This window comes from Trachypithecus francoisi, unplaced genomic scaffold (genome assembly GCF_009764315.1).
Source record: "Trachypithecus francoisi isolate TF-2019V2 unplaced genomic scaffold, Tfra_2.0 Lachesis_group7, whole genome shotgun sequence".
In the NCBI taxonomy this organism is placed as follows: domain Eukaryota; kingdom Metazoa; phylum Chordata; class Mammalia; order Primates; family Cercopithecidae; genus Trachypithecus; species Trachypithecus francoisi.
Window position 1 is genome coordinate 48,945,671 of NW_022681472.1, and position 72,089 is coordinate 49,017,759.

A 72,089-nucleotide genomic window follows, 5' to 3' on the forward strand; every position below is an offset into this window, starting at 1 on the left:
AAAGAAATTTTAAACTCTACATAGTGGGTTTTTTGCTTGTAGTACTATTAGAGTACTAATCTAAAATGTTTTCATAGAGGATAGAAAACATTAGTAAAAAGAATGATATTTGAGAATCAGGTTCCTCACTATGGGAAAAAAAGAGATATGAATATGGAATGGGGAGGAGATGAAGAAGAACTCTAACTGGAACAACCCATATGAACTCATGATGTTTTCAAAGATAAACATTCTAACTAGTTGCTGAAAGAACCTAGAAGCCATGACATCCTAGTAGCAATGAGTGCAACTAGTGCCAAGATCTTGGTTTCTAAATACCACTCCTACCTAGAAGAAAACAAGGCTTCTAGAAGAGATGCTTGATTTCAAGTGTAGGCAGGGAAAATTCAAAGTACACCTAGAAAATCCTGCACTAAAGCACTCCAAGAATGACGCAGTCATGTGCACAAGACACAAAAGTCAGCCTATGGGCTTCCATTGGCCAAATTGCCTATAATTTCAGCATGAAAAAGAATAATGATAATGATAGATTATAACACGTTGAACAAAGAAAGAATCCGTGAGATAGCCACAAAAAGTGGGGGAGACAGAAGGTAAATCTTTTATTTAAATAAGAATGACAACTAATAAATGTGAAAGGAATGAAAAAATTAGGTGATCATCCTTTTGCTTAAACACCAAGATTGGGGCATTATGGAGGGACAAGAAGTTTACATGTTTCAAAATATACCACAGAGTATTTCCTGGTTGCAAAACGAAAACAAGGAGCTATGTTCTCCCAGTTCCAAATAATCGAAGTAAGTATTGCTAATAATGAGACAAACAGACATTATGTGCTTTCTGATGTGGTGCAATGCAAAATCCAAGAAGCTCCTGTGTAGCATTCTTGCCAAAAATGTTTAACTTGAATATAATAATGAGTCTATTGGGCTAATCCAGAATTGAAGCCATCCCATGCTTCAATTCATCTGGATTTCTGGATTCTTCAAAAATGTCAGCATCATGTAAAACAAACAAAAAGGCAAGGGGCTGTACTAGATTAAAGGAGACCAAAGTTAGATGGTAAATAAATGCCAAACGTGATTCTTAATTGGATTCTAATTCAGACCTGTAGGCAGGAAAGGGTCAACTGAGAGACGTTTGGGGACTACTATCTATTAGATGATAGTACTCTGTCATTGTCAGTTTGGGAGTGTGGCGATGCTGTGTTTATGGAAGGAAACATCCTTGTTCTAAGGGGATATATGTTAAAGTATAAAGGGGTCAAGTGTTGTCAAAATACTTGTGTATCTGCAACTTACTTTCAAATAATTAGGCAAAGTAAATATATGTGAAAGAAATAAAGTAAATCTTGCAAGATGTCAATAACTGGTAGATTCAGGTTGATATTGTATGGGTATTCACTGTGCCTCTCTGTAGGTTTGAAATTTTTGAAAATAAAAAGTTTAGTGAAACAAATTTTAAGTAAAAATTAAAAGTAAAATTAAAATGACTAAAGATAAAATTTTAAAATTTGAAAGTGAAAAGGTAGGAAGACTCAGTTGTTTTGGGATGGTGGCAACAATAGATTGAAGTGCTCAGATGGAGAAAACCACTTTTCTTATTTTTATTATTATCCAACAGCTGAATATTACATGGAGCTAATTTCTCTGTGAGATTATTTTGCTACATTAATACATACAGGAAAAAGAAAAAACTCTTAAAGCTTTTGCACAAAACCACAGATAAATAAAGGATATGAGAATGTGTGTGTGTGGTGGAAGCAAGGCGTTCATGTGCATTGGGGCGGCAGGTAGAATGAATATGGAATTCTTCCACCAACTAAGTCACAGGTTGGCCAACTACTGCCCGTAGGCCATCCAGCTCGCTGTTTTTATAAAGTTTATTAGAATACAGTCATGCTCATTCATTTATACCTTGTCTGTGGTTGCTTTCATGCTACAAAGGCAGATTTAAATAGCCATCACAGAGACCACATGACCTGCAAAGCCAAAAATATGTACTATCTGGTCCCTGGTCTAAGTCATACCTGCGCGTATTTGAAGTTTTAACAGATTGAATATATTTTTGCCTCTCAATCAAAAAAAAAAAAAAAAATAGAGGTCAAGTGTGGTGGCTCACACCTGTAATCCCAGCACTTTGGAGGACTGAAGTGGGAGTATGGCTTGAGCCCAGGAGTTTGAGACCAGCCTGAGCAACACAGGGAGACTCTGACTCTATCAAAAATAAAATCAGCCAGGGGTGGTATCCTGCACCTGTGGTCCCAGCTTCTTGGAGGCTGATGCAGAAGGATCACTTGAGCCCAGGAGGTCAAGGCTGCAGTGAGCTATGATCATGCCACTGCACTCCAGTCTGGGCGGCAGAGTGAGAGCCTGTTTCAAAAACAAGAAAGAAAGAAAGAACTAACCAGTACAGTATGATATGCACACTATTCAAGGTTTGGCTTTTCCAGACTTCCTCAAAGGAAGGCTATATAAGTTGGCTTTCTAGAAAGAGGAAAGGCATAAATGAAATAAGCACATAAATAACAGAAATACTGGAGTATTCATTCAAAATAGTACAGTAGGACAGATGGCAAAGTGTTTGATAAGATTTATTTTACATTGCTCAGTGCTTATAAAAACTATGAGCTTACTTTTCCAGGAATCATAAAACAAATTTGCTGACTCATTCACTAATTCCACTGGCGCCTTGGGAGAAATGTGTCAAATATTTTGGAGTTTTTAAAATTCAGGTTCAGAAAGGTTAAGTAGCTTGCCAAGCAACACAGCACAGCTCAGCAAATTACTGGAAAGCAAAAAAAAAAAAGAGGAAGCTTCATACTTGAATCTTGGTTTAACTTACCCATACAAAAGTCAAGAAATTCCTCTGGGACCTTTACACGAGCTAGAACTTTCTGTATTTTAGAAAGGAGAAAGCACTGGCTATTGCCTGGAAAATGTGTGTTACTAACTAGTTTTAGAGAATTAGCTCTGCCCGCTTTAAGAAAGTAACCAAGACCAGTTGGTAACTATGGTTAAAATGTTTGTGGATTCCAAATGAAGGAAATCAAGATTGTTCTGATCCTCTAAGGTAGCTGTCCCCAAAGTTTCTGGCACCAGGGACCAGTTTTGTGGAAGACAATTTTTCCAAGGACCGAGTTGGGGGATGAAGTGGTGGGGGGCTTTGGGGGGCTGGTTTTGGGATAAAACTGTTACACCTTAGATCATCAAGCATTAGACTCTCATAAGGAGTGCCAACCTAAATTCCTTGCATGCACAGTTCACAATAAGGTTCATGGTCCTGTGAGAATCTAATGCTCCAGGTGATCTGATAGGAGGTGGAGCTCGGGTGGTAATGCTCGCTTGGCTGCAGTTCACCTCCTGCTGTGTAGCCAGGTTGTTAGCAAACCAAACACCAGTACCCATCTGCGGCCCAGGGGTTGGGTACCCTTGCTCTAATGCAGTGCGTCATTGTTTTGAGAAAAAGCAGACAACAGATTATCTCATCACTCAGCAGTTTCTTCCTTAAAGAAACAAGGACTAAAGTTGAGTAAAAGGCTCAAGTCTGTTTCATTACATTTTTTAGGTGTGTGGAAGTGGAAGAATTGGCAACACCCCTCACCTTACTGCCCTCTTCCATACAGCTCTCATCCCTGGCAGGCATGGGAAAAAGGAAAGGCCAAGCACTTTGCTTTTATTCTATCTTTTTTAAAAAGTCTAGCCTCAACCTCATCCTGTAAGGAACTCTGCAACATGAATTGTACCGCAGAGCTTGCTCTGCCCAGACACAAGGTAGCTGTACTGTTGCACCTCACATCAATCAGTCTCTGGCTATGGGCTGTATCATCCCAGGGGTGATCCAAGCAAGTTGATTTATATAAGCTTATGTGGCTCCCATCAGCCCATGGCAATCCTCTAAGAAGAGGCAAATACAAGCTATTATCAGCAGCTGAGATAAAGTTGCACTATCCTGATTAAGGAGATCTGAACAGGGCACCAAGAGCATCTATATCAGTAACAAAATAGCCACTAAACATATTAATGTGTGCTTATGCTCACTGGCTATAAAAATGAAAATTAAAACTCAATAAGCATTTGAGGAGCTGGGCACCGTGGCTCATGCCTATAATCCCAGGAGTTTGGGAGGCCAAGGCAGGAGGATTGTTTGAGCCCAGGAGTTCCAAACTAGCCTGGGCAACATAATGAGACTCTGTCTACACAACAAACTTTAAAAAGTATCTAGGTGTGATGGGTCACACTTGTAGTCCCAGCTACTCTTGAAGCTAAAGCAGGAGGATTGCTTCAGCCCAGGAGTTTGAGGCTACAGTGAGCTATCATCGAGCCACTGACCTCCAGCCTGGGCGCCGTAGCCAGACCTCGTCTAAAACAAACAAAAGAACAAAAAAACAGTGAGATGCCATATGCTCTATGTACATTGAAAAGAATGTATATTCTGCTATTATTAGGTGTAGAATTCTATAAATGCCAATTAAGCTAAGTTGATCGTTGTTCATGTCTATATCTTTTCTCCCTCACTGTCTGTCTGTTCAATCAATTACTGAGGAAAGAGTATTAAAATGCTCAATTTTGATTGTGTTCTTTTCTATTTGTCTTTCTATTTCTGGCATTTTTGCTTCATATACCTTGAAATTTTTTATTAGATGCATACATATTAAGGACTGATGCATTTTTAATGGATTAACCCTTTTGTCATTATGGCATGTTTTTCTTTATCTCTAGCTCTACTTCTTATTTTGAAGTTTTGTTTGTGAGATATTGATTGATTAATTAATCATATTTCCAGATTAAAGAAATGATTTATTTTAAAGAAGGAATGAAAAAGGAAGAAAGGAAGGAAATGGAAGGAAGGAAGGAAAAGGAAGGAAGGAGGGAAGGAAGGAAGGAAGGAAGGGAGGAAGGAAGGAAGGGAGGAAGGAAGGAAGGGAGGAAAGGGAAGGGAAAGGAAAGGGAAGGGAAGGAAGGGAAAGGAAGGAAGGAAGGAAGGAAGGAAGAAGGAAGGAAGGAAGGAAGGAGGAAGGAAGGAAGGAAGGAAGGAAGGAAGGAAGGAAGGAAGATTGCTTGATTCCTTGGCTCCTTCCACCATATGTGTTGGCTACCTAGTGAGTAATACTTAGGCCTATGCTGACCCTGTGCAAATCACCAGTCTCAATATTATTCTTGAGGAAACTCACAGAGGCATTAAATAATAACCAATAAGTCCACTTTCTAGAGACCATGGTACATGTGCTCACTTAGAATTTGAGTCTATTCTAAATTCCTTTTAAGTAAACAGCATTCCAGACTTTATTTATTCTTTGTGACTTAGACTCGATCATGATACATCTTCATCTGAATACACAGTCTCAAAATTCGGTATTCAAAATAAGACAGTAGTAGGATTAGCATTTCTTTCTTTTAGAAAACTGGAGCTTTGAAGGAAAAGAGATCAGGGTGGGCAGGTGGGGAGGTTGTATCTTAGCCATGTTCCACGCATTATAAGCAAATGTATGTTTTGATGAACTATTTTCACATCTTTTTGTAAAAAGCTTGATAATATCCAAATTGGTTAGACTGGCCAGGCACACATCCTGGTTTCCTGATATGTATACTTAAAAAAAAAAATACTTTTAAGTTGTTCTAAAACTATATAAATAATAAAATGATTTTGAAAAGCAAATGTATGTGGTATAATAATCTGTGGTGTGTTTTTTTTTAAGTAATATTGTTGCTTTGACAGCATTTTAATGCTGTTTTTGCTCTGACAACTTTATTTACAACAGATTCAACTTTGCACACTGATATTTTTCAAAATCAAACCCTGAATCAGAACCTGGGTTTATCCAGGTTCCTGCAAAACTACACTAGACACATTCCTCATTAGGCATCTGTTTATTCCAAAACACATGCATACACAGGGGATAGAATTAGATAACACTTTTTTGGCTTACTAAATGGGTTAGACTTAGTAAATATGGTACTCGCTTTTCAACTGATTCTGCCATCTGTCAGCAAACTTATTGCTTTTAGCAGGGGTTTTTCTTGTGATAATTTACAAGTTGTTTTTCTTCCTTTGTTCTTTTCATGAAGATACATATCCTTAAAATTTAAGGGGGAAATAACACATAAAATAAATTCATCCACAAAACAGAAACAGCAGAGACCAAATGGCTGCTGGAGAGTTAAATGGCTCATGAAATTTAACCACAGAAGATTTTTTTTTCTTCTTATGGGGATGGAAGGAGAGTGAGTCTCAACATTCTGCAGGTGACTTCTCAGTCCCAGCTCCAGCTGGGAGGCATCTGTACAAGAGAAAACAGCACACAGTGGAAGGAATTCATTTCTTAGCAAAAGATGCAAACAGGGAATCTAGTGGCGGGGGAGTCTACAATAAAACTACCTAGTTTTTGGTTCTTTCCTTCTGCCTTGATCATAATAGTTTACTTTTGCATAGTGCTTGCTCTATAACTTAAACTAGTAGGGTGTATTGTATTTTGTGTCTGCCACTTCCTAACTGAGTGCCCGTGGGCAAGTTACTTAGCCTCTCTAAGCCTCAGTGTTCCTGAGAAACAAGTAGAATAACGTAACGTGTTTGATGTGGTGCCTGGCATTTATGATGTGTTTAAAAATCACCAGTAGCTAAAACTGACACATAGCTTTCTAAAAAGAATAAGCTTCTGGATAGAACTATGTCTCATTCACTTTTAAATCTTTCATGCTTTCCCCAGCACCCAGAACATAACAAGCAGTAACTATATGTCAAATGAATGGATAGATGGATCAATGGGAGGAGGAATATATACGTAATCACATAATTTTCATTCTCAAAGCAAATCTATGAATCAAATATTATTTCCCATGTCTTAGAGATGAGAAAATTGAGGACAAAAAGTTTCTGTGACTCGCCCAATCTCTCATTATTAGTAAGTGAATTGAGACTCAAACCCAAGTCAAGTCAGTCATTATTCTTGTTACTAAAGAGAAGCTCCTGCAGTGTTACTAGAGTTCACATCTAATCAATTTTTCCGGTTTGCGTACATACTTTTAACCAGATATTCTCCCCGTTTAGTGACTACAAATTTAAAATGTAGTTAGAGAAGCTGAAATCTCCTTCCTGTTCTATTCTTTTAAGGAATCCACAAGTATAATTGTTACTATTTATTGACTGCCACGGAATTGTACATATTTTATTTCTGTTCCCTACAACAATTTTAAAGGTTAGTAGGTATTATTACTCACATTTCATGGGTGAGCAAACAGAAATTCAAAGAGGTTAAGTAACTTACTCAAAGTCTGCCTAAGAAATGCTAGAGCTGAGCTTGATCTGAATTTTAAGGATTCTTTCCTCTATGCCAGTGCTTTCAAATTTTAATGTGAATACATCTGTTAAAAATGCAGATTCCAATTGTGTGGGTCTGATGTGGAACCAAAGATTCTGCATTTCTAACAAGCATCTAGGTGATGTCCATGCTGCTGGCCCATGGGCCATGATTTGAATAGCAAAGCTCTTTCCCACATTACCTTCCCAAATTCAGAGATCCAGACATTCACCTTTGTTTCTTAGTCATCTCATGGCCGGAGTCCTGCATACAAAAATAACGTTTTGCTTTCTTCTAGTTTGTGTGGATGACTTGCCACGATGGTCAGTCATATATTAATTAATAACATTTCTTTTTTCTCTACAATCTAACGTAATGTAAGAGAAATTTCGGAGTAGCTGCAATTGAAAACCTCTTTGTCCACTATTGTATTCACTTCCTTAAATTAGAAGATTGAATAAAGAATCAAAACTGTAGTGAGTGAAAGTAGGAAAGAAAATGAGAGAAGTGACAGTAAATATAAGCAGAAGGAGATGAAAAAATACTAAGCAGTGAAATAGAAAGCCTACAGCCTAAGGGAAAAAAAAATAGAGGCACATCTTAGAAAGTCACTCCGGGGAAATTTCTAAGAAAATTATATGCAGGAGCAAAGAAGCATGACAAAGGAAAAAGAGGAATGAGAAAGCTATAAAGGGTATTTGACATCACGGTCTTAACTAAACTGTTATGTGCAAGTGAAAATCAAGGGAGGCTAAATATTCAAGCATAATGACTGCCTAAAAGTGATGAAAGGGAATGAAAGAAGAAGTAGCCATAGATTTTATTGAAGCCGTTGGAGTAAATAAGACAGGAGATTTCAGAGCAATAACAAGTGGAGGCAGAGATATCATGGAATGAACTCAGAGGGTATAAAGAAAGAAGACTCATGAATCAGATTTCAGCATAGACTACAAACTAATGATCATCAAACAAACAGCCAGAAAACTAATAATAAATCCAAATGGTTGTTAGCAAAGTGCAGAGTGGGGTGGAGGGTGAACGAAGAGAAAAGAGACCAAAGACAGAAACAAATAATAATAATAATAAGAGAGAATCATGGCTAATTCAAATATAGACAATAAGGAGCCTTATGTCTTTTTATTTTAGCAACACGTATGTGAGACTGAGTGGCCAAAAAGGCCTTAAATACTTAGTGTTAGCTCAACAGAGACATAAACATTGTCACGGGTGAGATTAAAATTATCCAGAAAGTAAAATAACCATGTCAGAGCAAAGTGCCTAAGGTACAGAGGAAATCAAGCCTGTCTTCCTCACATTGCCCCATCTCTCCACTCCCCCTGCTGATTTCTCTTCCTTAGGGCTTTCCTTGAGCATCTCTGAAGAAAAGCAATGTTTTGATTGCAGGTGAACAGTGCTTATGGGCTGTTTGTTCACTGATATCGGAAGCCTTGGAAAGAGATATAGTTTAGTAGATACAGAGAGGAGGAGCAGAGATTAACATACACAGGAACAAATTCAAATTTTACTAACCAAATTTCATTTCATTAGTTATAAGAATGTATGTTGGCTGGGCTTGGTGGCTCACACCTGGAATTCCAGCCTGAGCAACATAGTGAGACCCCATTCCTACAAAAATTTAAAAATTGCTGAGCATGATGGCATGTGTCTGTAGTCCCAGCTACTCAGGAAGCTGGGGCGGGAAGATCTCTTGAGCTCAAAAATTACGGGTTGCAGAGAGCTGTGACTGCACCACTGTACTCCAGCCTGGGTAGCAGGACGAGACCGTGTCTCTAAAATGAATAAACAAAGAATGTATGTAGCATTAGGGTTATATGTCTTATGCTTAATCTGAGTTGCTCAATATGTTTTTCAGATACAGTTTAATATGTAAAAATAATAAACTAATATTTTATTGAGCATTTGCTATGTACTCAACACCGATTAAATCTTTCACAGGTTATCTCATTTAATCATCACATTAACTCTGGAAGGTAGATACCATTATTATCTCCCTATTATAGATGACAAACAGGAAGTTTAGACATGAGAAAATAAACTAGGTTGAGTACAGTGTTTTTGTCTCTTAAAGGAGGGTGTGCCTTTATTGTTAAAAGAATAAATGCCTTTATTCTTATAAATAAAATAAACTAATAGGCAGGAAAAGCTTGAGTACACAGGGCAAATAATGACCAATGACTGCCCCTGGGCAGGGTTATCTTTGGAACTCCATCCAGTCCTCCTTCCTCTCTCAGTGGCATTTGTCCCAGCCCCTTTAAGTACACAGTACCTGAACCTCTCCCCACACCCCATATATAAACAGGGACAGATTTGGTATCATCACAAATAGTCAGATAAATTAATTAATTGTTCAGTTTAGCAGGGTAAAAATTCAGATGTCCTGATTCACAGACAAGTTTCCTAAGTTTCCTTTCTATCATACTGCATACAGCTAAGTACAGATAAGGTACCTTCACCCAAACTCAACCCAACTTTAATATGGTCAAATTCATGCAAGTCTGTGGATATTTTCCAAGTGCCTACTATGTGCTAGCACATAGCTGGAATACAAATATTTGGCTAGCACATAGCTGGAATAAGAATAACTAAAGGAATAGGAATAACTAAAGGAACATGGACTCCACTACCAAAGAGAAATGTAGAAAATTACAACATTGGGTGATAAGGTCAATAATGAAGTAGCCCAAGGGAAGTGTAAGTTCTTAAACCGCCCCTCCCCGCAAAATAGCAATTGCTTCAAGTTAGGAAATCAAGAAAGGCTTCAAGTAGCATTTGACAATACATAGAGAATTGTGCATTTGAGGTGACATTCCAGTACGAGGAAAAAGTGTGGGGAAGGTGTGGAAAGTTTCAGATATAAACAGAAAGGAGGAGTAGTACAGTTTCACCACAGGAAATGATGTGTGTAGAGAAATAATAACAATGGTGACAAAAACAAGAATTGAGATGTATTTGAGGACCTCTGTTGCCAGGCGGAGGGACTTGGGTTTCATTTGTATGTTTGTGTTTCCTGAAGAGTGAAGCCAGGATGACTAGTGGTAAAAAATATTATTTTAAAGGGCATATGAATTTCATTTTGTACCTTTGATTATATCAAGAAAACACTGTAGCTATCCCAGGGATCACATTAAGGAGAAAATTTCAGTTAGGCTCTGAAACGCCTCTTTAAAATTTGTTAAACTCCCTCTGTAACAGAAAGAGTACAGACTTCAGGTTCAATGTTCTCAGCAGAAAACATTGATTGTCTAACTAGAAATTAAGGATTTGTTTTGTTCAAATCCTATTCATGGCCAGGCATGATGACTCGGGCCTGTAATCTCAGCCCTTTGAGAGGCTGAAATAGGAGAATCACTTGAGGCCAGGAGTTTGAGATGAGACTAGGTAGCATAGCAAGACCCCATCTCTAAAAAAAATTTAAAAATTAGCCAGGCATGGTGCCATGTGCCTGTAGTCCCAGCTACTTGGAAGGCTGAGCCCAGAAGGTCAAGGCTACAGGGAGCCATGGTTACATCACTGCATTCCAGTCTGGGCAGCAGAGTGAGACACTGTCTCTTAAAAACAAACAAAAATCCTATGTATCTTAATAATCATCTCCTGTTTATGGCCATTTATATTAGTCTTATTTTTCTGTAGTATTGCCATTAAGGCATTTTCCTACTTATTAAGTAGATCTAATTCAGTTTTAATAAAAAATCAGTGTATAAAGAAAATTATTGATTAAAGCATAGTACAGGCAGAATGTTGAAATGGCAAAAAGAAACAGAAGATGCTATGTCAACAGCTAAACTTTAGGAAAAAGATGATAGGCCAATTGTGCCATGTCAAGGAAGCCTACACTAGCAAGCATTCAGGGAGAAAAGGATGACTATATCAAATGCTCTCTGGGGCCAAAGAGAATTTGATTATATTCAAAGCACACTGGTTACCTCCTAAGCCTTTCCTAGCAGATTTGGATGGAAACCAGACTGCAAGGATTCAACTGGTAGTAAGAGGGCAGACATGACTTGGATAGCCATGGACATATTTGGAAGGAAAATGTGGTGCTATGGAATGGGAAATTTTTATCACTATATTCCTGGTTTGACTGAATAGTCAGTGTATAAATCTCGGAAGGCTTTAACTTCCCTGAGACTCAGTTTTACCATGGTAATATTTAAGAAAAATATGGCCATCATCTTCTTCCCTTGAGTAGAGTGCTTAAATAGAAAAATGATTTGTGTTGGGCACAGTGGCTCACGCCTGTAATCCCAGCACTTTGGGAGGCCGAGGTGGGCCAATCACCTGTCAGAAAATTGAGACCAGCCTGGCCAACATGGCGAAACCCCGTCTCTACTAAAAATACAAAAATTAGCCAGGCATGGTGGTGGGCGCCTGTAGTCCCAGCTACTCGGGAGGCTGAGGTAGGAGAATCACTCGAACCTTGGAGGTGGAGGTTGCAGTGAGCCAAGATCGTGCCATTGCACTGCAGCCTGGGCAACACAGTGAGATTCATTCTCAAAATAAATAAACGAATAAATAAATAAATATACGATTTGAATTGATCTGATCATAACTTCTACCCAATCCTATGTCTAAATATGCCATTGATAACTCACCAAGCAAAATGGTTTGTGTTTGTGTGCTAAGGAGTTGAGATGCTGAATCCTTGGAAATAACAGTAGGTGGCAACTGGAGAGAAGCTTTTCTCAATTTTCATCATAGCCTACAGGGACTTTGTTTATTTGTAAGAAAAAGTTTGGATCATAAATTGCAAGTTGTTATAATTGTTTTTTAAGGATAAGCATATCTCAAGAATTTTAATATTAAAAGCTAATATTTATCTTTTTAGATACTCTATACTTATTGAAAATAATACTTCTAAAGAATCATCATTTATTAGTGTTAAATTACTTACATACATTAACTCCATTTAACCTTCAGTAAAAAAAATCTATGAGGTAAATATTATTGTTATTATCATTTTTTAAAAATAAGACTTAGGGAGGTTTATTCAACTTTCCCTAGATGACACAGAACCAATACAGTCCATATTTCAAACCTCAAGCAATATGGTACTTAGAGCCCATACTCTTGACTTCAATGTACATTGCTCCCATAAAATCTAAAAACTTAATCAATGTATAAAATGCTTTGTCCAGGATGAAAAAATCAGTTCCAGAAATGTAGGGATGGGTTACATTTTCAAAAATGTTATCTCATTATATGTTAGGACTTATCAAAAAAGTAATATTTGTTTTGTTTAGATATCCTATGCTAAGTACTAGAATGTCTCTTTATCAAAATATTTTACGTATTCTTTTTTTGTTTGTTTTTGTTTTTGTTTGGTTTTTTTGAGATGGAGTTTTGCTCTTGTCGCCCAGGCTGGAGTGCAATGGTGCAATCTTGGCTCACTGCAACCTCCACCTCCTGGGTCCAAGCAATTCTTCTTCCTCAGTCTCCCAAGTAGCTGGGATTACAGGCACCCACCACCACTCCTGGCTAATTCTTTTGTATTTTTAGTAGAGGCAGGGTTTCACCATGTCAACCAGGCTAGTCTCAAACTCTTGACCTCAGATGATCCACCCGCCTTGGCCTCCCAAAGTGCTGGGATTATAGGCATGAGCCACCACACCCAGCCGATTTTATGTATTCTTTCTTAAACTTCCTCCTAGTTCCAGCTCAAGAACCATTGTCTCTGTGACACTTCTCCTGACTCTTTTCCCTCTCTAAATGCTTACGGCACACATAATCCATGCCTCATCATAACCCACCTGATTATATATTGCATTTTTGGATATATTAAGGCTCCTGAAATTCATGCAAAATTTCTAAAGAAGTAAATCTGTCTTCTATCACAATAGGCGTTTAATAAATTATTGCATGGAACATATTAAAAACAACTCAACACTAAATTAAAAAGTCCACACCCAGAGCAAAACTCTTAAAGATCATTTCTCCAAGCCTCCAACTTACACTCTGCTTGCTCCTCATACTTTTAGCTTAGCTAATGTTTTCACATCTAAAGCCAGACTGCATTGAATTCTTTAAAGCTGAAGCAAGCTTATTCAGTCAGCTATAAATATAAATGTTTACTGGAACACAAACTAGAAGGAAGTATATGAGAAAAATAAAGGAAGTAAAGCAATCCTTTTTCTTCTCCAAGGCTCATTTCTCAGAACCAAATATTTAAATGAGATTTTAACTGCCAGACAAGTTAGCCAGGTTTAACGAGTCTAAAGACAGATGAATATTAAACTAAGCCTGAATAAAAAGAGACTGGCATGTAATACAACTTAAAACCCAAAGTCATCAGTGTGAATGTCCTATTATGTATGGTTATTTCTTTTAATGTTTATTGTGCCAATTATTACCCTGCAATGTATTGACCTATTTATATATCACCTCTGCAAGACTGTAAGCACTTCACAAACAAGGACTGTGTCTTTGCATGTTAAGAGGTCAGTCTTGAATGTTTGCGTCCAGTGTTAACATCCGCACCCAATCAGACTTTTCCTGTTAACAATGGTTAACATTCATTTAGTGCTTACCATGAGTTAATCTCTATTCTAAGTCTTTTAAATGTACTAATCCATTTCCCTTTTCAAAACCCCCAGAAAATACATGTACTAATTATCATTCCCATTTTACAGATGAGGCTTACTGGGACACAGAGAGGTAATGAAAGTTAAGGAGGCAGAACCAGAATTAGAAACAGGTAGTCCTGCTCCATTCTTCACCACTACACTGCAATCCCTCATTTGGAATAGTATTGGTGACTAGAAAAGGTAGGTGGAAATTTGGAAGTCTAAACTAAAACTTCTGTGCTTATGCTTCAGATGATTCTAACACAGAGGATATGAGAACCACATGTTGAAAAACAGATGTAGGTACTAGTAGTAGTAATGTTAAGAACTGGTGTTTGTTTATCATTACACTTCACCAAACATTTCCATATACATGATCTCATTTCACTCTTATAACAACCCTGCAAGGGAAGTAGTATTGTCTTCCATGTTTCTTAATGAGAAAAGCAAGGTTCCTAAAGCTTCCCCTAAAACCACATTCCCTGTCAAACACAAATTTTCCCATTCTAATCCCCATATCCTTTCCACGGTTCCAGTGTCCTGAATGGTCTTCCCGATTCTGTGTCTGCCTCTCTACAACTCACGGTCCACACGCACACGAGCGATCTTTCATAAGCATACATCAGATTGTGTCACTTCTATGAATTCTCAGTACATTTGGCTAGAATTCAATTTCCTTACTAGAGTGAGAGAGGTCCCTTCTGGTCTGGTCCCTGGCTGCTTCCCTCACCTAACCTCCCACTCTTCTCCCCTCTTTCTAGCTCTAGCTCTACTTTCCTTTTTAACCCCACACACCAAGCTCTTTTCCCCAGCTGGGCCTTTGTTCCTTTTCTATTCCTTATGTCATACCAGTATCTGAAATTAGCCAACTGATTGATTGATCGTGAAGATGATGACAGAATCCTTGTCTGGCTTAATAGACAACATTTACAAAGTGCTAAGTACAGTTCCTTATGCTTTACACATGCTGACTCATGTGATGTTTATGACAGAGAGCCTAGGACCTTGTCTGAGGTCACCAACTAAAAAGTGATGAAACTGAATTGTACCCAGACCGTGTGTCTTTCACCACCTTGTCTTAACTGCCCCTTGAAGAGAATCAAAGATTGCACCAGCCCACCTTTGGAAACACACCCTCATCTCTCTATGATCTCCCCGACACACAGCCTCCTGACCAAGCCACCAGTGCTCGTGGTTAAACTCATTCTGAACAGACACACTTTGATGGCAGCATGTGCTTTAATCTCCTTTTCCAGTCCCATCTCCAAAAAGACAAATTTAAATCAAGGCAACAAAACTAATTAGAAACTACAGAATGAGAATCCAACATTACTAAGAATGCCCTTAAGATCAAAGTAACATCAGAGAATGTAGAATTTACAATTACTCTTTATTTGGTGGTGCTGGTAAGGCAGGTGGGGAGGAGAGGAAGGGAAGGTGAGGGGATGTCAGAGTTGACTCCACATGATCTCAACGGAAATACTAAATTATGTGGGTCCCAAACCAACTGAAGGAGAAGCCTATTAATCAAAATGGAGCAGCAAGTGGCCAAACAGTCATTTTTTCCCTTCCAAATGTGTCACTGGTTTGGAGGTCAAATATCTATTCTTCATCAAGTATAAAAAGCTGCCATTTGGAGGATGTTGGGTATTTTGTTATTATTTTGCTTTGTTTTGCTTTAAGACATCTGTCATTCGTGAGAACAAAGATTTCTGTTCTGTGGTTCTTAATAAGCTTTGCAAGGTGGTTTTCCCGGCATATGAAGAAGTCATTTGAATAATAAAAGCTCATATTTATAATTACATTGAGTTAAATAGATTTGCTTAGCTTAGGGTTTGAGGTTATTCATAAACAGATGTGAGGGTCCAGAAAGCCTCTATAACTTTAACAATCTCACTGCTTTGGGGTTGCTAAAGAGCTTAGAAGCCCAAATCTGAGTTAAAGAAGCTTTCCCCATTTCCCTGAATAATCACCATGGTACCTCAGCCTGAGTCCACTTCTTAAAACCTATTTAAATACTATTCATGTTTACTAGTCATTTGCCAGTGTGATGGCAATGAATGAGCTTGACTCTAAGCTGGGAACATTCACCCCTTAAGCATTCGAGAGAAAGGACCCTTTTATAAAATGCTTTGCTCTGTTCTCAGAATATATTGATGACCCCTAGCAACAGTCCTAGTGAAGCTGCCAGTTTCAAAACAATGATGAAAGGAGGTCGTCCTTCCGAGCACCACCTCAAGGTCTCTAGACCTTTCCTTACAGCCAACTCTCCTCTGCTTTCCCCTTCCCTCCCCTCTCCTCTCCTCCCTTCCTTTTTTTTTTTTTTTTTTTTTTTTTCTGAGACGGAGCCTCACTTTGTTGCCCAGGCTGCAGTGCAGTGGCGCGATCTCGGCTCACTATAATCTCTACCTCCTGGGTTCAAGCAATTCTCCTGCCTCAGCCTCCCGAGTAGCTGGGACTACAGGCACGCACCACCATGCCCAGCTAATTTTTGTACTTTTTAGTAGGGACGGGTTTTAACCATGTTGGTCAGGATGGTCTTGAGCTCTCTCCTTTTATTTTTTTTTATTTTTTTTTATTATTATTATACTTTCAGTTTTAGGATACATGTGCACAATGTGAAGGCTTGTTACAAAAGTATACATTGTGCCATGTTGGTTTGCTGCACCCATTAATTCATCATTTATATTGGGTATTTCTCCTAATGCTGTCCATTCCCCAGCCCCCCAGCCCACAACAGGCCCCAGTGTGTGATGTTCCCCTCCCTGTGTCCAAGTGTTCTCATTGTTGAATTCCCACCTGTGAGTGAGAACATGTAGTGTTTGGTTTTCTGTCCTTGTGATAGTTTGCTCAGAATCATGGTTTCCAGCTTCATCCACATCCCTGCAAAGGATATGAACTCATCCTTTTTTATGGCTGCATAGTATTCCATGGTATGTATGTGCCACATTTTCTTAATCCAGTCTATCATTCATGGACATTTGTGTTGGTTCCAAGTCTTTGCTATTGTGCGTATTTGCATGTGTCTTTATAGTAGCATTATTTATAATCCTTTGGGTATATACTCAGTAATGGGATGACTGGGTCAAATGGTATTTCTAGTTCTAGATCCCTGAGGAATCACCACACTGTCTTCCACAATGGTTAAACTAAGGAACTAATTTATACTCCCACCAACAGTGTAAAAGCATTCCTATTTCTCCACATCCTCTCCAACATCTGTTGTTTCCTGACATTTTAATGCTCGCCATTCTAACTGGTGTGAGATGGTATCTTATTGTGGTTTTGATTTGCATTTCTCTGATGACTAGTGATGAGCATTTTTTCATGTGTCTGTTGGCTGCATAAATGTCTTCTTTTGAGAAGTATCTGTCCATATCCTTCACCCACTTTTTGATGGGGTTGTTTCATTTTTTCTTGTAAATTTGTTTAAGTTCTTTGTAGAGTCTGGATATTAACCCTTTGTCAGATGGCTAGATTGCAAAAATGTTCTCCCTTTCTGTAGGTTGCCTGTTCATTCTGATGGTAGTTTCTTTTGCTGTCAGAAGCTCTTTAGTTTACTTAGATCCCATTTGTCTATTTTGGCTTTTGTTGCCATTGCTTTTGGTGTTTTAGTTATGAAGTCCTTGCCCATGCCTATGTCCTGAATGGTATTGCCTAGGTTTTCTTTAGGGTTTTTATGGTTTCAGGTCTAACATTTAAGTCTTTAATCCATCTTGAATTAACTTTTGTATAAGGTGTAAGGAAGGGATCCAGTTTCAGCTTTCTACATATGGCTAGCCAGTTTTCCCAGCACCATTTATTAAATAGGAAATCCTTTCCCAATTTCTTGTTTTTGTCAGGTTTGTCAAAGATCAGATGGTTGTAGATGTGTGGTGTTGTTTCTGAGGCCTCTGTTTTGTTCCATTGATCTATATATCTGTTTTGGTACCAGTACGATGCTGTTTTGGTTACCATAGCCTTGTAGTATAGTTTGAAGTCAGGTAACGTGATGCCTCCAGCTTTGTTCTTTTTGCTTAGGATTGTCCTGGTAATGTGGGCTCTCTTTTGGTTCCATATGAACTTTAAAGTAGTTTTTTCCAATTCTGTGAAGAAAGTCATTTGTAGCTTGATGAGGATGGCATCAAATCTATAAATTACCTTGGGCAGTATGGCCATTTTCATGATATTGATTCTTCCTATCCGTGAGCATGGAATGTTTTTCCATTTGTTTGTGTCCTCTTTTATTTCGTTGAGCAGTGGTTTGTAGTTCTCCTTGAAGAGGTCCTTCACATCCCTTGTAAGTTATTATTTCATTAATTTGATCTTCAATCACTGATACCCTTTCTTCCACTTGATTGAATCAGCTATTGAAGCTTGTGCATGCATCACGTAGTTCTTATGCAATGGTTTTCAGCTCCATCAGGTCACTTAAGGTCTTCTCTACACTGTTTATTCTAGTTAGCCATTCGTCTAATCTTTTTTCAAGGTTTTTAGCTTCCTTGCAATGGTTTTGAACATCCTCCTTTACCTTGGAGAAGTTTGTTATTACTGACCTTCTGAAGTCTACTTCTGTCAGCTCATCAAATTCATTCTCCATTCAGCTTTGTTCCACTGCTGGGGAGGAGCTGTGATCCTTTGGAGGAGAAAAGGTGCTCTGGTTTTTAGAATTTTCAGCTTTTCTGCTGTGGTTTCTCTCTGTCTTTGTGGTTTTATCTACCTTTGGTCTTTGATGTTGGGGACCCACAGATGGGGTTTTCGTGTGAATGTCCTTTCTGTTGATGTTGATGCTATTCCTTTCTATTTGTTAGTTTTCCATCTAACAGTCAGGTCCCTCAGCTGCAGGTCTGTTGGAGTTTGCTGGAGGTCCACTCCACACCCTGTTTGCCTGGGTATCATCGGTGGAGGCTGCAGAACAGCAAATATTGCAGGACAGCAAATATTGCTACCTGATCCTTCCTCTGGAAGCTTCGTCCCAGAGGGTCACCCACCTGTATGAGGTGTCAGTCAGCCCCTACTCGGAGGAGTCTCCCAGTTAGGCTACACAGGGATCAGGGACCCACCTAGGAGGCAGTCTGTCCATTCTCAGAGTTCAAACACCATGCTGGGAGAACCACTGCTCTCTTCAGAGCTGTCAGACAGGGACATTTAAGTCTACAGAAGTTTCTGCTGCCTTTTGTTCAGCTATGCCCTGCCCCCAGAAGTGGAGTCTATAGAGGCAGCAAGCCTTGCAGCACTGCTGTGGGCTGCGCCCAGTTCGAGCTTCCCAGGCTGCTTTATTTACCTACTCAAGCCTCAGCAATGGTGGATGCACCTCCCCCTGCCAGGCTGCTGCCTCGCAGGTCAATCTCAGACTGCTGCACTAGCAGTGAGCAAGGCTCTGTGGGCATGGGACCCACCAAGCTAGGCACAGGATATAATCTCCTGGTGTGCCATTTGCTAAGACCATTGGAAAAGCACAGCATTTGAGTGGGAATGTTCCATTTTTCCAGGTACAGTCTGTCACAGCTTCCCTTGGCTAGAAAAGGTAAATCCCCCAACCCCTTGTGCTTCCCGGGTGAGGCAATGCCCTGACCTGCTTCAGCTCACCCTCCGTGGGTTGCACCCACTGTCCAACCACTCCCAATGAGATGAACCAGGTACCTCAGTTGGAAATGCAGAATTCACCCATCTTCTGTGTCAATCACACTGGAAGCTGCAGACCAGAGCTATTCCTATGCGTCCATCTTGAAACAGCAATTGGTCTTGATCTCTTGACTCGTGATCCGCCCATCTCAGCCTCCCAAAGTGCTGGGATTACAGGCATGAGCCACCGCATCTGGGCCTACAACCTATTTAAATACTATTCATGTCCTCCCTTCTTTTGAAACTCACCAGCCCCATGAGCCTTGAGGTCCTTTGGAGATGATGGGGTTAATTCCACAGCAAACTTTGAAAGCTATAATGTGTTACCCTACTTGAAAACATACTTCTGAAATAAGTATAAGTGTTTAGGGCAAGAGGTGTTCTTGGCCACTAATTTTCTATCATTTCTGAAGTGGACACTCTTTACAAATCAATTCTTACACAGAGTCACAACATACAAAACAGAGAAAAGCCCAGCAGCTCTCATCAAAGTGTAATTTACCTGGATGCTCCCTAACCCTCCCTCCCCTTTCCTTTCATGGCCCTTTCAAGACCTAGAATTCTCCCAGACACAGTTTAAAGACCTTGCTCTGATCCTACCAGCTCAGAGGATTTGGCCAAACCTCGGGTTCTGAGCTTCAGTCTGAACTTTCTTCACATGATACCTAACTTGTCAGACATCTGTGCCACACTGAGTAAGTCCCAAATATGTGATCTCCAAAGCTCTAGTAATTTTTCAAGTCAAATCCAACTTAATGTGTGTAGTGGGTATAGTAGCATTTCCCCAGAATTCATATCCACCCAGAACCTCAAAATGTGACCTTATTTGGAATAAGGGTCCTTACAGATATGATTAAGATAAGGTTCAACATTTGATCATATTAGAATACGGTGGGCCCTGAATCTAATGACAGCCTCCTTGTAAGGCACAGAAAAAGAAAAGACGCAAGGACATAGAGCAGAAAGCACTGTCAAGATGAAGGCAGAGACTGTAGTGATTGATCTACCAGCCAAGGAGCTCCAGGGATTGCCAAGAAATATCAGAAGCTCAGAAAGAAGCATGAGGAGCTTTCTCCCTCAGAGCCTCCAGAAATAATCAACCTGCCAACACCTTGATTTTGGACTTCTGGTCTCCAGGGCTGTAAGACCAAACATTTCTTTGTTTTTGACTGCCAAACCTGTGATCATCTGTTACGTCAGCTCTCAGAAAGTAATACATTCTGCCTTTCACTTAGTAGGCCCTCCAACATTTGCGGAAGAAATATTTGTTGAGTGAAAAGAATAAACGAGTTCAACTCGATACAGTGGTTGACTAAGAAAAATATTCATTAGTGCTTGAGGAGGAGACAGGATGCATGTGGCTGGGGCTGGAGGAAACCCATGTTCTTCTTCAACTCTCTTACAACACAAGACTAAGGCAGGGCCTCTGCAGGGCCAAGCATGTGAGCAGTTCAGGAAGAAGAAACTATGACTAACACTGTAGCTATCAGAGGAAAAACAGATCACTTATTGAGGCTTCCTCAAAGATGTCCTGAGATAATGTTATAAAAAATTATTTATTTTGAGCTGAGCACTTAAAAAGGTATAGATCAGCCTTATTTATGAGGTCTCTATTCCATTCCATTGGTCTATATTCCTGTTTTTGTACCAGTGCCATGAAGTTTTGGTTACTGTAGCCCTATAGTATAGTTTGAAGTCAGATAACGTGATGCCTGCTATGACCATCTGATCTTCGACAAACCTAACAAAAACAAGCAATGGAGAAAAGACTCCCTATTCAATAAATGGTGCTGGGATAACTGACTAGCCATACGGGGAAGACTGAAATTGGACCCCTTCCTTACACCATATATTAATACAAAAATCAACTCAAGATGGATTAAAGACTTACATGTAAAACCCGAAACTATAAAACCCTGTAAAACAGCCTAAGCAATAACATCCTGAACATAGGAACGGAAAAAGATTTCATGGCAAAGACACCAAAAGCAATAGCAACAAAAGCAAAATTTTATAAATGGGATCTCATCAAATTAGCTTCTGCACAGCAAAATAAACTATTAACAGAGTAAACAGACAACCTACAGAATTGAGAGAAAATATTTTCAAACTATGAATCTGACAAAGGTCTAATATCCAGCATCTATAAGGAAATTAAACAAATTTATAGGAGAAAAACAACACCATTAAAAAGTGGACAAAGGACAGAAACAGACACTTTTCAAAAGAAGACATAAGCGTGGCCAACAAGCATATAAAAAGAAGGGGAACATCACACACTGGGGCCTATCATGGGGAGGGGGGAGGGGGGAGGGATTGCATTGGGGAGTTATACATGATATAAATGATGAATTGATGGGTGCTGATGAGTTGATGGTTGCAGCACACCAACATGGCACAAGTACACATATGTAACAAACCTGCACGTTATGCACATGTGCCCTAGAACTTAAAGTATAATAAAAATAAATAAATAAATAAAAGACTTAATATCACTGATCATTAGAAAAATGCAAATCAGAACCACAATGAGATACCACCTCATACCAGTCAGAATGGCTATTATTTAAAAGTCAAAAAATAACAGATGCTAGTGAGGTTGAGGAGAAAAGAGAACATTTATACACTGTTGGCAGGAGTGTAAATTAGTTCAACCATTATGGAAAACAGTATGGCAATTCCTCAAAGAGCTAGAAGCAGAACTACCATTCAACCCAGCAATCCCATTACTGGATATATACCCAGAGGAATATATATATCATTCTACCATAAAGACACATGCATGTGAATGTTCATTGCAACATTGTTCACAAGGGCAAAGACATGGAATTGACCTAAATGCCCATTAGTGACACACTGGATAAACAAAATGTGGTACATACACACCATGGGATATTATGCAGCCATAAAAACAATGAGATCATATATTTTGCAGGAGTGTGGATGAAGCTAGAGTCTTATCCTTAACAAACTAACGCAGGAACAGAAAACCAAATATCACATGTTCTCACTTATAAGTGGAAGCTAAATGATGAGAACTCGTGAACACAAAGAAGGAAACAACGGACGCTGAGGTCTTCTTGAGGGCGGAGGGTGGCAAGAAGGAGAGCAGCAGAAAAAATAACTATTGGGGGCGGGTGTGGTGGCTCACGCCTGTAATCCCAGCACTTTGAGAGGCCGAGGCAGGTGGATCATGAGGTCAGGAGATCGAGACCAGCCTGGCCAACATGGTGAAACCCCATCTCTACTAAAAATACAAAACTTAACTGGACGCATGCCTGTAATCCCAGCTACTCAGGAGGCTAAGGCACGAGAATCGCTTGAACCTGAGAGGTGGAGGTTGCAGTAAGCTGAGATCACACCACTATACTCCAGACTGGCAACAGAGTGAGGCTTCATCTCAAAAAAAAAATAATACTAAGAATAATAGGCCGGGAGCGGTGGCTCAAGCCTGTAATCCCAGCACTTTGGGAGGCCTAGACGGGCGGATCACGAGGTCAGGAGATCGAGACCATCCTGGCTAACACGGTGAAACCCCGTCTCTATTAAAAAATACAAAAAACTAGCCGGGCGACGTGGCAGCCTCCCAGCTACTTGGGAGGCTGAGGCAGGAGAATGGCGTAAACCCAGGAGGCGGAGCTTGCAGCGAGCTGAGAGCCGGCCACTGCACTCCAGCCTGGGCGGCAAAGCAAGACTCCGGCTCAAAATAATAATAATAATAATAATAATAATAATAACTATTGGGTACTAGGGTACTAGGCTTAACCTGGGTGATAAAATTATCCGTACAACAAACTCCCATGACAGGAGTTGAACTGTATAACAAACCTTCGCTTGTATCCCCAAACCTAAAATAAGTTTAAAGAGAAGGACAAATCATATACATAACAAAGGGGAATTGGTAGACTCATATAGTTCACGTGAAGATTATTTTAATGATATTATGATAGATTCCAATAATAGTTATGAAGTTGTTATAGCTTCTTAGATTTTGCAATGGATTGTTACCTTGGCTTTTATGTTTTCAATCCATGAGCATCAAGTTTTACTGGCCATGTTTTGGTGGCACACTTGTTGTCTGTTTTATGTCTTCACACCCCTCACCTAATTACAGTTTTCTTATGCTATGTACCTAGTGACTACATTTCTACTCACTTAACGTCCCTGAAGAGTTTTTGAAATGTAATGAATTAACCACTTTCCCTGTAATTTATGCATACATTTATATACTGAACTGTAGTTTAATCAAACTCCTTTGCCTTATGCAGTATAGTAGTAATATCTAATGAAAACATATGAAGTATGTGTTTCATAATTACCCCAGACAGCTCATTTCAGTTTGCTTCCTACTTAATCCCAAAATTCCTGTCTTCCTGCACTGTAAACACTTTCCTTCCCTTCTCATCAATCTCAGTTACATAAATGAAACAGGGGTGGTTGCACAATTACTGAGTGCTTTTTCTGGGTGTTATAAAAGGCCCGATTCTCAGAGAAACAGCTGACAAGGGCACCCACTAAAAGTGATCCTTTTGTTTGACTGAAAGGTTGAAGCAGGTCCAAATTAGGGAGAACTTTGCAAACTCCATTGGAGGCGTGCTGCAGGGGCCAGTGAATGCCAAGTGCATGGTGGAAACATGGTTCATGGGGACCCATCCTGCTGCTGGGAGTGAACCTCACTCAGTACGCAGTACTGTGCTTTCTTTAGGGCACATTAAGAGAAAAGTCATCCCAGTAAAATTATTCTCTGCACCTTGCTTTAAATTTCCACAGCTAGTTTAAATGTCTTTTCCCTTATTTTTTTTTTCAGGATAATATCTTTTCTGTCATTTCCTTCTAAGAGGAAAACAATATTTCACATTCCCCACCTTCAATATTCTAGAACCTGTTGAAAGAAGATGCAACTAATCTTGAAAATAAAATCATGGAAAAACACACTGCTAGTTGAAGGCAGATATTCTTATACCTACTGGTTGATTTCAGGTAAGTTAAACAATCTCTAAAGCTTCAGCGTCCTCATCTGCAAAAGAAGATAATATCAGCTATTACTGTAGGTTGCCATGAGAATAAAATAATAAGTAATGCCTAGCACAATGCTAGGCACTACAAAAGACTATATGCTTTTTCTCCTTCCTTTCCATTTTCTGTCTACCAAGTGAGATGTTCATCTGTTTGGTAGCATTTATGGAACACATTATATAACAGGCACTGCATTGGAACCTGGAGATAGGGCATGACCATTGGCCAAATGAGTGTGACTGCCTAACAGAGAGGATAGACATTAACCAATTAATGACATACAACTTATATTTGCCAATTCTGTGTATTATAAAGGAAAAGCCCAGGATATGCTGGGATAATTTGAACAGAAAGAGTACCTGAGGTCATTACGGTAAACAGGATTGAATTAGGTGAAGAGAGAAAAGGGAGGGGAAGAAGCTTCCACGCAGGAAGAATTTGAAAACCTAAAAAGTATCTCCTAAACTCATTAGGGTAAGAAGTTTTCAGATTTATCATGAAGACCTCCAGGGAATGATTTTGCACTTTCCTTTGGCAACCTATTCTAGTGTGTGTGTTTTTGTTGTTGTGGGGGAGGTGAATTATAATATATAATGCAGGAAATGCTATGTAACTGTTTGTAGAATATATCCTATGGTAATATGCAGCAATATAATGAATTATTAATTTGTCTTTGATTCTCATTGCATTTTCCCTTTTCTAAACGAAACAACCTGGTCCTTATGATTCCTTATTGTGCTGAAAGTCTTTGTTTCAAAATACAATAAAAACTTACTGGGATATAAAGGCTAGAAGACTGACAAATGTGAAGCCACTGTGGTTGTGGAAAGGAGGTTTAATTAAAGGTAGAAGGACTATCAAGAGGAGGAGAAGAAAAATAAGGAGGAAAAATCTTTCGATAATGTCTAAAATTACATTCTCGATCATTACCAAATAAATGAATTACATTTAGTTTGACTTTTAAAAACAGAAGAATGGCCGGGCGCGGTGGCTCAAGCCTGTAATCCCAGCACTTTGGGAGGCCGAGATGGGCGGATCACGAGGTCAGGAGATCGAGACCATCCTGGCTAACTCGGTGAAACCCCGTCTCTACTAAAAATACAAAAAAAAAAAAAAAAAAAAACTAGCCAGGCGAGGTGGCGGGCACCTGTAGTCCCAGCTACTCCAGAGGCTGAGGCAGGAGAATGGCGTGAACCCGGGAGGCAGAGCTTGCAGTGAGCTGAGATCCGGCCACTGCACTCCAGCCTGGGCAACAGAGCAAGACTCCATCTCAAAAAAAAGAAAACAAACAAACAAAAAAAAAAACAGAAGAATGTTATACCTCTTATGCTTTCACGTTTGTAGAATAAAACTCATAGTTTATACAATAAGAAAATCATTGCTGAAGTGAAGTTCTTTAGATATCTCCAACATGTAGAGCTTCCTCTACAATGTGCAAAGCAAACCCTGTGTTGTGCTAAAGTCAGCACTACCGCAGGGCCCTGTTAATAAATCCCTAGACTATGATTTGTGCAATAGGCCCTGCCAGGCCTACTATCCCATCCTTCCTTCTGGCCAGTTCACACCCACAGACTGGTGTCACGGCAGGGCATGTGTTGTGACTAGTCATTGTTAAATAACTAGTGGATAACTTGGTAAAATGTAACTCTCACACAGCCCTTGTGCCTAAATTTCTTTTTGAAATACAAAAACCAGTCCAATTCACCATGCATATGTAAAATTCACCTAATGTAAAAATTCACTTTACATATGTAAAATTCATTGTACAGGAATTTTTAAATGCTATTGAATTAATGGTTACTCCATCATTATCAATAATGTGAGTGACAAATTATTGATCTACACTAGGCTAAGGTTCTGGATGTCATTCGAGGGCTGAGAATGACATTTTAAGAATTGCCTAACCCTTCCGATGTTCATCTCTGAGGTGACTGTATACTGTTTTCAACCTCCCAACATGCATTCACCCTTTTCCTTGAGTTTTTCATAATTCAGCCATCAGCATGGCACCCATATAGCCTATGTACTGACTTCACCCCATCTCCATGTGTGTGGGTCTTGACTGGTTCAGCCAGTCAACACGCAGGTCCCATCCTCCTAACTGCATGATTGGTTCAGAGAATGTGACCAATTGCGCCAATCAAACACTCAGATAGGGGCTTATGGAGAAAAAAAAAAGTTTATTTGATCCTCCAGAGAACTGCTACAAGACATACTGTTACTTACTGCTAAATGTGAATTAGGAGCAAATAATTTCCACTAGCTGTGGGAGGCCATCTTATAGCACCAGGAAAGAAAGACATAAGGGAAAAAATGGTTATTTGAGTGACATTGTTAATCCATGTAATAATCTTTACGTGACCACTACTTCAGGACTTTTAGTTATGTAATACACTCCCTCCTTACCTTTCTTAAAAATGTCAGTTGGACTCATGTTTTCAATTACATGGAATTAAAGGATTTTTGAAACAAGATCCTTGTTTTCTCTCCACCATCACTTTATTGGGAGGTTGGTACTGAAGGAGAGCAGAAAACGTTTTCAATTTCTATCTTCTCTGTGACTGCGAACAAACGAGTGAATTACAAAGGTGAATTGCAGTTTTATTAGGCAATAGGTTTTAAATAACTTAATAGCAGCCTTTAAAAGGAAAAATTAGCAGAAATATGTAATTATTATATGTGAACAAAAATATATAATTTTATATAAACACACACACAATGTTTCATGACTTTACTCCCTTCTGCTTTTCCTCATGCAAAGGCACTCCTGAATTTCTGGGAAGGTATTGCCAATTGTCAGGCTCCTTGATGGAGTATATTATTCTGATTCAGAGTACTGCTGAAAACTTGAAGGTCTATCAGAACATCTCAGCACTCAGACCATGGATTTCCTAATTCCCCCTTCATAAATGGGAAAATCAAGAGAAAAAAAAAGCAGAAAATAAAAAAGGAAAAAAAATGAGCACGTAACTACATTTTAAAAAAAAGAAGGCAAAAATCAAGGGCCAGAGAAAATGATTTTTACTTGTCATTATTCGTTTTATTCTTTTGTCCTTTTCCAGTCTCAATCATGTATAGACTAATGAGAAAAAATGAAAATGAGTTTCAGTAAACAGACCACTTTTGTTGGACTCAGTCTTGAGTTGATCAAATGAGGCAGCTGAACTGAGACTGAATCTTCCCTGTGATTAGCTCAACTCTTGAAGTAGCCAGGCACCTGTGAGGATACAGGGGAGGAGAGAAGATAATAATTGGTCTCTCATCTTTTATAATTATGTATGTTTCAAGTGGATGTGAACTGTGGGGTTTGAGAGGGCTACATAAAAGGGGAAAATTCTGATGTGAACACTTCAGTCATTAACTCTAGCATTCAAAAGGAAAGGAAGATAAAAATTTAAACAATAGGAGACTTGAGCAATAGAGGACTTAAAATAATAATGTTTACTGAAAATTAGGACAATTGTTCATTAATTTCATATCTTATGGCATCTTCATCATACTAAATAGTTACCATAGCTATTGACTGGACAGAGAATTAATCATTTTATCCCCCTTTTTATACAACATTTCTAAAGTCTCAAAAAAAAAGATAACAATTTCTTCCTTTTTATGTTCACTTTTGAAGTAAAAGTAAACAATAAACGAGAAGATTTCAATGGGCTATTTATGTGTGTGTGGATCATGAGAGAAGTTTAACAAAATGTAAGGTATTACAGAAAACTTTTTCTTTATAAATATAAAACATTTCCAAAGACTCTGTGACTGTGATGTTCATTCTCATCTCCTATTTTTAGGTTCCTAAGCAGAACATAAACGAATTTTATGCTTGATATTTTGTCTGTAATTAAAATATACTTCCAGTAAATTCATAGGTGGCCTAGAGGTGGGGTTTAATTAGGGATTTGGGATACAGACGGCTCTTCTATTCTTTATTAAGTGGAAAAAATGACTGTTCTCCCAATAAATTACTTTTTCCCAAGATGCTGCAATTAATTATTGTAATCCAATGTAACTTGTAATAATTTATATTTGAAAACATACTTTAATAAAGCAAGATTTAAGGAAAAAAAAAAGCAAACAAGAAGGTATAATTCTACCAGACTGTAATCTCCATTAGGGCAGGTGACTTGGTTCACTGATGTATTCTGATCACCTAGAACATAGTCTGACATATGTTATTGATACTTAATGCTTCACATATTTGTTGAAAAAAATGTAAATATATATTTTCACAACATACCATTCTTACTCAACCTGAATTCTATTCACACATAGTCTTTATCTACCTGTGGCTTTCTATCAGGTTTGTGTAGGATAGTTCGTAATGTCATCATGGGGATCACCATGTCTAGACAAGAGCCCTTTGGGGGAGTAAATATTGCTAGAGCTAGAGCGACATTGGCATAAAAACAAAAACAAACAAAACAAAAAACACTTGGTCTTTCTTCTCCTACAGATTGCTACTTCAGAGAGAAAGAGCTCCCACTGCCTGCTTACAGCCAACCAGTTAGAGGAAAGGCCCTAATTATCCTTCCAAGTTCTGGCACTCAGACTCTATTTCTTCTTTTGGCTCCAGACCAAACAAAATGTGAAAAGGAAAAAAAAAAAAAAGTCAAGAAAAAAATGCAACATGGCAATAATGCTTTTCTGTGTGGCACACAATCAGAAAATTACTTCCTCTCTACAAAATACTGATGTTAACTTTCTTCCAGTGATCAGAAGTTTAAGATTTCATACAATGCTTAAATTAATGAATAAACCCCTATTAGCATACTATGTTTCCTTATTAAAACAGAAAGTCTTTCAAAGGAGATATATCCATCTTTGGTTGCAAAATGATGTTACTTCTATTACCAGAGACTAATTTTAAGCATGTTGAGATGCATATAAAACATTTACTCTGTATTCTTTACGTTTCCCATCAGGGACTACTTTTCTGCTTTGAAATCAGAATTTTTTGTCTTTTCTCTTTTTTTGGCATTCCTTATTCCTCCTCCCATTATCCCCATTCCTCCCCACACAACTCCTTGAACTTATATTTTGTCTTTATCTTTTTGTTTTCCTCTATACATTAATATGCACAAGTTCCCACCTCCCTCCCCACAATGACCTCACTTTTTTTTTTAGCATTCACTACCTCCCTTTTGAAGAATAAAGAAGTTAGAGAAGATGGTATGTAACTTTCTGCTTTTCCACTTCTTCTAAGTGGTAGCATCACAAAAGATACCTCCATTGGTAGGGCAGATCTATATTACTAGAGAAGAAAAATGTAAACTTCACATACTTAACATTTGTGGAAAAATACAAACATTTCTACCTTTTCTATTGAACCACCAAAAATGCCTCAAATCCAAAATTCAGAGCTCACAGCATAGTCCTCTTAGACCTTATTAGATTTTATGAACATGACTATCAGTTAGCAAGTGAAAGGGTATGTAACTTGTATAGCAAACCCATTCAAATTCTTAGAATACATAATTATGTAAAATGACACACCAACCACCGAGCCCTCAACAAGAAAATGTTTACTGAATGGATAAATCAACGAAGTGAGGATGTGGCGAATCATCTTGGCAAAGGTATGGAAAGTGAATTGGAGACTAGACAAGCTGGAAGTTATAAGACCAGTTAGGAGATTTTTAAAATAACATTGAGGAGGCAAGTAGTGATCTTTTAAAAGGCAGCGGAAATGGAGAACAAGGTCTAGGTATATTCTAAAAATAGGGACAGCTAAAATCTCCAGAAATTGTTGCCAGAATGAATTTTGGGCAAGCATCCAGAGGATGATAAAGACAGGACTCACTGTACCCACTGGTATTCACCTGAAAATGAAGATTTCAAAAAATTATGTGAATATCATTAGAACAAACATGGACATTTATAAGTTTACAAGCCTTAGAGTGCCTAAGTATGACTCACTAAATCATTCACTCCCCTAAACATCCTTCTATATGCTGACAAGGATCAACTTTCCTGTATTGACAAAAAGAGTCAAATTCTGAAATATACTTGAAGAGATATATTCTGAGCCATATATGAGTGACATGGCCCATGACACAGCCCCAGGAGATCCTGAGAACATGTGCCCGGGTCATCGGGCTGCAGCTTGGTTTTATAGGAGGGGTGGGAGGGGCTTCCATGTCATAGGTGAATTCAAAGATTTCAAAGATATTTCTGATTGGCAAGTGGTTGAAAAAGTTTATCTAAGGAAGGAAGTGTCTGGGTTAACATAAGATCTTGTGGAGACCAAGGTTTTTATATGTAGATAAAGCCTCCAAGTAACAGGGCTTCAGAGAGAATAGATTGTAAATATTTCTTATCAGACTTAATAAAAGGCACCAGATTCTTAGTTAATTCTCTCCTGGATCAGGAAAGAAACATGGCAAGGAAAAGAGATTCTGTACAGGATATAGATTTTCCCCGCAGGAGACAGCTTTGCAGGGCCTTTTCAAAATATGTCAAATAAATATATTTGGGGGGAAAGGCACTTCGATTTCTTTTAGGGCCTGTTAGCTGTCATTTTGGCATTTTATTGGTGTGAAGAATCTGCTTTGTTAGTCTTAAGTCTCTCTGTTTTAATGTTAATGCTGGTCAGTTGAGACTGAATTCCAAAGGGAGAAAGGTATAATGGGTCATGTTCGACCACCCACTTCCATCCCGGCCTGAACTAGTGTTTCAGGTTTATTTTGGAATGCCCTTGGCTAAGAAGAGGGATTCATTTAGTTGGTTCTGGGACCTAGAATTTTTATTTTTGGTTTATACCTGTGTCTTTCTATTTGTTGCTCCTATTTGATGAGCCATACTTCACTATACTTCTTTTGCTCATTAAGTTCAAAGTAGTCTTCATTTTAGTTGTTTTAATGTTATTAACTCCCACTTCGATCATTTCTTCCTGTCAGGTGTTCAGTATTTCCATCACATCATCTTCTATCACATCCTAACTCTCCTACTCCCTTCCCTTCAGTGATTGCCAGGACACACAACAGTATAATAAAATCAGAGGTCAAGAGAGTATGTTTAATTCATTTGTATTGGTTTTCACGGAATCAATTTATGCTCATGTATTTTAGATTAAATATATACTATTTCCAAACTTGCTTTTCATTTTCTTTTTCTTTTTCCTCCTTCACTATCACTGACCTAGATTCCATGTACCAGATGTGTTCACCTGGAAGTCAGATTAAAAGGAAGAATGTTCACTCCCTGCTCCTTTTGTGCCTCAGGTCACAATCTGGAGAATTCCTCTACAGAGAGAAAGGCTGGAAAACATATTTCTAATTCTTAGAAGGAGGTAATTAAATAATTTCCTTTTATGATACTGTCTTTGTTCTCTTCTTGAAAGAACATCCCCTTTATCACTTTAAACAGGGCAAACTAGTATTTCTAACCATCCTCCCAAAGTTAATTAACATGTAAATACTTGTCAGTAAAAGGTAACACTTCAGCAATTAGCATATAAATGGGCCAAGGACAATATTCTGCCATAAAGGAGACAGCTTGGAAGATTTTGCCAAATGTATTTGGAAAGAAAAAATATAAAATAAAATAAAGGCTTCATCATTTCCATGCAAACAGTTATGAACTAGAATGTCAGCTGAAGCCTGGGGTAAAAGGAGAACTACCCTGCTTAGATTGAATGAGGTGAAGTTTGCATACACAACATGGTTTTACGTACATGTTTACTCAAGTAGCGATGATGGAAAGTGACTAATTGTTTATGTCCAGAAAAACATATCATGTTTGTTTGATTTTAATGAATACCATCAGCGAAGGAAACAGAAAGCCATAGGTGCAAAAAGAATTTAAGGGCTAATTTTTCCATATTGGCTGTAATGATTAGTACACTCACAAAATTGCACATGCAGGGAATGCTTCTACTCAGCCCTGATTTTGTGTTTCAAATGAGGTAATTGTGCACCTAATGATCCGTTTGCACAAGCAATTACCTGATTGGCATATGCCAGGTGAGCTTGTGAGAGATAAGAGGGCAAATGTACTTTTTTTTGGCTTTGCATCTATGGTATCCTAGTTTGAAAAATAAAATAATTATAGTCATATTACCTTTGTGACATTTTTATTGGAATCATGGGTCCATGTGTGAATGGGATGCTCACGCTAATGAATGAAAGATCATTAGCCCAAGATAAAAATAAACTCTGACCACACTACCAAAGATGCTTGTGATTTTATATTTACTGTTAAAACTACAACATAGCTAAGTTTATGGGGGGAGTCTCAGAATTTCTAATCAGAAAACTTGGCTTAAAATCACATGTAGCTACTATGTCAATTCCAGATAGCCAAACTTAGGCAAGTCACCTAAAAATGCCAAATCATAGTTCTTCAAAATGGAGAGAATAATTTTGTTTATATGGAAATTTGATCTGGTTATTACTCATTGCATCCTGCATTAGAAGTGTCAACATTAAGTAAATCTTATTGATGCCTATGCCAGGTCCAGGTGAACCCTAAGAAACATCTGTTAGTGTTGGTCTGTTCAGCATCTCGTCGTCTCCTTAACTTGGCAGGGCTGAAAATCTGGACCCCACCCCTCTCACTACCAAGTGACAGGTGATCTAACTAGATTGAAGTATCCTTGACAGACAGGGTCAGGCTCAATGACAGTTTTCCTACCTTTTTCCAGACCTAAAAAAGTCCCTTCAGGCTACTTCACAGTCCAAGGGTTGGGTCAAAACTGAATTCATCTTGTACATTTGAAAAGTAAGCACATTTTCAGGGCACTTCAGCCTCGGCAGTGTGAATACTTGGGACAGTGGAAAGGATCTGCACATAAGCCTCAACCTACCCAGAAGCTGGTCATTTTCTCCCTGCACCCTAGAAAGTCAAGTGAGCCGGTAGAAGTTTCTATAATGATGGAAATATTCCATAACCTGAACTGTCCACTATGTTAGCCATTAGCCACATGTGGCTACTGAGCACTTGAAGTGTAGCCAATGGTAATGAGAACTTAGGAACTGAATTTTTAATTTTATTCAATTCTAATGAATTTAATTTAACTTTAAAGAGCCACATGAGGCTAATGACTACCATATTGAATAATGTAGCAAGGAAAAAACAAAACAGTTTATCAAATAACAACTCCATACTATCGACTGTGAATGTCAGCTACTGTCCACAGTTGTTTACTCCTACCCTTTAAAAATATGTAATGCCAATCCTCCCTTTCCAGAGCATCTTTGACACATTTTTAGCCATTTCTTGGCCAATTCCTGGCCATCATCGATAAGGTAAAAAAGCACAAGGATCTAAGACTGAAATAATTACTCTTATTAGAATCCATCCTAAAACCAAACCAAACCAAAACAAAGAAAGAAACAGAAAGGCAGAGTTTGTCTAGGGCTTTTGGTGCCTGCAACCTGATGCTAGATGACCATTAGGTATGAGACTGTCATCTAATTGAGATGGAAGGTTAATGAATCAGAGTTTGTGACCTAATTAGCTATCTAAAATCCTGTATCTTAAAAATCATGCCTAACTTGCCTGGGCTTTGAAAGCATGGATAAAATAATAATAGTAAAACTAATACAGTAACAGTAACAATGAATAAAAATTTATTATGTTTCAAGCATTGCTCTAAAATCATGGTTTATGTAATTTATTCTTCATGACAGCCTTAGGAGATGGTTGTTATTGTTTTTCTTATTTCACTGATTGAAGAACTGAGACTTCTAAAGGCCACCTTATTTGTCCAACGTCATAGCAAGAACATGTGGCAGAGCTGAGGTTCAAAGCCAGACCAGTTTGGCACCAGAGCCTACTGCCATAACCACCGTGTGATGTGGTTTTGAACCACATCAAGGTTAAGGATGCTCCTGCAAAATTGTCAAATGTTTTAGGTTTTTTAGAAAAGCAAAAGTTTCCATGCTAGATGACTACTCTGCTGATGAACCAATATCAGTGAGTCTGAAACGAGGTAAACTGTTTCATGTGCAATTTAAGAGACTATTGGGACAGAGGAGTATCTGGAATGGCCTTTCTCTAAGACAACAAGGATCTCACTTCTTCCTAAAGAGTTGAAATGAACCACTGAGTCTAGTTTTGTGTGATGGTTTCTTCCCCGAAATGAACAGTTCAGGATTATCTCAAGGACAGGTACACATTCATGCTTTAGTCCGTCTAGGGTGAGGACCCGAGGCCTATCGTGCCCCCTGACGGCCTCTGCTGACTGGTTTTTTCTTTGAGGCTTGCAATGCTGCCTACATTCGGCTAGGCTTTGGCAAGTGGTTTATAGTACTGTTTGAGATTGCCATTCTTACTCAGGTGTAAATAAAGTGGTGAGATTGTCTCAGAATTGAAAAATGGCAATCTAGTCCAAAATATAAATAATTAGAATCCTGGCTTCCAAAACTAGGTATGTGAAACAGAGGTGGGAGGTGGCAAGTAGGACCTGGCAATGTTCTCTGATGATATTAAAACCTTCAGACATACATACACACGCACGGCCCTATGTATAAGACCAGGACACTAATATTCATTAAGTTATGCTGCACCTACCTCTCTGCCTATAAAACTTAAGATCAAGTAATCCTTGAATGTAGTCTCCCTTGAATCTAGCCATGCTGTAGCTATTAACAAGAAATTTTAGAGCCACTTTCAAAAAAATATAAAAGAACTCATCTGTAGATTTAGAAAAAAAGTATAAAATACAGCCACAAATAGGGCTATTGGAGGCAACTAAAAGTACTAATTTTCCTGGATAATTCTACATACCAGGACATGATCATATCCAATTAAGTTGAGCTCTGTTCAATAATCACTGTGTAATGGGATAGAATCACAGAGTAATAGGATTTGTTTAAAGCAAGGATAGAGGAGCTTAATACCTATTAGATATCTTAAATGCATTAAGAATGAAAAAGACCAATTGATAGGAAACTGTTTACACGAACCTAAAGAAAATGAAAATAGCTCTATGGTTTCTCTGAGGAGTCTCAGTTGACATTTACAAACTTTGTTGCTCAGTAATTTTCAGCGCTAACTTATCTGAAAACAGAATCAAAAAGAAGAGCTCAATATAAAGACATAAACTTTTTCTCATAAGATCACTGACCCTGGCAGATCAAAGTTTGGTCTGGAGTAGACAGGACAAGATCTTGGAAGGTCACGATGGCCCTGAACATACTGTTTGGCTTCTCAGACAGAGAACTTTCAAAAGGAACTGTGAATGCCTTGTCACGCTTGAACTAGATGTTAGTTGGCTAAGCTGAGAATCAAATATGGGAAATTAGTTGCCATTAAAAGATCGCTTCAGGCAGTTCATTTCTCATCAGCCAAGCTGTGCAGGCCTCCTGCTGGGGACAGTGAACATTAGCTTACTAAATACTTCAGCTCATCAGACACTGCTTTACTCATGCATGGGCCCGGATTTTGGTGATGGGGGAAGGGGAAGAGGAAAGAATGGATATAAAACATAACTACCAGCATCTATCTGGGTAGAGATTAATTCTCTATGCTATTAAAAATATAATTGTTCATTGACATGTACAGATATTCACAATTTATTGTTAAAGGAAAATAAGCTGGTTTTAAAATCTTTTTTATATGATGTTTTTGGGGGAGTGTGTGTATTTAACCTGGAAGAATGAACGGCAGCATCTTTACAGAGGTGACTTTGGGGAGATGTTTTTAGGATGACTTTTTATAATTTGTTTTATTCATATGTATTTTAAATACTTTTAAAATTATATTATTTTCAATAATTATAATTTTATAATAAACATCTAGTAGTAAATCTAATAACAGACATTAAACAAAATATTATGCCTATTTCACTTTCTTCTCCCTGAAATGTTTTATTTCCTTTGGAGGAACACTCATCCTGCGTGTCACAGGCAGTCAAACCAGAGCGACTTCATCTCTTCATCTCGAACAGGAGCTGGGTAAAATGAGGATGGAACCTGCTACGCTGCATTCTCAGGAGGTTAGGCGTTCTTAGTCACAGGAGGGGATAGGAGGTCACAAGACACAGGTCACAAAAAAGTCTGCTGATAAAACAGGATGCAATAAAGAAGGCAACCAACCCCATCAAATGCAAGATGGTGATGAAAGTGACCTCTGGTTGTCCTCACTGCCTGTTATAATGCGTTAGCATGCTAAAAGACACTCCCACCAGAGCAAAGACAGGTTACAAATGCCATGACAATGTCCAGAAGTTACCCTATGTGGCATAAAGGAAGAGAAACCTTCAGTTTCAGGAAATCCCCACCCCTTTCCCAGAAAACTTATGAAAATTCCACCCCTTGGATTATTGGCAGCATATGGTCAAGAAATAACCATAAAACTAGCCAATCAGCAGCCCTCAGGGCTGCTCTGTCTATGGAGTAGTATTCTTTTATTTCCTTACTTTCTCTTTTTTTTTTTTTTTAAGTACAGAGTCTTGCTCTGTTGCCCAGGCTGTAGTGTGGTGGAGTGATCTCGGCTCGCTACAACCTCTGCCTCTCAGATTTGAGTGATTCTCCTGCTTCAACCTCCCGAGTAGCTGAAATTACAGGGGCCTGTCACTATGCCTGGCTAATTTTTGTATTTTTAGTAGACATAGGGTTTCACCATGTTGGCCAGGCTGGTCTCGAACTCCTGACCTCAAGTGATCTGTCCACCTTGGCCTCCTAAAACGCTGGAAATACAGACATGACTCACTGCACCTGGCCATTATTCCTTTACTTTCTTAATAAACTTGCTTTCACTTTACTCTGTGGACTCACCCTGAATTCTTTCTTGCGTGAGATCCAATAACCCTCTCTTGGGGTCTGGATTGGAACCCCTTTCTGGTAACATAAGGGCCTTCCAAATGCTTGAAGGAAAAATTTCCAGAGTGAGTATAAATGAATTGTGAAAAGAAACTATACTTTATCTTAGGGCCTACACTGTTCTAGCAGCTCTAGAATTATGCTGCATCGGACAACCCTAAAACGGCACCCAGAGTCACCCAACATTATCACTGAGCTTCCTCTGTCCTGAGAGTTTCCACAGACTCACTTTTGTTCTCCCAGTGAAATAAATTATGTGCTCCAAAATAGAGGGCTGTGCCTACCTAGAAGTTTGCATTATATATGGGCAAAATAATGAATGGGCTCTGGAGTCAGACACTCTGAACTGGAATCTCAGTGTCACTGCATAATGGCTGAGTGACCTTGGAAAAGCCACTTAATCATCTCTGGGATTCAAATTCTTTATCTATAAAAGGAAAGAGTAAAATCTATATCATACAATTGCCTTGAGGATTAAATTACATGTTTGTAAAGACTGTAAGGGAGGTCATCTCTGAGTTCTGGTTACTCTTACTTTCCCACCTTTTCACTCAGTGAAGTGGCAAGAAAACCCTGGATAGGAAAAGGGGCTACAATGGCAGAATTTCAAACAATGTAGGGTAGAGGAAGTTTATGCAGCATGCAAACTTAAGAGAAGTAAAGAAGAGGGGGTATATAAGAGCAAGTGTCTTTAAAAGTGCAGGTTGTGACTGCTGGATGCCCAGGCAGTACAGAATCTATTCCTGCAAGATACCCACCCCCCCACCCGCTGAGAGGGAGCTTTCCAGAAGTACAAAGCTCTCATGATAGGAGACAGGGGGCCCAGCTTTGCTACCTGACCTACTTAGCCATATGAGCTGGTAAATGTGCCTGGGATTTCAAGCCAATTTTCCTCTCTTCAAAATGGGGATGTCATCTACTTTGTCTCAAAAAGTCGTCGTGAGACTCAAAAATTCTTTACAAAGTGGAAAATGCTACTTAACCATTTGTTAGGACTCCAGTTTACAAGTAAGTGACAGAAACCCAGATCAGATAAGCATAAGCAAAAAGGGAAATTTCTCACAGAGTTGAGTGCAGGAACAAAGCTGGGGTCCAGAAACTCCTGGTAAGGGGGCTAACTCAGCACCTGGTACGGTGGCTAACTCACTCATTCCTGGCATTAGCACTAAAAGTGCAGGGTCCTGGAAAACCCCTCAGTGCAGGCGAAAGGAGACAGTTGGCCGCCATCCCTGGCTCCTGTGACCCTCTGAATGTCTGATTCATTCCCCTCCCCCTGCTGACCCATTTCCTCCATTTTCTCTGTCCATATGGTTAGAACCACAGTCAAGGACAGGTTCTAATCTCTAATTTTGTTATGGCATGGACAATTTCGTGTTTTATTGCCTGATATAACTATAGTTTAGAATAATCCCATGTTTAAAAGTCTCATATTTTGCTGTTAGGAAATCATCAAAGTTATAAGCCTAATGTCTGTATTTTTGTAAAAGAGGTCTAATTTAGGAACCATTACAGGGAATGAGTTCAGCGAACTCATCAGATCACTTATTTTCCAATGGAACCACTTAAACATACCCCATTATCTCTGAGAAATCATGAGATGCAGGGACGGGCCTTGTTTTTAAGGTATTTTGGGTATTGTCTGCTACCTGGCTTAACAGGAAGTTCTATGAGAGACTCAGGAACTATATGACTCCATGTGGTTATTTTGCTTACTGTGTTAACCTCAGCACTCAAAACCTGCTGGCCAGGTGGATGAACAAACAAGGTAAATGAAAATGAAAACATGAGAAAGCTAAATGTTGAGATGTGTGCTACATTCTCTGTAGGTCCGAAACAGAGAAGGAAGGGAAGTGTGAGGTGTACTGTTCCAGGTGAAGACTCACAGGCCGTCAAGAACAGCTATAGCATGGGAAGGGGAGGCTCATTTTTCGTCTACCTCACTCAGTTTCCGACTCATTGTACTATAAGGCAGAGCATAAAGCCCAGAGTATGTAGATAACGGAACTGGCGTTCACCAGAAGGTAGTCCACTAGCATACCCCGCCCCTGTGTTTTGGTATTCACACTCCCCAAGGATATGGAACAATGGCAAGGGAGTCACGGCTGGGCCTGCCAGGCCTGTTCTCTTCTTGACCACCTCCAAGTATCTTCTATTTGAATGTGTTCTTTTGAAAAAAAAAAAAAAAAAAGTAGATTTTATGAATGTTTTCCCCATTATGTAATTAAACTTAATGAAAAACAACAGGCTGGGCACCATGGCTCACGCCTGTAATCTCAGCACTTTGGGAGGCCAAGGCGGGCTGATCATCTGAGGTCAGGAGATGGAGACCATCCTGGCTAACACGGTGAAACCCGTCTCTACTAAAAATACAAAAAACACTAGCCGGGCTGGGTAGTGGTAGCGGGCGCCTGCAGTCCCAGCTACTCGGGAGGCTGAGGCAGGAGAATGGCATGAACCCGAGAGGCGGAACTTGCAGTGAGCCAAGATTGCGCCACTGCACTCCAGCCTGGGCGACAAAGCAAGACTCCGTCTCAAAAAAAACAAAAAGAAAAACAACAACAACAACAACAACCAGGCTGAACCTCATTTTCATTTGCTTTCCGAACTCTTTGCCTATTTCCTCGCGGCTTCTCCTTCTTTAGCCACCCGGCTCTACCTCGTCTCGCACACAGATTTCTACCGGATCCTTCCACTCTGGCAGTCAGCAATGGGCCTTAATTGACACATCATTAAAAAATACTCAGGCACCATCTGAACTGGAATAAGAATAAATTCCAGACAAAGGGCTCAAGCCAGCCTTCCAGATTTCAGTGTCAGAGAGCCCTCTCAGAGAAGGCAAAGTCATTTTTTCTGTCGTCTTTCTCCAGCATTGTAGCGATTCTAAACAAGCCAAATTGGAATAAACGCTCCATGACACTACTCACCGCCTTGTGTTTTCATAGGGGCCTCTGCCTAACAGTTTACGCTGAAGTATTTAACACTAGCCCATTTGCTCTGACAGCTCTTTTATTATAGATGACCACCCCGGGCCTTGGGAGGTTCACTTTGTCCAATATTGGTTTCATTTGCGTATGATCATTTTGTTCGGAGTTGTTTACTGAGCAGACTGCTGCTAACCTCCTCCTATCATTGATTGCCTACCAGGAGAAGCAGGCCAGCTCAGTTTCCTGGTTCCAAGAAAGAGAATTCAGCAAGATGAGGGTCAAATTACCCCAAACTCCAGATCATCTCTATCAACAATTTCATATGTGTCCAGGAAAGAGAAGCTTTATTGTTTGTCTTGCTCTGTTTTCTGAAGCTAAGAAGACAATTGCTTCCTCACAAACATGGACAGATTAAATACGCTACATTCTGTCCTTTTCACCATCTGCTTCTTGCTTATTTTATTTTAAGCTGCATGACTTAACTTTATTATCTGACGGGTGAAGGTGGGCCCTGCTGCTGCTGTGCTCTACTCCTTGAGGCTTGGAATGAATGCAAAGTTGCAGGGCTGATCTGCAAAGGGGTGAGTCAGAAATCAATCGGCCACTGTGCAATTATCACTCGCTGTGTCAAATGCCGAGACATTAGCATTCTAAGATTCCTCTTGACAAGATTCACAGCAGGGGGAACGGAGTGATGGAAGGGGAACAACAACAACAAAAACCTAGTTTTGTTTGATTCCTCTAAATATCTATATTTGCATAATATCCCTTCTCTTTGTGCTTCCCTACAAGGGCTGTAGGACGATTCTGTTAGCAAGCTCTGTCTCTTAAACTTCTCCTGAACCTCCTGGGGTTTCTAGTCTCCCTACTAACTACCTTTCTTATTTCCCAAAATATGTTAAAGCATTCTATCACCTCTATCACCACAAGCCTGCAGAATCCTCCTTGGAAACTCCTGACAATTCATTTAGAGCCCCCATTCACTGTGATTTCTTCCACATTTAATCAGATTTCTAGGACAGGAACCAAAGTAAGGCAAGATAGTCACTCACCTTGAGTACTTGGGTATAAAATTTAAGAGAGCATCAAAATCTCAGTAGCCTAGATTAATATTTCAATGCCATATATTTTAACGTTTTTTTAAATTAAACTTTTATTTTGAGATAATTATTTCATATGCAGTTGTAAGAAATGATACAGAATAATTTCCCCACCACTATCCTTTACCCAGTTTCCCCCAGTGGTATGATCCTGCAAAACTCAAGTATCACAACCAGGATATTGACATTGATATAGTCAAGATGCAGAACATTTTCATCACTCAGGTATTCCTCACATTGCCCTTGTGGTCATACCCCTTTCCTCCCACCCCCACCATTCTTAGCCCTAGACCATTACTAATTTGTTTCTCATTTCTACAATTGTATCCTGTTGAGAATGTTATCTAAATAGAGACATATAGTATATAACCTTTAGGATATTTTGGTTGTTTCACTCAGCATAATTCTCTGGAGATTCATCCAGGTTGTCATGTGTATCAGTGGCTTGCTCCTTTTGGTTGCTGAATAGTGTTCCATGGTACGGATGTGCCATAGTTTGCTTGTCCATTCACTCACTGAAGGACATCTGGATTGTTCCAGTTTAGGGCTATTTACCCATAAAGTGAATATAGTTTTATTTATCTGGGATAAATGCTCAGGAGGGCAATTGTTGGCTCATATGGTTGTTGCATGTTTTCAAGAAACTGCCAGACTTATTTTCCAAAGTGTACCATTTTACATTTTACATTTCCACCAGCGATGTACGAGTGATCCAGTTTCACCATCTTCACCAGCATTTGGCTTTGTCATTATGTTTTTATTTTAGCCATCCTGATAGGTGTGTAATGATATTTTATCGTGATTTTAATTTGCATTTTCCTAATGGCTAATGATGTTTAACATATTTTCATAAGCTTACTTGCCATCTGTGTGTCCTCTTCAAAAAAAAAGTCTCTTTATATCTTTTGCCCATTTCTAATTGGATTATTTGTTTGTTTACTAGCAAGTTTTTAGAGTTTTTTATATATTCTATATACTTGTCTTTTGTTGAGTTTGTGTTTTGCAAATGTATATATGGGTGTGCATTCACATGTATGTGTTGACCAATTATTTTTTACAATTTTAAAAATATCTTTATATAACTATAAGGGAAGGGTGAAATGTAAAATATCTAAAACTTATGGCATGGAAATCATCCACCAATCATAATGGATGCTGGCCTGGAATGACAGGTAGGCCTGTTGTTACATGAATCAGCACAAAATCTCTCTTATCACTAGAATACATGTAATCCAGATATAATTCTAAAATATGTTTTTTGCTTTTACATTATGCACATAGAAACTTCAGAGTTACCTGCTGAAATTTTTGTCTAAATATTCATCAATGTCATTTATAACCAGTTAGCAGGTATTTGTTGCTGGCGATGTTCAAGATGCTCACATACATGTAATTAATTAAGTAAATCATTTCTATACTTTGACAGGCATTTCTGAAGGACAGAAAAATGTGAGAAAATCATTTATATTTGTTTCAAAATTAGTATACTTTATTGTAATAATAACAATTATTTTTATATAATTTGGATATTTGAGGTATTATTTCCTTATGCCAATATGGATCCCAATGGACAAACTTACTAGGTGACTTAAATAAATCATCTTAGCAATCCTGAGAAGTATTAGCATTCCCTTTTTTTCCAGATGGAAAAATTGATTACCTTGAAAATGGCAGAGCCTAAACCAACAGCCATGTTGTTGTTGTTGTTTTTACTGTAGATCCTGTCCCATTCATCACGTGTGTAAAGAAGCTCTTTGAAAATGACAAAACTTTATATGAATTGCAGATAATTTTATTTCTACTAAAAATGAAATATTCTTCTGATGAAAATGTCTGAGGAAAGTGGTTTATGGAGTATATCTTTGAATAGATCCTCAATTCTAAAAGACGAGTAATCAATTGATTGATAGTTGGTTTTACTTTATTTTTCTTTAATGTCCAAATTCTCTTTAGGCTCCAGGCAGAGCTACAGACTTCACTTTTTTCATGTTGGGGTTTTAAATTTTTTTCTAAAGAGTAGTTTCCTTAAACCAACCAGTCTATTGATTTGTTAGTTTTGTAGAACAGCAAATTTCTTGCTCCATAGGCCAATTTATTAGTCTAATAATAATTAGAATATATATTTAAGATATTAGTCTGACATCTAATGTTAGCATTCCCTTTTTTCAGATGCAAAAAGTGATTACCTGGAAACAGTCTAATTATTAGTAGTCTATATCATTAAGATATTTGTCTAATATTATCAGTATTACTGAGTTCAAAAGTCGAATCTCATGTTCTCTGTGAGAATTTGGATAAAGGGCAGGACTTCCATTTTAATTGTATTTGAAAAATGAAACCAGGCATGCAATTGGTGCTCTGGAAAAGTTTGTTTGCCCCCCACTAGCTGAACATTTTTCTATAATAATCTTAAGGTTATCTACGTTATTTTATTTTTTAAAAGTCTCAGGACTCCTATTTTGATAAATCAGAAAACTCCGTACCATTAGGAGACGTTGACTTGTCGAAGACGGATGGAAAGCCGAGAGCCTGCCCACCGCCAGACCACCAGCCAGCACCAAGGGAACACGAAAGAGGAAGTCCTTCTCTCAGCCAAGGCCCAGAAGCCCTAAGAAGTGTCCCAAAATAGCGAAGAAAGGAAAAGCAACTCGTCGAGGGAGAGCCAGGAAGAAAAGTGCTCCAAAAAAGACCTCGACTGTAAGAACACCTGAGGACGGGAGCGGGCCAGCACCATCAGGCCCCAGTGGCCCGCTGAACCAGGAGCTCCCTCAGCATGAGCTGCGGCCGGAGCTACTGAGTGCAGGGACCCAGCCAGAGGAAAAACTGAGTGAGGGCAACCAGCCGGAAGAGCAAGTGAATGAAGGGGCCTAGCCCGACCCACGGAGTGAGGGGACACAGCCGGACCCACTCAGTGAGGGGACGCAGGCGGCGGAACAGAGTGAGGGGACACAGCCGGACCCACTGAGTGAGGGGACTGCAACCGTCTCCACTTTCTTCCTGAGCAACGAGTAACTTCAGACGCAGCCCCGAGACCTAGGAGCCATCGGAGGTCTGACCCAGAGAACTCGCCAACAGGATGCACCCCGTGATGAAAATAAAATGAATCTGTTAAAGAGAGAGAGAGAAAAAAAACTCCGTCACCACTTTTTTTCCCTAAGTCCCCACCACTTCTGACACTATCTTTTTCTCTAACGTTCTGCTGTTGTGGTCCCTGGTGCGTGCCTGTTTCACAAAACGCCAAGAGTAGATCAATGGATGTCACTGGGGGGGCGGAAAAAAAGAAAGAAAATAAAAAAGCCAGAAAGTTTACTATTTCTCAATGTTTACTACGGTGACATCCTAATAATACACTTTTTAAGGCAAAGCATGGGGAAGAACCACATGAGTCAGCTAGGAAAACTTGCCAAATGATTCAATTAAGTTGGAAATATTAATTTAGTTGAGTGGACATCTGTCAACCTTAATCTGGTTCAGTGCAATGCTAATTCTACACTGACTTCAATTTTATGAATTTGTTGTTGGTATAAGACTATAGGCTTACTAATATTCTCATAAATGTGGCACATTACCAGGATATTCCTCTTTCAACTGTTTCAGTGATTAATGGAAAGAAGTTGTTTAGAGGGAACAAAATATTCATATAAAATTAGCAACAGGAACCATTTGCACAAATGAGCTAAAAAGTATACAGAGGAATAAAAAAGAGCAAAAAGATTTGGGAGGTCCAGCAGGGTGGATCACCTGAGGTCAGGAGTTTGAGACTGGCCTGGCCAACATGGTGAAACCTCATCTCTACTAAAAATACAAAAAAATTAGCTGGGTGTGGTGGCAGGCACCTGTAATCCCAACTACTCAGGAGGCTGAGGCATGAGAATCGTTTGAACCCAGGAGGCCAAGGTTGCAGTGGGCCGAGATTGTGCCATCGCACTCCAGCTTGGGTGATAAAATGAGACTCTGTCTCAAAAAAAAAAAAAGCGGGGGGCGCAAAAAGAGAAGGCCAGGGACTGGCTGGCATCCATAAGCAGAGAATAGAAAAGAGTCAAACAGGTAAATACATAGAATATACTAAGAAAGGAATGGATGCGTCATCAACAGAGGGTCAAAAAAGTTTTCAGATGGATACAGAAAGAAATAACAGCTTTCGAATTTAACCTGAAGAAAGTTATTGGTGATTCTAAGGAGCACACTTGTGTTTGTTAGTCAAGAGACCTAGGGCATTGCAGGTAGTATGGAGGAAATAGAGGCAGCTGGTAGAGCTGTAGCAAGTAATCAGTTATCTGCATTTGGAGGTGTCTATTAAGAGGAAAGTTCCCAGGGGAACATGGTAGGACATAAACCATTCTATCCTCATATGCTTCCAGGGATATGGCCAATGTCCCTTCCTCCTCTGAGCTCTTGTAGTTTATCCATCTGTGACCCTCATTTGGCACTTAGGACCTGCTGGCTTGTATTGTTCTTTATTTCTTTAGGAGCTGTTCTATTTCCAAAACAGCCTGTGAGCTTTTTAACAATTGCTTTATATTGTCTGCCACAATGCCTTGCACGTAATGTTAGTGATCGCAATAGTTGTAGAGGTGGCAGTAGTAAAAGTAGTAATAGAAAGAGCTGTTACTATGACTGTGTCAAGTACTTTATATATCTTACTTCATTTAATCTTCTTCCTAGGGTAGCTAATATTATTATCTGTCATTATCTCCAATGTAAAAGCGAGGACACTGAGGCTCAGAGAAGTTCAATAACTTGGTTCTACTCAGCTTGTAGATGGCAGAGTTGGGATTCAGATTCAAAGGTTTCGGATCTCAGTTGCCAAAGTTTGACAAGGAAGATTTGGTACACGCTATCTCATTTCTTTTTTTTTTTTCACTAACATAAAATTTTAAACAGTAAGGTTTTATCAGACACTCAGTGCAATAAGTTGTTTTATGTCTCTCACTGGAATTTTCAATTATCTTGGCTTTTATGATTTATCACCAGAAGCAAAATGGTTTATGTCTGGGAGAACCCTGCGGCCATGATGGCTCTGGTGAATGTGGGAGCCTGAAAAGCACTGCATCTCTGGCCAGAAAGAGAAAAAATAGTACAGGAAACATTGTCAAATAAGCCACTCACAGAAACAATGGCCAGGCAGAGGCCAGATAGCACTGCCAGGTGAAATATAAGTACCTGGCTAATTTGAATTTCAGATAAACAAGTTTTTCAATATAAGTATGTCCCAAATGTTGCATGGAATATACTTATATTAAAACAGCAGTCATTTAAAAATCTGAAATCCAAATTTAACTGGAAATCCTGCATTTGTACTTACTGAATCTGGCAACCCCAAAACCAGAACACATTCTCCTATCTTTTGATATACTGAGGAAGTACAGGTCTCAGCCGTAAACCACCAAGGGAGAAAGGAACATTTCTGTCATTCTTCTGCAGATCAGTCCTATTGCTTAAAATAAACCTGACCAACTTTAAAGAATTAAAAGTTTTGTTTGGTTTTAAGTCTGAATCATATTCATTCAAAATGCAGAAAATCATTTAACTAAAAAATGCTCTGCTCTTAAGTTCTTTGCACTTTTCTCTCTCTCTGTCTCTCTCACACACACACACACACACACACACACACATACATGAACTTAGAAAACAATGATTTGAACCCCCGTCTTCTTGCAATAACTGATTACTTTAACTTCATGGATTCTGCAAGGCAAACACAGAAACCGGAGTTCTAGTTTCCTGTATTCATTCAAAATCCCCAAAATCATTCTCTATTTTACCTCAGGTATTAGTTCTGTGGGTTTTGAACTGAAAAAGAACTTTGTATGAATGCTTATAGGAGTGGATGATCTCAGTCTGTTCATTCATGGGTCAATCAAAATTCTGTCTTTACCTGAATTAGTCAGATAATCATATTTCTGATGCTCCATCTGATCAAATTTGTGCTGAAATTTAAAAGAAAGTGTTAGTCCTTGACCTAGCCTAGCTGATTGTAGCCAGCACCCAGGCACCTAGGCACCCTGGCAAGATCTGGCAATCTCTGATACTTCTTTCAAATGGAGTTGGATAACTGCTTGATTTCCAGGGGCTGCAGTTTCTACAGAAGGTAAACTTGGACTCACTTTCCTTTATTCTCTCTTCTTGCCCCTCATCTCCTATTTTCCTCCACCAGCCTACTTTACTCTCAACATTCAGTGCCCTGGACAGGGACTGATATGGTTTGTCTGTGTCCTCTGCCAAATCTCATCTTGAATTATAATCCCCATAATCCCTACGTGTCATGGGAGGGACCTAGTGAGAGGTAATTGAATCACAGGGGTGGTTCCCCCCATGCTGTTCTTGTGATAGTGAGTGAGTTCTCATGAGATCTGATGGGTTTGGTTTTATAAGTGTCTGCATTTCCTGGTGCTCATTCTCTCTACTGCCGCCTTGTGAAGAGGTGCCTTCTGCCATGATTGTAAGTTTCCTGAGGCCTCCCTAGCCATGCAGAATGGTGAGTCAATTAAACCTCTTTTCTTTGTAAATTACCCAGGCTCAAATATTTCTTCATAGCAGTGTAAGAACAAACTAATACAGGGACATTGCAATTTCATTCCAAGAGTCATAGGGACAAGTTCTTCTCATAATGGGAAAGACATTCTAGACCAAATGCTTCTATCATAGAAACATTTGGAGGCACAAGGAAGCAGACACTGGTAATTCATATTTCTTTAATTCACCAGAAAGTGTCTTCCTTTCCTTCTACGTTTCTTAAAATTTAAGAGTAAATTATTCATTTAATACCTGAAAGGTGACTAACTACGTGGTGCTAACATTACCGAGGGCATGGTTTCATTACAAAGTTCTCCATTTTGTCAATCTATATTGCTCATGATGAGTTATTTTCCTAATCATAATGTGAGTCCTCTGAACTTCTTTATCTGTTATCAGTCCACACAAATCCCACTGAAAATAAAGTGATTCTCATCTGATGAAACCAGGTTCTAGAAGGAACACTCTTAAGACAGCAGCCAAATTTCTTTGGGAATGGATGGCTCTACTATATCTACAGTATCACCAAAAGTTGTGAAATACATTGTCATTTCTATCGGCTATTTATTTTAAAGGAAAAAAAAAGTAAGAAACAACAAAACCGAAGTGGCCAGAAATCCTTAAAACTCTGAAAACAGATACCTAACTAAGTAGGAAAATAATATTGACTGAATTTCAGAAAAGACCATCCAATTGCTTGTGATGAATGACAATGATTCTAAATATGGATGTATGTGACTATAACATTTGCTTTTAAGATGTTTTTGTCCTCACTCAATTTTATTGTTTCAAAATGAAGTTTTGCTGCTATCTAGGTTATAAAATGATTTATTTTGAAACGAGCCAAGTTTTTACTTTGAAAAAAATAGTAATGTGCAGAGATTACTTTGTTAGTATTTCAATTTTCTGATTGTCAACAGTCAATTTAAATGTTCCCCTGAAGTTCTTTGCAGTACTGAAAATTTAAAGACAAATCAAAGAGTCGGGAGAGTCAGCGCCAAGGCCCATGTGTCTGACAGTAGCTTCATCTCTAACGTGGTTAAAATATTCAAGATGCCAGGAATTTCACAGGAATGCGTGAGCAATATTAGGAATGTCATGGATTCTGAGCATGAAATTTGTCTTCAATATACATGTCTTTTTTATCATACATTGAATAAATTTGGTATTATTTTCTCTTACAAATTAGCTGTAACTTAACGTTTCACTCTACATTCCTGAGAAGGAAAAAAGCATGGTGTGGGACATTATATGATCCTTGGGTATTCCGTAGGGAGAAGACTTACACTCTAATGTCCAGCAGCTGATTTCTCAGCTTGTGGAAGATTTTGGACTGCTTTTCTGCAACAGTATCTGTTTTGAGATTATAAAATTCTCGTTAACATTTTCACTAGAACAAATAAGGAAAGGTGCCAAAATGGAATAAATTAGTGAATTTTTCTTTCTTTTACAGAGCAAATAATTGGGTACAGTAATGACTGTAAAATGACATTATTAAATTGTGTGAATTTTTAATTGATTTTTTTATTTGAAAAACCACGACTGAACAACTAGTATGAAGGAACGATGCTAGGTGCAGTGAAGAATATAATGGTGAAATGGATACAAAAATGAAACAAAAAAAATGGCTTCATAGTCTTGATGTAACCTGCTCACACTCAAAGATAATTGGGAGTCAACACTTTTGGCCTTACATGATGAGCACTTTCATGAGCTCTGTGTATCTGTAAGTGGTGTGTATATTATGTGTGCATTTGAGTGTGTATCTAAAAGTGTAACCTGGGCCTCAAATCAATTGCTCTGGTTTTATGCCTCCAGATTAGATTACCTGAAGGAGCTGGAGCCCATCTTAGGTGCAATTTCTGTTGCTCACCCTCAAGTACTCTTTGCAGTGAGGTAAATAAGAAGTAAAGAGTTGTAGCATTCTCCATACCCCCATCTCCAACATTTATAACTAGTGCTGTTACAAGAAGTGATGTGAATAAACACACAAGTTGCTGAATTATTTATATATCATTTCTATTAACTTAGTGAGATATATTTTGTAAATTACAAATAGTTTCCAAAAGCCGAAAATCATTTAGACTAATTGGTACATTATACAATCTAACTGTGTAATTGATTTTTAAATGAATTGGTCCCTAAGTGAGTTTTGAATATCCTATAATAATTGGTTTCTAATAAATGGTATGAATAAATGAGTGATTAATGCATTTATATAGAAAGCAGCTGATCGGTCTTTAGTTCAACTGAAAGGCCCAGTACACTGGTGCAGAAAGTCCACTAGAGAGCTAAGCATGACTTACATCAGCATACCATTATTACAAACTGGAAATTGTAGACTGTAATGATAAATGTCCATCTTCCATTCTTTTATCATGAAACCAGTTTAATAAATAAGAGATATTTACTTTAAATGTAAGTTTTACTTAATCATGAATTGTGAGGATTGAGCGATTCTAAATATTTGGGTTCCTAGTGATAATATCAGTGATGAATGAAGAGATAGCAGTTCTTACAACAGAAGAATGTTCAGTTAGATTACAATTTACAAAAGCATATTAAATGATGACTGTACTGGGGTTGTTTTTCAAGCTGATTGGGAAGGACACTCTCTCTTTTAAGAAGAGATATATGGCTGCCTATAGGAGACCTCATGGTCACTTGCCAAATGTTAATGTTCAGCACTTAGTATTTCTGGCTCAGACCCAGTCTTAGCATCTCAGGATCTGTTAAGTTGTTCCTTCTTCTAAAAGGCAATTGGAACTTGAGAGGAATTCTGACATCCTTTGTGCAAATGGATACTGCAAACCAGAAAACATAGAAAGAAACACAAGGAACTATTGCATACTTATATTTATTATGTAAATATAATAATACTTCTGTATTATTTGCTGCTGTTTATTCACAAATGTCAAAATGCCATACAATTTGCAGGGAACATGTTGGTTAGCCCTATAATTGGTTAGCCCTGTAAAGGCCATAATTGGTTAGCCCTGTAAAACCAATTCCCTCCTCCTTTGGGAACTAGACCTCAGTTTCCTTTTGAGGGAAACTGCACCTTTGAATACAACTTGATGGTACTCCTGCCAGTCAAAGAACCCTGTTCTTTCCTTATCCAAGCAACAGGCAGGTGACCAAATTCCTACCTCTGAAATATAAATCATAAGTTGAATGGCAGAGAATAAACATGTTTGCGTGTGACTCAATCCTGCAATGGTGCCTGGAGAAGACCATCAAGTAATTCATGTAGTGATGTTCCTGAGACCCTAGAAGCTGCCTGTCTCCTGCCCTTTCCTGCTTGATTTGCAGCCTCTGCTTTGATCCTAAAACTTTTCTATCATCTCTTAACAAATTGCCTTTTTTTTAAGTTAGCTAAATTCTGCTTTCTGGTGCTTACATTCAAAAACTGCAACTGACAAAGTTCTTTTACTTCTCTTACTTTTTGCTTATGGAGTTGAGGAATATATATATATATTTTAAAACCCTAATGTTTAGTAACTTGTCTGTGGGTACCTTAATCACTGGCCTGAAAGTAGAAGCGAGTAATATCCAGATTAATACAATAGGTGGTGTCATTCTTTTCGAACATTGCATTATTTACTCCAGTGTAATCCACCAAGCATTAGTACAGCTAGTGAGCTCAACAAATTCCAAGACTATTTTCAACCAGTAATCATTGATTTGTGTGGCATTGGTTGCTATTTTTTTAAATATTAGATTATAAGCTTTTCCAGGGTTGCTTTGCTTTCTGAAAGTAAGTTTTGAGTTTGCTTCCCCCTAAGTCTTCCTTCTGACAGCTGTTATATTTAATCTTCCTAAAAATACTGTTTTCAGGAGGTGAAGGAACCAGGGTGAGAGAATTTCTTTCTCTAGGATCCACATTATCTACTCACTTTGTGTTTCACCTTTATGTTCTTCTCCTTCCTCAGTGTAGTATAATTGGTTTCAAGTCTTGGAAGTTGAGGAGGAAATGTATGTGCTAAGTCTTGCTTTTTCCTATCATATATTCACTTGGAATTATGTTTAAGTGCATAAATCCTCCCTGTTTGCTTGAGACTTAAGATTCTGAAACTCATAAGCCAAGCAGCCAGGGTGAGCACTAAATATACATTAGTTAACATTTCAAAGTATTGCTCGGCCATGCTACAATGAATTTTTATTGTTCAAGAGGTCAAAATTCATTATGTGGAAATTCATATTTTGATTCCATCTGATTAACCTTATTCCTAATCAAACACAGGAAACTAAAGGTTTATTGGGTTGTGTTTCTGGGAGATAAAAATGTCTCTACTAGGGTTTGTCTGTTCAGTCTAAACCTGATGTCCCCTGATGTGAAAAAGATCTCATCATGGAAAGAGTACAAAATTTTATGGGAGTAAAGCCAGGTGCGGTGGCATACGCCTATAGTCCCAGCTACTCAGGGGGCTGAGCCAGGATCCCCTGAGGCTAGGAGTTCAAGTCCAGCCTGGGCAACATAGTGTGACTTCATCCCTTAAAAAAAATAATAAAAATATTTTAATGTGGTAGTCATCCTAGTTATATTCTTCATAAAGGAGAGTCTTTCCTATGCATGAATTATCATGAATAGAGAAAATCGATATTCTGTGAGATATATTTTTACAGACTTTTTAGAGGAACAGAAACCAACAGTATGATCAATCCTGTCAATATAAGCCAAACCTCTGTCAAAGGACCTCTGTGGCACAAGATTTTTATGTTTCTTCACAGTAAATTTCTTTTCCCAACTATATTTGGCTTATTCTTATTATTTGATGTTTGAACACTGACCGCTGGGACCAAAGAAAGATGAACCAGAGTGTCGAGGGGAATTCATGCTGGGATTACAATTTTGACCAAAGATGATGAGCTTGCACATGTGTAATGTGAACACAAGCTGTTATTCCCATGATAACCCCTCAGAATGTGTGGTACATAAAACTTCTCCTATACAGTGAAGTCTTGGCTGAGACTGAACCAGAAACTGCTATACTCCCTGCATCTGAGATGCTGTTTTTCAATAATATTGACTCTTAGAAAAGAAGAATATTAAACTCAGAGAATACATATCCAAGTTGTTATCTCAACTTCAACATTTAATGGAAGTTGGATTTAAACTCAAAAGCTCTCATCCTACCTCTTTCAAATGATTGGTTTGAGGATCGGATACCATAGTGTACTTGAGATGGCTTTGTAAAGCACAATGGACCGAACTAATGTAAATTCTAATTTTCATATTTATCTAGGTATTATTTATCTAAATAAATTTGAAACTTAAATTTACTGAAGTTTTGATGAAGAGGTAGGTCCTTATAATGCCTGATAAATGCCATCAAAACAATGACATTTAAAAGTAATATTCAGTAAAAGCCACACAGAAACTGTGCTTATCAAACTCTTCACTGGTTAAAAGGGATATAATGTAAATAGAATTCTTATTAATATAATGTTTAAGGATACAGATGTTACATTAATAAGGCTGTGAATACAGGTAATTATCACCAGCTAAGAGGAAAGCCTAGTTTTCAAGGTAAGTAGACTATTTTCATTCCATGCTCATTTTGAGTTTCATTCTGCTTTTCAGAGTTTAGGAAAACAATTCAATAAAATGTTTGTCTTACAGTTTTGTAATGCCCCATGATGTTATATAATTCTTAAAACTTAAATCAAAGAAACATTCACTTCAAGTCAATAAAATATTATAAAATAACTTAATACAAATTAGCACAGTTTGGGGCAGAAGATCCTAGGAGAGAGTCACTCCACTCAGCACAGGAAGGAAAAAAGACAAGCTATGCACTCCTTTTCCCTGTGGGTAAGTAGAGCCTTGATAGATCAAAGACATTGAATAAAATAGCTCTAACTCTATAGTGAATTATTTACTTGGTAAAGAGGGAACCCTGGACCTGATAACAGTATGGGTGATGGTTTTCATGTGACCACTCAGATGAGCACTCTCCTTCTCAGTCCTGCAGAAGACGGAGAAACTATCCAATGAGCAATGGGTGGAGAATGAGCTGGGCATGCAGTAAAACTGATGATCAATGTGCTGTGAGACTCAGTACTACACTGGCCACAAGTAACAGGCCCGTAGAGCTCCCCAAGTCCTAGATGGTCTTTCATTTCCAATTCTCATCACACATATTCTTAAAATAAGTCTGCTTTTCCTTTCAGTGGCTTATTTGATCCCAGATCGTGGCAACCAAGATAAAGAAAACTAATTAAACTTTTTGGCACAACTTTCACCCCAAGTACATCCCAGTCCTTGGCTACATTGCTGAGGTCACAATGGAAGACACCCATAGGGAGTCTGCTGCAAACCTGGCATTGCCAGGGTGACTGAAGACACCCCTGCTCTTTGCCTAAGTGCACTATTCTACATGCACGTGTACCCCACGTGACACTGCTCCACATCCCACCTCCCAGCAGGGGCAACATATGTAAGTAGAAGCATCACCCTGCCCTTATGTTATTTTAAAAATCATGCTGTCACAAAAGAAACAAATAGAAGTAGGCAGAACCTGAGCAAATAGAGTTATTTGTACATAGTGTTCTCATCTCCCACCAGGAAGTGTCTACTTTCCATGAAACGTCTGAATCCCACAGAAGTTTGGGAAGCTCACTCTGCGGGGTTTACACTGCTTTCATCTCCCAGAATGTCCTTGTTTCATTTGGCTAATTTCTTGAGGTCTACTCCATACTCCTGTGGGGCAGAGAATAGAATCTTGTGTCCGGCAAAGAAAGGAAAGAAAAATACACACACACACACACACACACACACACACACTGAGTCTTTATTGACTAAATGCTACCTGGACTATTAAAGGAGGACAGTGAGTGTTGAAATGCATTACTTATATGCCAGCAGCAATAACTACATTTTGCTTTATAGCATTGGTCAGAGTTGTACCATGCTTAGGGAAATTATCATTTATGTATATTTATAGGGAGCATAGGTAGGACAGAGTGTGATTTATCAGCACTTCAAGCCAATAACTGGTAGGAGAAAGCACCTAGATGATGGTATTGTTACAGGATCTTTGGGGTGTTGTTTTTCTGGCTGAAAACCTCTGTGGCCAGGGGTGCCTTTGCCTGAGCTTTGCTCAGGCCCTCTGGGCTTGTTTTGCCCACTTGGCCTGGCAGGCTGCTCTTGGTTTACGCTAACAGCCTGGGTCCCATGCCAAGGGTGAGTCAAGCATAGAACCATGAGGGGTATGTGAACTAGCATGGGTCCAGCCACTGTGCAGTCAAACATGTGAGCTGCTGCAGTGGGGCAGGTAGCTCCAGGTGCCGGCACAGGTGCTGGCTCTCTGCAAGCTTGTGGCCAGACCAGGCACACCACAAGCAGCTTCCACAGCTGGCACTAAGGAACATGGTGGTGCCCAGAAGCTTGGAGACACCAGGAACCGCACAAAACACCATGACACCAGAGTCTGAAAGAGGGAGTCACAGCTCTGGCTTGAGGAGCTCCTAAGTTTGGGCTCCCAGAAGGGCTGCAGTTTTTCTTTTTTTCTCTTCACCCACAACATGGCAAGCAAGGGGTATGTCTCAGCCCTGTTTGTGTTACAGCTCTTTTAGCCTCACCATTGGGTGGGTCCCGAATTCTTGTCCTGCCAGGAAGAATGAGGTATGCAGACAAGTGGAGGGTGAGCAAGATGAACAGGAGCTTTATTTAGCAACAGAACAACTCAGAAGAAAGCTGCAGGGGGCAGCTGCTTTCTGCAGCCAGGGTGTCCTGACAAGTATTCAGCTCCTAGCAGAGACCGTAGCTCCTCTCTGCAGCTGGTTGTCCCGTCGTCTATGCAGCTCTCAGCAGAGAGAAAGCCCTAAAGTGGATGGCTCCTCTCTGCAGGCAGATCATCCCATCATCTTCCCATCGTCTCTCCCTCGTCTTTTGCAGCTCTCAGCAGAGAGGAGTTCCTAGAGTGGGTTGCTCCTCTCTGCAGCTGTCTGTCCCAACATCTTCTCAGCTCTGGCTGAGCCCAAGGCTTTTATGGGCCTTAGAGGGGAAGAAATGCACTCCAATTGGTCCATGGGCAGCCACGGGTGAGCCCAGAAAAGGCACCACAAGTTCCCACTCCAGTCCAAAGGACTGGCAGCCTGGCCCCCAGCCTTTAGGCCTCCCACTCTAGACTGAAGATGAGGACTTACCGGGGACCTGCCGTCTTCTGCCCAAGAACCTGTCTGCCTCCTCATGATGCCCAGGCTGTAGGTGCTGAGAGGCACCTGTAGACCAGCACTGAGCTGTCCTCAGCCCCATCTCAGCTTCCCTCCTACGCTTGTCAATGCCCGAAGTCCAGAGGGTGCCAAGACAGCAAGGGGCTGGCATGTTACCACTGCCTCAAGCATGTGCACACCCGGCCAGGCTGTGACAGTGCTTGGGCTTGGCCCTGACTTTTCTCCTAGATTGGAGCAGGTGCAGACAGCAAGGAGAAGCCAGGCAGCAGGAGCAGGCACTTCTGAGCCTGTGATGATTTGAAGGGGGGCCTTACAGGGCCCCCAAGATTATAGAGATGCCTGGGCCCACAGTGGCTGTTTGAGTGGCTACAGCTGCACCTGGGGGGTGCAGGGCTTCTACCTGCTTTGTGGAGCAGGAGGCCTGGCTCTGCAGCTACGGTTTGGGTGACGGTGGCTGTACCCAGAAGGTCAGGGATCCTGCCTGCTCCTGGGCACTGAGAGCACAGGGATGCCCAGGTCTGCAGCCGTGGCTTGGCCAGCTGCAACAGCATCCAGGGAGCTCCCACCCCAACTTGGAAGGGGCAGGGCTCCCGCTTGTTCCCAGCTTCCAGCTCCATGGAGCATGCAGCCCCAATCATCCCTCCATGATGCAGCAGGTATGATGGTCCTGGCTACTCCAGACAGCCCACCGCTGCCATCAATGTGTCCCAAAACAACCCCTAGTTGTTGAAACAGACAGAGGCCTTCTTTATGACTAGGAATAAATGGTAGCGTGAGGTGGGAAACATGGAGTCCCAGACCTCCTTATCCCCTAGGAATTTACTGCAATTTGATTGGGAAAAACCTCTTCTAACAGCATCACATGAAAGGAGCTGCTTTGTTGGCAATGGGCTTTTGCAGTTCACTCACTCTCTTCTTATGAAACAGTACTAGGCCAAAAGAACACATACTTACCAGTTCTGACTCCTCCCTTGTTTCCAGGCATTGGGGTACTGCGTCTGGTCTGCATGCATACTGCTGTGTGCCAAAATATCTTCTGTCTCATGCCAGTCTGTCAAACCAGCAATGCTAACCAAGTTTGAGTTGGTTGTTTCCAGTTGTTTCTTGCCTTTGAGAATTCAAGGAATGCCACCAGGACTGCCTTGGGGCTCTCTCTGTTAGTAGTCCCTTTGGGGGTATGGCTGTGGTCACAAGGGTACAAATGGTGGATATGCAAGCAAGCCCAGTATTTCCTAGTCCCACCAGAGTACTAAAAACTAAACAACTCTTCAGCCCTGGAATTCAATATCATTTTCCATATGGGTTACATGAAGATTTCACAACAAACTTTTGGAGTGGAGAGAGATCATTTTAAAATTTCAGGTTGAATAAATTTACCATATGAGTCAACAAGTTCACTCATAGAAAATTACCAAGGAGAAATGAAAACATATGCTTACAAAAGTACATGTATGTGAATGCTTATAGCAGCTTTAATCATAATAACCAAAAAGTGGAAACAATCCAAATGTTCATCAATTGGTGAACAGATAAACAAAGTATGGTATATCTACATGATGGAATACTATGCAGCCATAAAAAGATTTGAAATTCTGATATATGCTACAATTTGGTTAAACATGAAAGATATTGTGCTAAGTAAAAGAAACCAAACACAGAAGACATCATATTGCATGATTCCATTTAGACGAATGGACCAGAAAAGGCAAGTCAATAGAGACATAAAGTAGATCACCTTGCCATTCTGATTTTTGAAAAATTGTCGGCCGGGCGCGGTGGCTCAAGCCTGTAATCCCAGCACTTTGGGAGGCCGAGGCGGGCGGATCATGAGGTCAGGAGATCGAGACTATCCTGGCTAATACGGTGAAACCCCGTCTCTACTAAAAAAATACAAAAAAGTAGCCGGGCGAGGTGGCGGGCGCCTGTAGTCCCAGCTACTCGGGAGGCTGAGGCAGGAGAATGGCGTGAACCCAGGAGGCGGAGCTTGCAGTGAGCTGAGATCTGGCCACTGCACTCCAGCCTGGGCGGCAGAGCGAGACTCCGTCTCAAAAAAAAAAAAAAAAAAAAGAAAAATTGTCACAGTGAAAAAGTAGACAAAACATGAACTTGGTATCATTAAACTGTTTTTTTATTTTTTGCCTAGGTCTGGGAGTGGGAACAGGGATTGGTAGCAAATGGGCATATGGGCTCTTTGAAAGTGATAGAAATGTTCTAAAATTAAATTGTGGCAATGGTTGCCCAACTCTGAATTGTGAAGTTAAAAAATGAATACATTGTATGATACGTACATTATACCTCAAGAAAGCTATCAGAGAAAAAAATTTAGGTTGATCATTCAACTTAAGCAAGACAGGGTAAGGGGAAAAACAAGACTGGACTGGAAGTTTCTCATGTTCGTAGAACTCACATGAGCCTCTTTTTGCCAGTTGTGTATTTTTATCTCAATCATCCCATATGAGTGCCCAGTAGGTACTGGTTGACTTAAGTTACCTTATCTTAGGTCTATTTCTCCACCTACCAAATGCTAGAGAATGCTGAAAGAATTGGAAAAGAGAAATAATCACCTTGACCTCCCCATTTTTTGAAAAGTCGTCACACTGAAAAAGTAGATAAAACATTAACAGGTTTCATAAAATTGTCCTTTTAAAACAAATTTTTCCTCTAAAAGGTATTTGTGCAATCATTTCTGTAACCTAGGCTGGTAGCCCACAAAAAAAAGAAAAAACATGTTAAATATATATATGGAGAGGAGATCACTCCTTGTATGACCTTTGGCAGGATTGGGAATATTATAATTCAGCAGACTTTATAAAGTCAACTGGAGAAAAAATTATCCCTCTTGCCGCCAGGAACATCTGACCCATAGCAGCCATGATGTGTAGCTTGACTAGCACATGTTTACAGATTGGTGAACATCAGATACATTCATTTTATTAGGTAGTTGCATAATAGCCTTTTATTTTTGATTATTTATGCATTAGCAGCAAGCAATGGATATGTGCTATGTAGGAAAGTTATTATTTGCTAATTTGCTGCTTTTAAAATACATGGCACACTATCTATTATGTATCATGCATTACAATTACAACAACAGTTTAATTAATCACCAGCACCCTGTTTTGTACCAATCTACAGCAGAATTCTGGGTAATGGTGTTGTTTACCATTTAGCAAGTAGCAACATTTCACTCTGTTTCACTACATTAAACTGCTCAAATAAAGCAAACGGATATTGAAAGGAGTTGGCCATCTGCCTTTATTTTCTTTTACTTTTGTTTAAAAAAAAAACTCTCAAAAGAGAAAGAACACAGCCATGAAACTGATAGTGACAAAAAGCACTCTCTTTTTTCTTTATCAGGTCAGACTCTCATCTGAATGCAGTTCTGATGAATAGTTTAAAAAATAAAAAAGAAACCTGCTTTGTGGATTTGGAGTGGGTCTCAAGACCAGTCATGAAACCTAATGATTATTTAACGGTGCTGCACTCGAGGCTGGCTTCTGTAAGCCTCCTTTCCCCGCTTTAAGAGTTTGATGAATAGGTCTTGTGACAGCCATTTAGGAATAAACAAGAATTCATCAGTCTGCATAAGAAGAAGCCAGTTTATAGATTAAGTTTCCTGAGGTAATTCATGAGGTCAGTCCCATTTAGATGGAGACTATTAGGGCCTGGCTCTCGAGAGTGGCCGTAGAGGGGAGTCACTCCAAATGGACCCCGCTCACACAAAGCTCCCTTTCAGGGAGAAGCCTGCCATTTTTATGACCCTGCTGTTAGGACGCACATCAACTTGTCACTGTGCAGATCTGCTAGGGCAAGACCTCATCACTCTATTAAAGAGCTCTGTGACCCTATTGATTTGAAGTATTTAAAGCAGGGGTGAAGTTCAAAGCAATTTCTTTTCTATACTATTACTCAGTCTCTCTGTGTCTTGGCTCTAAAACATCTGCTGTCAGTTCCTTTCTGTTGTCTGATTCTGGAATCTGTCACTGGAGAACAGAGTAGTTTTATTTAAAATAAATTGGATTCCTTTTCAGTTTTCAGCATTTCGCATTGTGATCAATGGTTTATGCTCCTTCATCTGCCGGGAGACTTAACTGCAAGTGTATCCTTTTATGTCTCTTTAGGGCAAGTCTGAAGCAGCATTAGCTTCTGAGGTTTTATAATAGTCAAGTCTTAGAAGTAGGTAGCAGCTACCGGCTCCTCTAATTGGCCAATCAACAAAAATAACAACTTTTCGTTAAAAAAAAAAATACAGCAAGAAAGAAAGGGAAAAAAAAAATCCATCTCCAGCTGTGGCTCCAGGACTCAAATGCTAACAATATCATTTTTACTTTTATTTGCTCCAAGAAATGAAAACAGAGTAAACAACTCAGTTATTTTTAAATGTCAGCAGGTAAGGCAAAACTGGGAGCCGGTTTTGAAAGGTGTTTTGCAAAACAATGCAGGCTGCCATACTTGTTCTGTGGAAATGGCAGGAACCAGAGTACATTTTGAATAGTTAATAATACATTAGGTATTGTGCATGCATTATCAAAGTGATAGTGGGAAACTCATAGCCTTTCGCTGGCTTCCTTGGGATGCTGGCCCAGCTCTTTGGATGTGTCTGTCCTCATCCAGTGTTACTGAGAAATTTATTTGAAATACCGAACCTGAGTTAAAACATTACGTTAAAAAATACTCAAGAAAAATTTTTTTAAATAACTATTTTTAAAATCCTGGGCAAAGGAAATAATACAAAGTTCAGGATTGGTGCACAGTTTAACATTGTTACCTACCAACTCTCTGAAAAGTCACTTAAAATCATGCATGCCCCTTGTTACTTCACGTAGAGACTAGAGCTCAAATGTTTATGTTCCAATGATAATTGAAACGCAAAGCATTTCACTTCTCCTGAGATTCTTTTTAAAAAACACCTTCTATTATTCCACAGGCTTCAGAGAGGACAGTATTTCTGTAACAGGAAAGATTCTCTGACCCATGACTCAGTTCAAGGATCAGTCTTACTCCCCAGGAGATAACTGATAACTCTGCTTTGAGACTATCTATTGTCAACTATTAGGGTTTTGTATTTATTTGTAGGAACTACCTCATATAGAGTCGCTGAAAAAAATGCGTATTTATTAAATAAATTAATGAACAAATGAGAAATGAATTATAGCAATAGGAAGCAGAACTAAGTCGTCCCTTTTATAATTTAGGATGATGCAGAATTAATGCCTCAGTTCAATAATATAAGCTTAAAAATGATTATGTTTACAAGATTTAGCCCATTTTCAGTATTAATACGATTTAGTATGAATATTTTTATGTTTAGGCCTATAAGAAAATAGTTTACTTTTATCCTAACTTTCTTCTTTGTAAATGTTCTTTTGTTATCCCTGATACAGTTTGGCTCTGTGTCCCCACCCAAATCTCATGTCAAATTGTAATTCCCAGTGTTGGAGGAGGAGCTTGGTGGGAGGTGATTGAATCATTGGGGCCGACTTCCCCTTGCTGTTTCAGTGATAGAGTTCTCACAAGATCTGACTGTTTGAAAGTGTGTAGCACTTCCCACTTCACTCTCACTTTACTGCTGGCCATGCGAATATGTGTCTGCTTCCCCTTCACCTTCTGCCATGAATGTAAGTTTCCTGAGGCCTCCCTAGAAGCAGAAGCTTATACAGCCCACAAAACTGTGAGCTGATTAAACCTCTCTTCTTCATAAATTACCCAGTCTCAGATGTGTCTTTATAACAGTGTGAGAATGGACTAAATCAGTCTTCATTGGCTACTATGACCTAACTATGACAATTGCATTATTTACTCAATGGTATTTTTTTTAAACTAGTTATGCCTCAGACAAAGCAATACGTTGAGTTCTTGTAAATCACATGGTGTAGGCTGCTTTTTTCTTTGTAACTCAGAATGTGTGTCCTTTCCAGCTCTTTTATGCTTTACATTTTTTCAGAACAGAAACTGTACTACCATAGCTATGAGGTCAACAGTAAGTACACTGGTTCAGGTCTCCCTGAGAATTTTCAATAAAGATAGCACAAAAGATTTGAAGGAGATAATAGTTTCTGTTCAGATCTTCCGAGAAAGTAATAAATGACATTTGACACCATTTCTTATACCTTTAATTCAGAAGAAAAAGAGAGAGAAGAAACTCATGGATGTCAATAGAAACAGAACACTGTAACAAGTTGATATCATTTTGATTGGGGAATGCTGAATATGTTGGAATTTATGGCATGTATCCACAGGGCACATTTCAGAAAGGAATTTGAATTTGATGGACCAAAATATGTTCCATCCAAAGAAAAATAAGATGATAAAAGAAAAAAATTCTATCCTCAAAGAACTGATGGTTTCATATTCAAGTACCTTTGTTATGAAAGTCTAAATGATAAGACTGCCTAACTTCTAACACACTCCTTCTGTTAATCTAATACCTAACACATTCTAGACCAGGAATAAAAGGATGTTATTTTTCACAAAATGATTTCAATATCAGAGTACACAGAGGGAACTTCAAATATGGATATGTCCTATAGACTCTCTTTTTATTTTTGTATGTACATATAAAAAGACATTGATGAAAGGCCAGAGAAAATACAAACTTTCTCCTTTAAAAAAGATAAAGGGCACTTAATGAATTAGGTGGAAGAAAGTTATATTTCTTGGTAAATCTCCCAAATATCTCATCTTAAATTCTGCGATTATACATGCTGATCTTTCAGCAAAACCCTATGTATTTTTCTGTAGAAAATCTTATCCAGGATATCTATCTTGTGCAAATGTATATGGTTTTGTAATTCTAAATATTCAGTGCTTCTGTTATCTCCAAAAAGATGATGTCTAATATATTTAACAAAATCATAAAAACGTTTTCTCTATTTTTGAGAATAAATGATTTAAATACTTGTAAACTTAACCTCAATATTTTCTTTGAAACTGTTAATGAATCACTAAGAAACAAAAACATACATTCATTGTCATTTTACTAGTATAATTCAAACATCTCAGAATAGATCTTAGTTTTTCTTTTAAAACCTTTTTAAAAAATAGAGATGGGGTCTCGCTATGTCGCCCATGATGGTCTCAAACTCCTGGCTCAAATTATCCTCCCTCCTTGACCTCCCAAAGTGCTGGGATTACAGGTGTGAGACACCATGCCTGGCCAATCTTAGTTTTTTGTTTTGGAGATTTTTAAAAAGAATATTGGAGAAATAATACGGAAGAACATTCAGAAATTATAAAGTATCCTTTTGTTTACATTTTAATTCAAAATGCTGTTGTTTTACTACCTATCTGGATTATAAGCTATTCATGGTACAATGGATAGTGCTCAGTATGTACAGGTTAATATTCTATCATCCAAACTTTTAATATATCTCTATTTTGTGTTATTGGTATGATTATGTTTCAGATTATGTGGGAAGCCTTGGAAAAAATGAATAAAATTCCTATATTCAAGGAACTTAAAGTGTAGTGGACAGACAAAAAGATAATTTATAAATTTAATTAATAAATTTGATCATTTTCCTTTTATTGGTGTAGTCTAACAGGCAACACACAAATGCACAGGTTTGTTAAAAAAAAAGTGATCTAAATCAATTGAGTGTACTTTGTTAGGAGTTGTTTTTGAATGCATTTATTAGACATGACTATAATGGCTAAACCAAATAGGTTTTATTTTAATGCATGAAGGCTGGTGATGAATTCTTTAATGTCATTGGCATTCCAGCATTCTTTTATGCTTCTGCTGTGTTCTCTTTATCATGTGACTTTCATCTTTGAGCTCATCTAGAACTTTGTTTATAAAGATGCCATTCCACTTCCAACTTCACGTTTCTGTTCCAGCCAAAAAGAAGGAAGCACCAAGAAGGGAAGAGCAGAGATTACATCAAGAAAATAAAACATTCACAGAAATGCCCAGAAAAGTTTTACTTATATTTTATTGGGTAGAATTATATCACATGGACCACCCCTAAATGCAAGGTTGTCTTGAAGATACAGTCTCTGGCCAGGTGCAGTGGCTCACGCCTGTAATCCCAACACTTTGGGAGGCCAAGGCAGGTGGATCAGTTGAGGTCAGGAGTTCATGACCAGCCTGACCAGTATGGTTAAATCCCATCTCTACTAAAAATACAAAAATTAGCTGAGCGTGGTGGTGGGCATCTGTAATCCTAGCTACTGGGGAGGCTGAGGCAGGAGAATTGCTTGAACCTGGGAGGCAGAGTTTGTAGTGAGCCGAGATTGCGCCACTGCAGTCCAGCCTGGGTGACAAGAGTGAAACTCTGTCTCAAAAAAAAAAAAAAGAAAAGAAGATATAGTCTCTAAGTTAGGACCACTGCTTCCCTAAACAAAATGAGGGTTCTACTTATACGAACAAAGAAAATATGGATATTAGTCAAATGGCAAGAAGTCCTGCCATTGAAATTCACCTGTGTGAATTACTTAACTTCCCAACTCTTACATTCTCCCATATGCTCAGAATTCAGTGTATTAGACTCAGCCAGGAGGAACCCTGTTCTGGGCCTGGGACTTTAGAAACCCTACTCTGTCCCTCCAGAGCCATGTCCCTCTCTAAGGGCCAAGGGGAGATATCTACACAGAAGCCATATTCCCACCCATGTCAGATCATCCTTCATATGCAGGCCAAGGGATTACCCGCCCAAATGGTTGAGGAGCCTCTTCCATGGCCTGGGTGGACCTTTGTCCTTGGGTCAGTTCTTCTGAAGTCTGAATTCATCATTGATGTGAATGCCTCTATACCTGAGGGGTGACCAAGGGACAGCTATTTACACAGGATTTAGACAGAGCTTGGATATGTGAGCAGGGTATTTATTTATAAATGTGTATGCAAAGATCCTCACAGGTCAGGACAGAACCAACGGTGGGGAAAAGGGGTAGCATGCTGTGAGAGGGGAACATAAGGAACTTGAGAGGACCCTCTACATTGGGGTATGAACACTGAAGAGTCCAGGAATTCTAAGTTCAAACCTGATCACCATGAGAATATACTTATTCAGGTAGCAGGATAAGATATATTTTATTGAACTTTTTGGTAACTGATGGATAACTTACATTTAAACAGATGATATGTGGGCCTCCATTTGTATTCTTACCCTCAGCCATACAAATATTGGGAATACGACATGGCCAAAAAATCATGGGTTCTGGGAGAATAAGTCTTTATCTCCAAACTGGCATTTTGTGCACACTTTGAAAAGTTAGACATTGGTAGAACTGAGTGTAGTTTGATATACTTATAAATACTTAGTTAAATAATAAAACCAACGGCCCTATCTAACCTGACTGATATTTTATTAAATCCTGCTAAATATGCTTATTGACTGGATATTATTCTTTTTCAATTCTTACTATCTCATGGAGAAGGAGCATGCCTCCCTTCAGTAAGTTAGTTCAGCCTAGTACATGGAGTAGTTCAATTTACAATTTGATCTTTGAGCAACACAGGTGTTAGGGGCACTGACCACTGCGCCCCCACCCCCATGCAGCTGAAAATTTATATCTAACTTTCGACTTCCCCAAATTTAACTACTAATAGCCTATTGCTTACCAGAAACCTTGTCAGTAACATAAAGTCAATCAACCCATACCTTGTATATGTATTATATACTGTATTGTTACAGCAATGTAAGCAAAAAAAAATTAGTAAGAAAATAATAAAAGAAAATATATATAGTGCTCCTCAAGTGGAGGTGAATCATCCTAAAGGTCTTTATCCTCACTGTCTTCACACTGAGTACTCTGAGGAGGAAGTGGAGAAGAGGAGGAGCTGGTCTTTCTGTCTCGGGTGTGGCAGAGGCAGAAACAGTGGAGGAGTTGGAAAGGGAGGCTGTAGAGCCAGGCATACTGAGTACAACTTTTATTGAAAAAAATCTCCATATAAGTGGACCCATGCAGTTCAAACCCCTGTTGTTTAAGGGTCAACTGTAATTTATTTAATTAAAATAGCAAATAACATTCAAACAAGACAATCGTCATCATAATCAAAGATTCCATCTTGAACATTTGTCATTCATTTAATTAACAAATATTGCATAGGTCCCAAATATATGCCAGAAACTGTTCTAGGTCCATGAGATACAGTTGTAAAAAAGGTAAGGTGTGTTCAAGAACAGCTGATACCTTGTACACATAAATGCATCTCCCAGTTAACATTAGAAATTCAGATCTTGTCCATGATAGGGCTAAATAGAAGCCTATTTTTCACTATTTTAAGTGAGAAAAATGCCTTTCAGTTTGGCCAAACCCCTAAACCAGTTTCCCATATTCACTAAAAATAATAAAATACTTATAAAGAAACAAAAGCTATCATATTGGAATGCAAAGTACTGAAAACATCACTTCATCATCAAGTAATTAGTATGGTTGCTAATGAACAATTTTTTTATCAGCAGTAACAGCCTTTATTCACACATGAACTGGGGAAACACACAACACACAACCCTGTGGTTGACATGGTACACATTTCAAAAGCCAACAAATAATTCTGCTTTCATCTAGCCTCAAACTACTTTTTCACCATAAAGAATAGGAAACTGGATAAAATATATGAAACAACAGTTTCAGACATTTGATAATACGTAACTGTTATTACAAAGCGAAAGGAAACAAATGAGGTGAAACTACCATCCCCACAATCTGCCTGGATGCACTTCTGATTCATGGTGCAGAAAGAAGGAGCCCAAACATAAGACAGACATAAGACAGAAGTCTCACTGAGATGAGGGAGCAGGGATCTGGGTTTGGGAAGCCTGAGTCAACTAAAATGTGTGCAACACAGAAGCAAAGGTGAGGCAACTTCACAAAGAAAGATTTCCAGAAATCTGCATGAGGAACCCTTTAAATCATTGACTGAATATCAATCTGCACAGTCACAGAATGAGACTACAGGAGGCCAAGCAATGAACAACTACTGGGGAAATAGCAACTACCAGGAAATTGTCGGCTGAAGAATTCCCAGAAATCACCTGAGAATGTGAGATGTTCACGTTCTGACCAGCCCGTGTAGAAAGGCTACAATGAACGACGAATGTATTCTGTAATATTTCTATACACTATCTAGGAGCAATAAAAAATTGAAAAAAACTATTTCAATAGCATTAAATATTTGAAATAATTAGGGATAAATTTGACAAAAGATATGCAAACACTTAGAGTGGTTCTTTAGCAATTTTTACACTGAAAATTAAACAATATTAAAGAAGTCCTAAACAAATGAAAAAATGTAGCATATTCTTGGATTGGAAGACTCACTATTGTTAAAATTTTAATTCCCTCTACATTAAACAATAGATTCAGTGCAATACTAATCAAAATATTGGTAAGTATACTTGTAAAAATTGATAAGCTTTTTCTTAATCTCATAGAGATAAAAGAACTTAAAATAGCCAAAACACATAGTAAAAGTAGAATGAAATTGGTGAATGTATATTACTGGATTCTAGGAATCATGACAGTGTAATACTGGAGTAAACACAGAAATATAAACAAACACAACATCATACAGAATCAGTAAGTAGACCCACACATATATGGTTATTTGACTTTTGACAAAAGAGTCAAGACAACTCAATAAGGAAACAAATAATATTTTTCAGTAAATGGTGGTGTAATAATTACAGTTATATGTAAGGAAAATGAATTTCAATCTTCATTTCACACCATACACGACAATTTATTCAAAGTAGATCACAAATGTAAATGGAAGAGTCAAAACTATTAAGTTCTTGAAGAACTAAGGATCTTATCATTCCTTAAACAATGATTTCCTAAATAGAACACACAGGTAGCTCAAACTATAATGTAAAATATTGATTACTTGGACTTCATCCTAATTTAAAATTTGTTCTTCAAAAGACAGTATTTTAAAAAAAGATAGGTGGCAAGTATAGTGGCTCATGCCTGTAATCTCAGCACTTCAGGAGACCAAGGTGGGAAGATTACATGAGTCCAGGAATTTGAGATCAGCCTGTGCAATATAGTGATACCTCATCTCTACAAAATCCTTTTTAAAAAATTAGCCAGGTGTGGTGGTGGGCACCTGTAGTCCCAGCTACATGGGAGACTGAGGTGGAGGATTGCTTGAGTCCTGGAGATTGAGGCTACAGTGAGCCATGATTGTACCACTGCACTCCAGCCTAGGTAACAGAGCTGGACCTTGCCTCAAAAAGAAAAAGAAAAGAAAAGAAAAATATATATATATATATATATATAAAACAGAAAAGGAGAGGGGAACAAAGCTAAAGAAGTAATAAATACATTTAAGAGTCACAAGATGCTAGGCCAATATACAAAAATCAATTGTGTTTCTATAAATTAGCAATAAATGATTGGAAAATGAAATTTTTAAATAATAAGCATTTCCAGTAGTATCTAAAAGCTTAAAATGTTTAGAAATATATTTAACTAAATATGTGTAAGATCAAAATGCTGAATACTACAAAACTCCACTAAGTGAATTTTTTAAAAGACCTAAACAAACAAAGAGAAACAACATGTTCATGGACTGAAAGACTTGGTAAAATGGAGAAAGCTTCTCTTTCCAAATTCATTTATAGATTTAATCCATTCCCAATCTAAATCTCAGGTGATTTTTCTGTGGAAATTGAAAACATGATTCTAAAATTTACACGGAGGAAAGTGCCTAGAATAGTCAAAATGATTTTGAAAAAAAAAAAATAAAGTTAGAGGAGTTCCACTACCTGATGTCAATACTTAATATAAGCTACAGTAATGAAGACAAAATGACTTTGTCGAAGTCTACACCTATAAATCAATAGAGAGATTGATTTATATCAGGAAAAAAGGAAATAAGAAGGTGCCATGCCATAGTGTTCTGCCTGTCTATCTCTTCTAACAGGAATTACAATCATTCCAGAAATGTACTAGATTTCTCTCAGCATTTCAGAAGTGGGTCTCACATATACTCTTAGCCCAGAAGCTACACCTCCCTTCTCTGAGACCAAAGAGTCTTTTCCCAATAAATGATTTATTTTACCATATACATATGACATATTATATAGAATTATATGAATATAAATTCATATTATAAACAGTTTGAAATAAAGAGAAAAAAATCCTCCCAAATAATACCAAAACATGTTGTGTTTGCAAGAAAAAAGTTGGGAGAATATTTTTACTAGACAACAGTCTTCCAAATGTCATTCTTTTGGATATCCACATCACATGTTGAAGGCTCCAAGACATGCTGCAGTATACATACTTCACTTTACCTAAATAGACATTTCTCAAAAGGAGACATACAAATGGCCAAACAGTATATGAAAAAATGCTCAACATCACTAATCGGGGAAATGCAAATCAAAACCATGATGACATATCATCTTACTGCAGTTAGAATGGCTATTAACAGAAAGACAAAAAAATAACAAATGTTGGCAAAGGTTGGGAGAAATGGAAACTCTCATCCACTGTTGGTAGGAATGCAGAGTAGTACAACCATGATGAAAAACAGTATGGAGGTTCCTCAAAAAACTAAAAATAGAACTACCATATGATCTGCAATCCCACTGCTGAGTTTATGTCCAAAAGAAAGCAGATCAGTATGTTGAAGAAGTGTTTACCTTTCCATGTTTATTGCAGCACTATTCACAATAGCCAAGATACTGAATCAACATATGTCAATCAACAGATGAATGGATAAAGCCAATCTGGCACATATACACTATGGGATATTATTCTGCCATAAAAAAGAAGGAAATTCTGTCACTTGCAGCAATATGGATGGAACCGGAGGTCATTTTGTTAAATGAAATAAGCCAGGCACAAAAAAACAAATATTGCATGTTCTCACTCATATTGCATGGGAGCTAAAAATGTGGATCTCATGGAGGTAGGGAGTAGAATGGTATTTATCAGGGTCTGAGAAGGGAAGGAGGAGGACATGAAGAGAAGTGGCTAATGGGTACAAAACTACAGTTAGATAGAAAAAATAAGTTTGATATTCAATAGTACAATATGGAAATTATAGTTAGTTTATTGTATATTTCCAAATAACTAGAGAAGAATTATAATGTTTTAGCACATTACACAAGGGAAGGGACGTGCAGGTCCTGGGCTAAGAGTGTACATAAAACCCACTTCTGAAATGCTAAACACAAAGATAAGTGTTTGAGGTGATGGATATCTCAATTATCCTTTGATCATTACATCTTGTATACATGTATCAAAATATCACATGTACTCCAAAAATATGTATAACTGATATATCAGCTATAAAAAAATATGCTTCACTTGGTTTAATTTATGTTTCCAAAATATTTTAGTATCAAATTTTTTTTTTTTTTTTTTTTTTTTTTTTTGAGACAGGGTCTCACTTTGTTGCCTAGGCCGGAGTGCAGTGGCACAATCACAGCCCACTGCAGCCTTGGCTATTTTTTAAAATTTTTTTCTGGAGACAGGGTCTCATTATGTTGCCCAGGCTGGTTTATAACTCTTGGGCTCAAGTAACCCACTGGGCTCAGCCTCCCAACGTGCTGAAATTACATGCATGAGCCACCATGCCTGGCCACAACTTTTTTTTCACATGATGGTTATACTCTTACCGGTGTTGTTCCACAGAATTTTCCATGAGGCTAGAAATGTTTGCTGTATTTTCACTGTTCAATACAGTAGCCACTAGCTACACTGTGAACCCTTGAAATGTAGCCAGTGCAACTGATAAAATGCATTTTTAATTTTATGTAATTTTAAGTAATTAAAATTTAAATTTAAGTAGTCACATGTGGTTAGTGGCTGTCATGTATTGAATAAAACAGCTCTAAAACAGTATCTATTGCAAAGATCAGATACTTGAAGGACCACTGTAAAACAATAATGTTGTTCTCAGCACATGATGAAAATCAAGTTCAAAGTGATTAAATGACTTGCCCAAAATAAGCACTAAGTGAAAACAGAGCCAAGATTTAAATGCAAATAAAACAAATTAGTGTGTTTCAAACTTCTTGTTCTTTTCATTGTTGTACACTTCCTTAAAGATGCTACAGAGATGAGTATTTGTTGGTAACCTGTTATATTTCTCAATTTTTATGGGGATATATAGATTTACTGTTTCTATTTGCATAAATTTGAATTTTGCCGCATTTGTTTTGATTCTTATGGAAATAATATAGTTCCAGATCCATTCTTTTCAAATGCAATTTTTAAATAGGCAGTAAGTGGATATTTTCATTTGATTGATACAGAAACTGAAACGTAAAAAAAACAAAAAACAAAAAACACCTATACAGTAAATTCTGTATCTGCCTTATATTGAAGACATTTTACAGCTATATAAGGAAAAATAGACATGGAAATAACTTTGATCTTTATATTAACTGAGGAATCTTAGAGGAGTAAGTTTCCACTTACATACACACTAATATTTTTCATCTTTAACATTTTAAATCCAGTCCAAAGTGCAAAGTATTAAAATCACATTACAGAAGTTAAGGTTTAGTTTGTTGTATGGTTAGTAGTATGCGCTTCCAACATCATACAAAAACTGTTGGAAATACTCCTAAGTTTAGCTTTAAGCACTATATTCCTCAGACTGATGAGTGCTGAACATGACCTCTATTGACAAGTTATTATATTTATTGACAATTTGAGGGCTCCAGCTCACCCAGAGAAGACTCTATTACATGTAACCAATGATGATTGTTACGAATGTTTTAAAGGTAATGATACACTTTCGCCAAACAGGAAGAGACAAATAGGTCATGTTAGGTGTAACTTCAGTTTTCTAAGATTGCTTTTTAGAATATTATCTGAAAAATAGTTTATTTCTAAATATTATGAATTAGGACATTTTTGATTTATGTATTAGGTAAATATTTTATAGGCTACAGTGATTATCAATGACTTTCAGTGAAAAATAATACATTTTTAATGTTTTACTTGAAGTATTTTAAATACTACCAACACTCTAATTTTACTTACATGACAGTTATAGGCAAAGAAAAAAATAGATGAAAAATTGTCAGTTGCTACAAATGGTTTTGTCCCAAGGATAAGATTACACATTTTCCTCAGTTCTCCAATTTGTAATATGTTACTCTTATGAAGAAAAAATAAATAAGTATGCAAATACCACA

At 38.5% G+C, this 72,089-nt stretch overlaps 1 long non-coding RNA gene across 2 annotated transcripts; it reads right to left on the bottom strand.

Moving 5' to 3' along the window:
• Nucleotides 1-5,874: 5,874 nt before the first annotated feature.
• Nucleotides 5,875-44,592, bottom strand: LOC117079377. Of its 2 annotated transcripts, none has more exons than XR_004435402.1 (5): nt 43,773-44,592; nt 27,617-27,715; nt 26,905-27,059; nt 24,450-24,499; nt 5,875-6,280 (listed from the first exon to the last, which is right to left on the bottom strand). It is a non-coding gene; the product is annotated as an uncharacterized LOC117079377 (long non-coding RNA). The 2 variants fall into 2 exon arrangements; XR_004435404.1 differs by having other exon boundaries at nt 24,446-24,499.
• Nucleotides 44,593-72,089: the final 27,497 nt, after the last annotated feature.